The sequence below is a fragment of the Aquarana catesbeiana genome, linkage group LG04, assembly GCF_042186555.1.
Source record: "Aquarana catesbeiana isolate 2022-GZ linkage group LG04, ASM4218655v1, whole genome shotgun sequence".
Lineage (NCBI taxonomy): Eukaryota > Metazoa > Chordata > Amphibia > Anura > Ranidae > Aquarana > Aquarana catesbeiana.
This window is the reverse complement of record NC_133327.1, coordinates 43065863-43137951: the sequence shown is the minus strand read 5'-3', so window position 1 is coordinate 43137951 and position 72089 is coordinate 43065863. Positions and strand designations below refer to the sequence as shown.

The window sequence follows — 72089 nt, the reverse complement described above, 5'->3', positions numbered from 1 at the left end:
CAAAAGAGTACTCTTTCCACTAGAAATCGTCTGGATGTATTTATCCAAATCATTGCCAAATAGTCGCTCCCCATGAAAAGGGAAACTAGTCAGAAGCTTCTTGCAAGGTGCTTCGGCAGACCAATCTTTTACCAAAGGGTTCTACGCAAGTGTATTAGCTCAAGCGCAAGGTGAAATGCCTGGTGAATAGAATCTTACATAGCATCTATGGCAAAACATAATGCTTCTGGTAAGTCGGCCAATTGACGGGCCTGTTGTGCAGGGAGCTCTTTAACAGCATTTGTGAATTGGTCCTTTAAGGACTGACAGATACCTATTGCTGCAACTGCAGGCTGAGTAACGGTCCCTGCTAAAGAAAAAGAGGATCTTAACAGGAATTCCAATTTTTTATCTGTTGGCTCTTTAAGCATTTGTACATTGTCTACTGGACAAGTTAGACTTTTATTCACACTGGAATCGCAGCGTCAACTGCTGGAACTTTCCATCTTTTTGTGAATCTTTTCCTCCATGGAATAGAGAACTGAGAATCTCATTGGAGGGAAACAATGCTTAACTGGATGATCCCATTCAGCGTAATAAGCTTTTCTAGTAATGCATGGACTGAAAATGCATGCAAAGGTTTGTAAAGGTTTTAAAGAACCCAAGAGAAAACCGGACCTTCAGCTAACTCTGTTAGGGGTAGTATGAAGGTGGAACAAACCATTTCTGTAAGGGTTTGCACCTCAGATTGTGAAGCTGATTCATCAGCTGTTGTTTTCTCAGCAGAGGAATAATCGGCTTGCATTTCCTCTCGATCGTCTCAGGGTAACACCTCATCTTGTCCCCATTGTTCCCTTAATAAAGGTTTTGGAGTGGGAGAGAGGGATCTAGCATGCTTCCTATCACCTTGGATGGAGGATGTGATTAAAGCCACTAATCTTCCTTCTAAGCCCTGCAGGGCAGAGGAAAATGCATCTTCAGTCACGTATACAGGGGATGAAGTGTGAGAAGCAGTTGCGTCAATCAGTTCCAAAGACTCACCCTGGCTTGCCATATCTGGAGGCATGGCTGGAGTTCCCAGTGCCTGGGGGTGGAACCTTGGATGCCTTAATAGTAGCCTTTAGAAGCCATAGTGCCAAGCACAAAGCAGAGGTACTCTAAGAACTGTTCTATTTTCTGACAATAGCAGGAAAAACACTAACAGCATAGATTAAAAACAATGATGTCTTTTCCTGTACGAAAATGCCTGTGAAAACCCCCTCACGTGCTTTAGCGTTCCCGTGTCCTCTGGCAGCCCTGCTTCAGCTGCTCTGGTAGACAACTTTGTGTTCTCAGAGTATTACCTTTTAAGCCCCTCAGGTGTGAACCTGATTGTAGTGCGCTGTGTGCTTTAGAGTCCGCACATGGCGCCGTCGTTAAGCCACGTCCCTCGCCCGACCCTCCCTCCTCAATGAATTCTTTCAGCCTTGTGCGCGTGCGCGAAACGGCTTTGTGACACAGCCAGAAGGAGGAGAGGAGGCTGCAGTCACCATGCAGCCTGTCTCCCCTCTGAAGGGATCGCTTTACAGTCTATGTACAAGTAAATGTTTTCCTTACTAAAAAATGCCACCCCACACTCTACGAGGGGGGGGGGGGTTGGGAGTGCGGATGGGTGGACGGACGGGGGGAGGGGGTACTTAGCAGTTTAACAGCTTTTAGCATTTATCACAGGATATCAATGTACTGTATCTAGTACCTGTACCCCCTGCACTGTTTCCCCATTAGGGGGAGAGGAGAGCCCCCCTCTGGTTGCTAGGGCACACGCTTGTTGAGCACAGAATCAACAGGGTATATACATTTTTTTCTCCCTCTAGAGGAGTTTTTAAGCCATTACAACTTTATATATATGTTAAAGGAAAAGTCATAGGTGGACTTTGCAGTTCCTATGCTTTCCTCTTACCTTTTCCTCGCTGCAGGGTACTGCTGTAAACAGACAGATCCAAATTTCACCCATCACAGCAGGCGGCATAGTTAAACCTTCAAAGACTGGGTCCCTTTTAATAGGGGTTTCACTCCTTTGGGCCTTGCATAGCACCCCTCAGGACAACTTTAGGCAATGTAGCAAGACCAAAAAGAGTCCTGGTTCCTAGGGTCCAGCTCTCAAAGAGAAGCATTGCAGGCAAAACCTCGCTCTTCAATACGAGGCCCAGGTACCATCCTGTGGCCGCAGTGGTGTGGATGGATCTGGTTGTGGAGGCTTTTTAAATCCAGCATGGATCCCTCCTGGAGCTCCTCAGAGCACATCTTCACTCGTGACCAACACCTGAGACACTGGCGAAAAAACTGATGTGCTCCTGGAAGGAGGAGGGGTTATATAGGGAGTGAACTTCCTTGATTGGGTTTACCAGTGTCAACACCTGAAGGTGGCCCATAACCCATTAAGTAGGCTCTGTGTCCTATGATGTACGATAAAGAAAAGTAGCTTTGGGCTATGGGCTTTTGGGCCGTGGGCTTCCTTCTTTCCTAGCTGCCCAATCACGCTTCTTTTGTGTAAGTTGGTAAAGAAGTGACACTAAACTCCGGTCCATTTATTATTTTTTATGATCCAACTTCCCGAAAAGGGCTTTGGGCTATGGGCTTTAAACTTTAGGCTATGAACTATGTGCTTTGGGCTTTAGACTTTATGCTATGAGCTTTGGACTCTAGGCTCTAAGCTTTGGGCTCTGGGCTTTATGCTCTGGACTTTATGCTATGAGTTTTGGGCTCTAGGCTATAAGCTTTGGGATCTGGGCTTTATGCTATGGGCTTTGCAGTGTACATGACTGCAACTAATGTGCACTGCTCGTTCCAAACAGACGTGAGGGGAAAAGGGAGTAGTACCATTAACTAATGGATGTTTATGAATTTTTACTGAAAAATAAAGATATTGTTTAGTGTAAAAATAAATCCGGCCTCCTCCACCACTTATGGCCGGTCAATTCCTCTCCTTTTTTCTAAGATGTTAATAAAGTGACACTAAACTCTGAAGTGACTCCTTTTCAGTGGTGAATGTCTAGAGTGTTCACCTGAGAGGTGGTAGTACAATCAGGATGAAGCAACTCCTTTTCAGTGGTAAATGTCTGGAGTGTTCACCTGAGAGGTGGTAGCTCAATCAGGATGAAGCGACTCCTTTTCAGTGGTAAATGTCTGGAGTGATCACCTGAGAGGTGGTAGCTCAATCAGGATGAAGCGACTCCTTTTCAATGGTAAATGTCTGGAGTGTTCATCTGAGAGGTGGTAGTTCAATCAAGATGAAGCGACTCCTTTTCAGTGTTAATCCACCCCTTATAGCCGGCTAATTCCTCTCCTTTTTTTTAAGATGTTAATAAAGTGACACTAAACTCTGAAGTGACTCCTTTTCAGTGGTGAATGTCTGGAGTGTTCACCTGAGAGGTGGTAGTCCAATCAGGGTGAATTGACTCCTTTTCAGTGGTAAACGTCTGGAGTGTTCACCTGAGGGGTGGTAGTCCAATCAGGGTGAAGCGACTCCTTTTCAGTGGTAAATGTCTGGAGTGTTCACCTGAGATGTGGTAGTTCACTCAGGATGAAGCGACTCCTTTTCAGTGGTGAATGTCTGGAGTGTTCAACTGAGAGGTGGTAACTCAATCAGGATGAAGCAACTCCTTTTCAGTTGTAAATGTCTGGAGTGTTCATCTGAGAGGTGGTAGCTCAATCAGGATGAAGCGACTCTTTTTCAGTGGTAAATGTCTGGAGTGTTCATCTGAGAGGTGGTAGCTCAATCAGGGTGAAGCGACTCTTTTTCAGTGGTAAACATCTGGAGTGTTCATCTGAGAGGTGGTAGTTCAATCAGGGTGAAGCGACTCCTTTTCAGTGGTAAACATCTGGAGTGTTCACCTGAGGGGTGGTAGTCCAATCAGGGTGAATTGACTCCTTTTCAGTGGTAAATGTCTGGAGTGTTCACCTGAGAGGTGGTAGTTCAATCAGGGTGAAGCGACTCATTTTCAGTGGTAATTGTCTGGAGTGTTCACCTGAGATGTGGTAGTTCAATCAGGTTGAAGCGACTCCTTTTCAGTGGTGAATGCCTGGAGTGTTCAACTGAGAGGTGGTAGCTCAATCAGGATGAAGCAACTCCTTTTCAGTGGTAAATGTCTGGAGTGTTCATCTGAGAGGTGCTAGCTCAATCAGGATGAAGCGACTCTTTTTCAGTGGTAAATGTCTGGAGTGTTCATCTGAGAGGTGGTAGTTCAATCAGGGTGAAGTGACTCCTTTTCAGTGGTAAACATCTGGAGTGTTCACCTGAGGGGTGGTAGTCCAATCAGGGTGAATTGACTCCTTTTCAGTGGTAAATGTCTGGAGTGTTCACCTGAGAGGTGGTAGTTCAATCAGGGTGAAGCGACTCCTTTTCAGTGGTAAATGTCTGGAGTGTTCATCTGAGAGGTGCTAGCTCAATCAGGATGAAGCGACTCTTTTTCAGTGGTAAATGTCTGGAGTGTTCATCTGAGAGGTGGTAGTTCAATCAGGGTGAAGTGACTCCTTTTCAGTGGTAAACATCTGGAGTGTTCACCTGAGGGGTGGTAGTCCAATCAGGGTGAATTGACTCCTTTTCAGTGGTAAACGTCTGGAGTGTTCACCTGAGGGGTGGTAGTCCAATCAGGGTGAAGCGACTCCTTTTCAGTGGTAAATGTCTGGAGTGTTCACCTGAGATGTGGTAGTTCACTCAGGATGAAGCGACTCCTTTTCAGTGGTGAATGTCTGGAGTGTTCAACTGAGAGGTGGTAACTCAATCAGGATGAAGCAACTCCTTTTCAGTTGTAAATGTCTGGAGTGTTCATCTGAGAGGTGGTAGCTCAATCAGGATGAAGCGACTCTTTTTCAGTGGTAAATGTCTGGAGTGTTCATCTGAGAGGTGGTAGCTCAATCAGGGTGAAGCGACTCTTTTTCAGTGGTAAACATCTGGAGTGTTCATCTGAGAGGTGGTAGTTCAATCAGGGTGAAGCGACTCCTTTTCAGTGGTAAACATCTGGAGTGTTCACCTGAGGGGTGGTAGTCCAATCAGGGTGAATTGACTCCTTTTCAGTGGTAAATGTCTGGAGTGTTCACCTGAGAGGTGGTAGTTCAATCAGGGTGAAGCGACTCATTTTCAGTGGTAATTGTCTGGAGTGTTCACCTGAGATGTGGTAGTTCAATCAGGTTGAAGTGACTCCTTTTCAGTGGTGAATGCCTGGAGTGTTCAACTGAGAGGTGGTAGCTCAATCAGGATGAAGCAACTCCTTTTCAGTGGTAAATGTCTGGAGTGTTCATCTGAGAGGTGCTAGCTCAATCAGGATGAAGCGACTCTTTTTCAGTGGTAAATGTCTGGAGTGTTCATCTGAGAGGTGGTAGTTCAATCAGGGTGAAGTGACTCCTTTTCAGTGGTAAACATCTGGAGTGTTCACCTGAGGGGTGGTAGTCCAATCAGGGTGAATTGACTCCTTTTCAGTGGTAAATGTCTGGAGTGTTCACCTGAGAGGTGGTAGTTCAATCAGGGTGAAGCGACTCCTTTTCAGTGGTAAATGTCTGGAGTGTTCTCCTGAGAGGTGGTAGTTCAATCAGGGTGAAGCAACTCCTTTTCAGTGGTAAATGTCTGGAGTGTTCACCTGAGGGGTGGTAGTCCAATCAGGGTGAATTGACTCCTTTTCAGTGGGGAATGTCTGGAGTGTTCACCTGAGAGGTGGTAGTTCAATCAGGGTGAAGCGACTCCTTTTCATTGGTAAATGTCTGGAGTGTTCACCTGAGAGGTGGTAGTTCAATCAAGATGAAGCGACTCCTTTTCAGTGTTAATAGCCTGAAGTATATTTTTTTCTAGGCATCATCTACTATACATTACCCCATGCTGTTTTCAGGGGATCTGAAAGAGAATACTATGCATTCTGGATATCCAGGATGGGGGCTCCATTTTCATCAAGCCCCAGAACGAGAATAATGTACACATTACCTTCATACGATGCAACGAAACCAGATGGAATAAATGTCCGGCACAAGGGACAAGTCGCATTTTGTTCTGACCATCTGTGGATACAATCAGAATGGAATGTGTGAGTACATTGTAATTCAGTAGAGTCCTCTGCACTATACTCACTGAGGCAAATGGAACAGGTAGGCTGCTCCATTGCTGGTGGCCTTGGAGGTGATGGGTGCTGATCCCTGTTGTCTCCAGGAGGATGGCGCATGTTGTTGGCTCCGTCCTCTCGTCTCCTCCGAAGCTGTCCTCGCGTCCGGTGGGCAATTGGAGACGCTCCTCCCTCCTGGCGGGATCGCCTTCCACGGGTCCGGTGTCGTGGCATCTTAATGCTGGTGTACCAAAAAAAAGATTAAAAATATTTAATATTGATAATAATAGTAATATATACAATAATAATATAATAATAGCAAAAAATTTAAATAAAAATGCTAATAATCACAGGAAACACAATCTGACAACGTGAAAATTAAGTGTGAACCTTGCTCTATGATAAATTAAGAATTAGTGATTAATAAGAGCTTCTCCCCTCAAAGTGTACACAACGCCAACCTGAGTAACATTTAACAGTGATATGGGGGCGCTATTAATAAATTGCTAATAACTGATCATACCAACTGACACTTTTCAGGCCTGGAAACTTTGACTGGGAATACCTTGGTCATGTAACACTGTAGCCAAATAAATGTTATATCATTTTATAGATTTTACATATAATTAAACTATACTATGGTCATTTTACCACTTCAGCCCCGGAAGACTCTACCCCCTTGATGACCAGAGCATTTTTTGTGATTCGGCACTGTGTCGCTTTAACTGACAATTGCGCGATCGTGCGACCTTGTACCCAAACAAAATTAACGTCCTTTTTACCCACAAATATAGCTTTCTTTTGGTGGTATTTGATCACCTCTGCGTTTTTTATTTTTTGCGCTTTAAACAAAAAAAGACTGACAATTTTGAAAAAAAGTAATATTTTTTACTTTTTGCTATAATAAATAACCCCCAAAAATATATTTAAAAATCTAAAATTTCTTTCTCAGTTTAGGCCGATATGTATTCTTCTACATATTTTTGGTAAAAAAAAATAGCAATAAGTGTATATTGCTTGGCTTTCGCAAAAGTTATAGTTTGTACAAAATTGGGGATAGATTTATGGCATTATTACATTTTTATTATTATTTTATTTTTTTTATTAGTAATGGCGGTGATCTGCGATTTTTATCGGTACTGATGCGGCATACAGATCAGACAATTTTGACACTATTTTGGGACCATTGACATTTATACAGAGCTAAAAATAGCCAATGATTACTGTGTAAATGTCACTGGCAGGGATGGGGTTAACATTAGGTAGCGATCAAGGGGTCAAATTTATTCCCTCACCGTGTACTAACTGTAGGGGGGATGGGCTACCTAGGACATGAAATCACTGCTCCTGATCACAGGGAGCAGTAGACATTACATAGGCATTTCCCCATTCTGCCTCTCCTTGTCACGATCGCGGGCCACTGGCGAACATCAAGTCCACAGGACCCACAGGCACACGCCGCCAGCCCAGGATTATGAAGGGACGTATGGTTACGACCTTTTACGCACCTGTGCCATTCTGCCGACGTACATCGGCGTGCGGGTTAATGGCTGTTTATGTTGGGCATAATTCCCAGTATGTGTTCTTATTCTGTATGTATGGACCCTGCACAGGACCACGTCTCTTGTCCCGTATGCCGAGTGTAATTCTCGGTATCGGTTCTTATTCTGTATGTATGGAATCTGCTAAGTGCCACTTCTCTTGTCCTGTATGCTGGGTATAATTCTCAGTATCTGTTATTATTTTGCATGTATGGACCCTGCACAGTACCACTTTTCTTGTCTCATATGCTGGGTGTAATTCTTAGTAACTTATTATTGTATGTGACTTTATACTGCGTCACTGAATGATCCTGAGCAGCATGATCATCAGGCTTGTTCCACGGTGCTCCTATAGGGGGCACAGACAGCAGGCAGATTGGACGGTGGGGTGGGTAAGAGCAATTGCAGAACGATGCCCTGTGCTGCTCTCTACAGCAAACTTAAAGCCAGTTTCTTCCTCTCTCCCTCTTGCCAGCTTTCAGCTGCTGGATGGAGAGACACAGACAAGGCGGATCCAGGGGGATGCTTATTTCCACCCAGATTTCAGTTGTGCCCCCTACCCAGCCCTCCCTTCGATGTGATGCCTGACTGGCTGCTGATCTCCCCCCACCATCGCCTGCAGCCGGGATAGGGGAATGGCATCCTGGAGCAGTGAGAGGAGAAGTGGCAGAGTGGGGAGATGGCATCGGACTGTACACACACACACAGTTTGATTACTGCCCCCCATCTCCTCCAAGGGCTGCTCATCTCCCAGCATTAAGAAATGTGGATAGGGGCGGTAATCAAACTGTGTGTGTGCAGTCCAATGCCATCTAAGAGTGAGAGCGATAACATCCAATTTTTTACACCTGCTCCTCATTCACACCTGAGACCTTGTAACACTAACAAGTCACATGACACCGGGGAGGTAAATGGCTAAATGGGCCCAATTTGCACATTTTCACCTAGGGGTGTACTCACTTTTGTTGCCAGCAGTTTAGACATTATTGGCTGTGAGTTGAGTTATTTTAAGGGGACATAAAATTGACACTGTTATACAAGCTGTACACTCACTACTTTACATTGTAGCAAAGTGTCATTTCTTCAGTGTTGTCACATGAAAAGATAGAATAAAATATTTACAAAAATGTGAGGGGTGTACTTACTTTTGTGAGATACTGTATGTGCACAAGCCCAGAGCTAGACTTGCAAAGCATTTCCTTGTCCCCATAATGCTCGTTATGCCATTCTGGTTTGTGAGGTGTAATGAGGATTCCTAGCAGTGCGGAGATCCTACACCCGGGGGAATGGATTCCTTACCTCTTGCTGCTCATCTTATACACAAGATTTAGTACTCGTGGTGTGGAAGAGGAAGGGGCATCCATGAGATATCTGGGACACTCTCTCCCAAAGGATACCGTGAACCTGAATCTGCCAGAGAATGGGGTGAAGTATATTCTTGTGCTGTGTACTTGTGTGTGGAACTGGTTGGCTCTATACACGGTTTCACCCCTAGTATTTGTTGGGTGACCGGGTCAGTGGGACTTCCGACTTACCTCCTGAATGCATTCTTGAAGCAATAATTGTGCTCTACTGCTTTGTATCACAATGCTAGTATGGGAGTATGTGGGGTATAATTTGTCTCAGAAGTTAAAGCAGAGTAATAACACGGAGCCACTGAGGGCTCCCCCTAGTGTCTAAACTGCAAAATGCTCCGCCCCCTCTCTCTCTTCAAGTAACGCTGTAGCCAAATAAATATTATATCCTTTTATAGATTTAACATATAATTAACCACTTATCTACCGGGCACTTTCACCCCCTTCCTGCCCAGCCCATTTTTCAGCTTTCAGTGCGGTCACACTTTGAATGACAATTGTGCAGTCATGCTACACTGTAACCATGTGACATTTTTATAATTCTCTTCACACAAATAGAGCTTTCTTTTGGTGGTATTTATTCACTGCTGATGTTGAAAAAAAATGTTGAAAAAAAAAGTTGTTCTTTCTGTCAGTAAATGGGTGCTGATGAGGCAGCACTGATGGGCACTAATAGTCTGCACTGATGAGGCAGCGCTAATATTCTGCATTTATGGGCAATGATAGCTAGCACTGATAGGCAGCATTGATAGGTGGCACTGGTGGGTACTGGTTAGCATGGGTTGCTGGCACTGGTGGCGCTCTAATGTAATAAGGGCACTGATGACGATCATTACATCTCTCACTGTCCCCTGCGAGGTAATGCCACCGATCAGCTCTCCTCGCAACATACTCTGTCAGTGTGAGGCGAGGAGAGTTGTATATCGGCACTTCCTTGTTTACATGTGACCGTCTGTGATTGGACACAGCCGATCACATGATTAAAGAGCCGAGTCAGCTTGACGGCGCAGGTGTGGCCGTTTGGGTGTGCCATCATATGACGTCCACCCAGAACAAGAGCCGCACCGTCCTGCCGTCATTTGATGGTGGGCGGGCGGCAAGTGGGTAACCGCTTGCTTTCTGGGCACTTAAACCCCCCTCCTGCCCAGACCAATTTTCAGCTTTCAGCGCTGATGCACTTTGAATGACAATTGCGCGGTCATACAACACTGTACCCAAACTACATTTTTATTTTTTTCACACAGATAGAGCTTTCTTTTGGTGGTATTTAATCACAGCTGGGGTTTTTATTTTTTGCTAAACAAAAAAAATTGAAAATTTTGAAAAAAAAAAATGTTTCATAGTTTGTTATAAAATTTTGCAAACAGGTAATTTTTCTCCTTCGTTGATATGCACTGATGAGGTGGCACTGGTGGGCACAGATAAGGTGGCACTAATGGATGGCACTGGTAGGTTGCACTGATGGGCACTGATAGGTGGCACTGATGGGTGGCACTGGTAGGTGGCACTGATGGGCACTGATAGGTGGCACTGATAGGTGGCACTGGTAGGCGGCAGCTGTCCGTGATTGTCCCTCTCACAGCCGCCGGTGATTGCCTTTTTTTTTCTCCTCAAGCTGTCAGCGCGAGGAGAAAAAATAGCTGATTACCGATCTTCTGTTTACATCACATGATCAGCTGTCAATGGCTGACAGCTGATCACGTGGTAAGGGTCGGGATCGACCCCTTACTCCGATCTGTGATCCAGCGAGTCTCAGACTTGCTGATCACAGTGCGCGCCGCGCGCGCCCTGCAAGAGGTACGCAGGCCACTCGGGCACGGGAGGACATCAATAGACGCTCATGGCAAAGCAGGTCCACGCTTGTAGCCATCATTCGGCTATAGTGCGGATCTGAAAAAGTTAAACTGCACTATGGTCATTTTAATGGCTGGACATAATTCTCAATATCTGTTATTATTTTGCATGTATGGACCCTGCACAGCACCACTTCTCTTGTCCCCTATGCTGGGTGTAATTCTTATTAACTTATTATTGTATGTGACTTTATACCGCGTCACTAAATGATCCTGAGCAGGGCCGTCATCAGGGTTGTTCCATGGTTCTCCTATAGGGGGCTCAGACAGCAGGCAGATTGGACGGTGGGGTGGGTAAGAGCAATTTTAGAACTATGCCCTGTGCTGCTCTCTGCAGCAACTTAAAGCCAGTTTCTCCCCCTCTCCCTCTCGCCAGCTTTCAGCTGCTGGATGGAGAGACACAGACAAGGCGGATCCAGGGGGGTGCTAATTTCCACCCAGATTTGTGCTAAGAGGAGGGATGGGGAGGGGGATTTGTGCTAAGAGGAGGGATGGGGAGGGGGATTTGTGCTAAGAGGAGGGATGGGGGGGGATTTGTGCTAAGACGAGGGATGGGGAGGGGGATTTGTGCTAAGAGGAGGGATGGGGATTTGTGCTAAGAGGAGGGATGGGGAGGGGGATTTGTGCTAAGAGGAGGGATGGGGAGGGGGATTTGTGCTAAGACAAGGGATGGGGAGGGGGGATTTGTGCTAAGAGGAGGGATGGGGAGGGGAATTTGTTCTAAGAGGAGGGATGAGGGGGATTTGTGCTAAGACGTGGGATGGGGAGGGGGATTTGTGCTAAGAGGTGGGATGGGGAGGGGGATTTGTGCTAAGAGGAGGGATGGGGAGGGGGATTTGTGCTAGACGATGGATGGGGGGGATTTGTGCTAAGAGGAGGGATGGGGGGGATTTGTGCTAAGAGGAGGGATGGGGAGGGGGATTTGTGCTAAGAGGAGGGATGGGGAGGGGGATTTGTGCTAGACGAGGGATGGGGAGGGGGATTTGTGCTAAGAGGAGGGATGGGGAGGGGGATTTGTGCTAAGAGGAGGGATGGGGAGGGGGATTTGTGCTAAGAGGAGGGATGGGGGGGATTTGTGCTAAGAGGAGGGATGGGGAGGGGGATTTGTGCTAAGAGGAGGGATGGGGAGGGGGATTTGTGCTAGACGAGGGATGGGGAGGGGGATTTGTGCTAAGAGGAGGGATGGGGAGGGGGATTTGTGCTAAGAGGAGGGATGGGGAGGGGGATTTGTGCTAAGAGGAGGGATGGGGGGGATTTGTGCTAAGAGGAGGGATGGGGAGGGGGATTTGTGCTAAGAGGAGGAATGGGGAGGGGGATTTGTGCTAAGAGGAGGGATGGGGGGGATTTGTGCTAAGAGGAGGGATGGGGAGGGGGATTTGTGCTAAGAGGAGGAATGGGGAGGGGGATTTGTGCTAAGAGGAGGGATGGGGGGGATTTGTGCTAAGAGGAGGGATGGGGAGGGGGATTTGTGCTAAGAGGAGGAATGGGGAGGGGGATTTGTGCTAAGAGGAGGGATGGGGGGGAATTTGTGCTAGGAGGGATTGGGGGGGTTGTGTAAGGAGGAGGGATTGGTTGGATTTGTGCTGGTTAGAGGAATTAATGGGATCTGCGCTAGAAGTAGTGATTTGTGCTGGGAGGAGGGATTGGGAAGGATTTGTGCTGTTATGGGGAATTTTTGGGGAGTAGATTCCTGCTAGGAGGGGGAAATGGGGATGATGTGAGTTGATATTGGGGGGACAAACATTTGAACTGGGCAGAGGAGGGGGGGCTGTCAGGTAGGGTGTTTGGGGCCCTTGTCAGGTAGGGTGTTCGGGGCCCTTGTCAGGTAGGGTGTTCGGGGGCCCCTGTCAGGTAGGGTGTTCGGGGGCCCCTGTCAGGTAGGGTGTTCGGGGCCCCTGTCAGGTAGGGTGTTCGGGGCCCCTGTCAGGTAGGGTGTTCGGGGCCCCTGTCAGGTAAGGTGTTCGGGGCCCCTGTCAAGTAGGGTGTTCGGGGCCCCAGTCAGGTAAGGTGTTCGGGGCCCCTGTCAAGTAGGGTGTTTGGGGGCCCTGTCAGGTAGGGTGTTCGGGGTCCCTGTCAGGTAGGGTGTTCGGGGCCAATGTCAGGTAAGGTGTTCGGGGCCCCTGTCAGGTAAGGTGTTCGGGGCCCCTGTCAAGTAGGGTGTTCGGGGCCCCTGTCAGGTAGGGTGTTCAGAGCCCCTGTAAGGTAAGGTGTTCGGGGCCCCTGTCAAGTAGGGCGTTTGGGGCCCCTGTGATCTCTAATGACAGCTCTGATCCTGAGTGTGAAAAGTGATCTCTCTTCCCTCAAACCAGAAAGGAGAAGAGAAAACACTGATAGGTCATCACAGTACAAGCCGGGTCCAGCTCTCTATTGCCCCCCCCCCCCCCACACGGACCCATCAGAAATTTTGGGGCCCATTACACAACTTTAGGTCTGGGGCAGGAGAGGGACCCCTGTTAAAGGGAAAAAAGAGGGGCCCCTGTCATGAGGACACAGAGGGAACCTTCTGACATGTCCTATGCCCATTGGTTCTCTGTGGTAGACTGAATATCTTTGATTCCGTCTGCACAAATCTCCTCCCCTCCCCCCATGTATCCATCCATATACTATACACATTGACAGACCTCCGATCGTTGTCCCCTCCCTCTCCTCCTGGGTGTGTAGATGAGAAAATCGGAGGGGGGGGGGGGGGTTCCTCGGTGTACAGCCTGTCAGCGGGAAGGAGGGATGGAGGGGTGATCGCTGTGTGTGGGGGGGGTCTGGGATGACCACACTAGAGCGCCCCCTTCAGGCCATCCGGTTACCGGAGATCAGTGTCGGAACTTGCACTGGGCTCCAGACTTTATTCAGCATAAACTCGTCAGGACGGAGGTGACAGAAGAGTCTCATGGGGCCCCTGGAGACACTCGGGGCCCCTACATCTGTACTGGCTGTCCCCAGAGGCGGCTCTAGGCTTTGTGAGGCCTTAGGCAAAACTTAGACATGAGGCCCCACTCACATCCATAATGGGAAAAATAATAAAAGCGATAAAAAAAATAACTGTGTGCCCCTCCCCCACAGCTCTGCTGGCTTCTCCCCCGCTGACTGCTATAGGGGATCTTTAGGATGGAGGCCGGGGAAAGGGGCTGGTAAATGTGATTTACAAACCCCCTTCCTTTTCTAAATGAACACAGTGAGTGATCGGTACTGATCACTCACTGTGTTCATTCATAACTGAAGCATAGTAAACTGTGTTTACTATGCTTTTCTTTATGAATTAACAGGAGCCTCTATCTCCTGTTCATTAACCACTTGCTTACTGGGCACTTAAACCCCCCTCCTGTCCAGACCAATTTTCAGCTTTCAGTGCTGTCGCACTTTGAATGACAATTGCGCGGTCATACAACACTGTACCCAAATGAAATTTTTATCATTTTTTCCCCACAAATAGAGCTTTCTTTTGGTGGTATTTCTGCGGTTTTTATTTTTTGTTAAAAAAATTGAAAAAGACAGAATTAAAAAAAAAAAATTATATATTTTTTTTATATTTTGTTATAAAATTTTGCAAACAGGTAATTTTTCTTCTTCATTGATGTACGCTGATGAGGCGGCACTGATGGGCACCGATAGGTGGCAGTGATGGGCACTGATGGGTGGCAGGGATGGGCACTGATGGGTGGCAATAATGTGCACTGATTGCTTACACTGATGGCAGCACTGCTAGGTGGCACTGATTGGCACCACTGGTGGGCATTGATAGCTGGCACTTGTGGGCATTGATAGGTGGCAATGCCGGGCACTGGCAGGCACAGATGAGGCATATGTGCCTCCTTCCTCTTCGGGACCGATGTCCCTTTGACATAAGCCAGTGATCGGCATTTTTTTTCTCCTCACGCTGTCAGCATGAGAAAAAAAAAACGATTACTGAACTTTAGTTTACATCATGTGATCAGCTGTCATTGGCTGACAGCTGATCACATGGTAAGGGGCCCCTTACTCGGATCTGTGATCATCCGAGTCTCCCTGACAGGGGAGGACGTCCTATGACGGCCTCCCTGAAATTGAGGTCCGCGCTGTGGCCATCATTCGGCTATGGCCCGGACCTCAAGTGGTTAAACTGCAGTACAGCTGAGGCTACAGAGAAGGACGGGGTTCTCAGTCCCTTTCTTGGTTTCAAACGTGAGATATCAGGGCTCTGTTTAGACCAGGGGTCTCCAAACTACGGCCCTCCAGTTGTTCAGGAACTACAATTCCCATCATGACTAGTCATGTCTGTGAATGTCAGAGTTTTACAAAGCCTCATGGGACTTGTAGTTTTCCGGAACAGCTGGAGGGCCGAAGTTTGGAGATCCCTGGTTTAGACCCTTGAAACCTCACCAAAGAAACCAAAAAACTCACCAAAAAACATAAAACATTTTAAAAATTATAATAAAAAAACTGTAAAAAAAAATTTGATCTAAAATTTCTACTCAAACTAAAAAGCCAAGCCCAATATGAAGCATAATTTAGCCACACTCACTGTATTCTGTGGGGCGCTGTGTATGCCACAGGTCACCATCTCCCTAGTAGGGGCCCTAATGCATTACTTTGTCCATGATGCGATTATGATGGCATTCTACAATGGCAGTAAACCTGAGTAGGAAAAGAAAAGTGGAGGGTATGATGGTGGGTAGTATGTACATGAGAGGAGTGCGGAGTGTAGAAGGAGAGAGAGACCCTAGACCAGTGATGGAGAACCTTGGCACCCCAGATGTTTTGGAACTACATTTCCCACGATGCTTATGCACTCTGCAGCATAGTCAAGCATCATGGGAAATGTAGTTCCAAAACATCTGGGGTGCCAAGGTTCTCCATCACTGGTCTAGACCCTTAAAGACCAGCCTCGTTTTGGAATTTAGGTGTTTACATGTTTAAAACAGTTTTTTTTTTTTGCTAGAAAATTACTTAGAACCCCCAAACATTATACATTGTTTTTTTTTTTTCTAACACCCTAGAGAATAAAATGGCGGTCATTGCAATACTTTTTTTCACACCGTATTTGCGCAGCGGTCTTCCAAGCGCGCTTTTTTTGGGAAAAAAATCACTTTTTTGAATAAAAAAAGTAAGACAACAGTAAAGTTAGCCCAATTTTTTTTTTATACTGTGAAAGATAATGTTACGCCGATTAAATTGATACCCAACATGTCATGCTTCAAAATTGCGCCCGCTCATGGAATGGCGTCAAACTTTTACCCTTAAAAATCTCCATAGGCGGCGTTTAAAAAATTCTACAGGTTGCATGTTTTGCGTTACAGAGGAGGTCTAGGGCTAGAATTATTGCTCTCGCTCTAACAATCGCGGCGATACCTCACATGTGTGGTTTGACCACCGTTTTCATATGCGGGCGCTACTCATGTATGCGTTCGCTTCTGCGCGCGAGCTCGTCGGGACGGGGCGTTTTACATTTTTTTTTTTCTTATTTATTTTACTTGATTTTATTTATTTTTACACTGTTTAAAAAAAAATAAAATTGTGTCAGTTATATTTCTATTACAAGGAATGTAAACATCCCTTGTAATAGAAAAAAGCATGAGAGGACCTCTTAAATATGAGATCTGGGGTCAAAAAAACAAAACTCAGATCCCATATTTGGACTTAAATGTAATTTAAAAAAAAAAAATACAAAAAATGACATTGAAAAAATGTACCTTTAAGATGTCGCTTCCGCCCTGCAGTGTCATGGAGACGGGTGGGCGCCATCTTCCCCTCACTCGTCTCCATGCACAGCTAGGGAAAGGACGTGATCGCCTCCGCTCCTGGCAAGCGGCGGAGGGAACCGGCCCCGCCACCGATAAAAGTGATCTCGCGGCGAATCTGGCGCAGAGACCACTTTTATCTTGTAGCCGACCTCCGGCCGAAAATGGGGATACCGGGGTTATGGCAGCTGTGCACAGTACGGGGAAAGGACTCAGGGAAGCATCAAGGGGGAGATCACAAAATGTTTTTTTATTTTCATGCATAAAATTTTCTTGTACAACTTTCCTTTAGATTTACTATATATTTTAGGAGGTCAAATCTAAACACTTTCAGTTTGTATGCAGTCAGGCCCTTGTACTACATAGTTAAAGATAAATCTAATGAAAATTGAATAAGACAATTGTATAGTGTATGGCCAGCTTATTTCATTTACAATGCTATTTGTAATAGGCAGCATGGAGGCGAGGATCTGCTGTGAGGCAAACAAGGCATTTGCCTGGAGTGGTGCCGCCCCCCAGGGGACCGAATGACGGCTATAGTGTGGTCATCCAGGTGCGGCGCACCCAGTGCACTCTGATCACTGTGTCCTTCAGCTGATCAAAAATAGGGGTTAAAAGCCAATCACAGCAGCTCTTTACTACGTGATCAGCTGAGTCCAATCATCGCTGATCACCATGTAAACTTGCCGGTTATCGACATTCCTTTCCTCCTGCTGTCACAGCGTGAAAAGAGGAGAGAGACAGGAAACAGCTCGTGTAAAAGGGGGACATCTACACTGATAACCAGGACAATGATCGTCCGTGTCCTAAAGATCAGTGCAGCCCCAACAGTGCCCATCAGTGCTGTGTATTAGTGCCAACCAGTGCCGTCTATCAGTGCAGCTTCATCACTGCCTCCTTATCAGTGCCAACCAGTGCCACTTAATCACTACCACCTTATCCGTGCCAACCAGTGCCCATCAGTGCCACTTAATCACTGCCTCCTTATCAGTGCCAACCAGTGCCGCTTAATCACTGCCTCCTTATTAGTGCAGCTTCATCACTGCCTCCTTATCAGTGCCAATCACTGCTTCCTCCTCAGTGCAGCTTCATCACTGCCTCCTTATCCGTGCCAACCAGTGCCCATCAGTGCGCTTAATCACTGCCTCCTTATCAGTGCTGCTTAATCACTGCCTCCTTATCAGTGCCAACCAGTGCTCATCAGTGCCACTTAATCACTGCCTCCTTATCAGTGCAGCTTCATCACTGCCTCCTTATCAGTGCCAACCAGTGCCGCTTAATTACCGCCTCCTTATCAGTGCCAACCAGTGCCTCTTAATCACTGCCTCCTCATCAGTGCAGCTTCATCACTGCCTCCTTATCTGTGCCAACCAGTGCCCATCAGTGCGCTTAATCACTGCCTCTTTATCAGTGCAGCTTCATCACTGCCTCCTTATCCTTGCCAACCAGTGCCGCTTAATCACTGCCTCCTTATCAGTACAGCTTCATCACTGCCTCCTTATCCATGCCAACCAGTACCGCAGATCCGTGCCCACCAGTGCCCTGATGTCATACCCCCCTCCTCTGCCCTCATGTCTCGGGGTGATCTCTGTGTCTTCCCCATCAGGAGACAATCCCAGTATATATACTGCTCCTGAGGGGACACATATAGATGGGGGAGGGGCGCTCACTTTTAGTTTCCCTAGGGGTAGTACAGAAATGGCACTGATGCTCCAGCATACAAGGGGTTAATGAACTGACACTGATCACTAATACATCAGCGGCAGTACATTAACCCCCTCCATGCTGTATATTACTAATAGCATTACAAATGAACGACACCCCCCCCCCCCCGTTGCTCGGGGCTTCACTGGCTCCTCGCAGGTCTCTTAGCAGCACTCATCCCGCATCCCGGCTTCTACATGACATCAGGGTGGGCGGGACTAGAAGCTCCTGTGGGGTGGAGATCACTCGGCCTCACACAAGTGACTGCTGTGGACTTTGTATGCTGGTGATGTACAGAGAACATACCCGCTATATGCTCCGCCCACATACAACACAGGGGGGCGGGGCGGGGGTGTAACGACATATTCGGCGACCCATCGCACTTCGCTACGGAAGTGACGTTCCGTCGCCGCCATCTTGCTGCACCCCACACTCGTCCACAGTAAGGATACACTAAGAAGGGGGAAAGCGGACATGTTGTTGCACCCACCGGAGTTTTGCATTTTACACATATTTATAACAGTAAAGTCAGTTTATATAGTGAAATACAGGACTTACAACTCCGTCTGACTGCTTAGATCTTGAATGTTAAAAGCAGCGGCAACCCTGCTCATCTCACAGGTTTGCTAATCTGACAGAAGTTCGCTGCTTTTAAAATTCAACATGTATGCGGTCATACGGAGTTTTAAATTCTGTATTCCACTATATAAACTGACTAGTATTATAAATACGTGTAAAATGCAAAACTCCGGTGGGTGTAACAACATGTCCACTTTCCCCCTTCTTAGTGTATCCTTACTGTGGACGAGTGTGGGGTGCAGCGAGATGGCGACGGAACGCCGTTTCCGTAGCAAACTGCGATGGGCCGCCCAATATGTCCTTACACCGGCGGGTGTCCCGTCTGTCTGCGGCAGGGCGGCCTTTTTTACGAGGCATCACAGGCCGCCCCGCCCCCTCCCTAGTCCGCCCCGCCCCCTCACTAGTCCGCCCCCTCCCTCCTGACGGGTTCAGCAGTGTCCGGAAGCCCCGCCTCCTCCCCTACAATTCACAGCAGGCAGTGCTCTATACAAAAAGACACTTCACCAGTACGGCCCTCCCCGCCCCCCAGTCGGCCCCGCCCCCTCCCCCTGACAGGTTCAGCAGTGTCCGGAAGCCCCGCCTCCTCCCCTACAACTCACAGCAGGCAGCGCTCTATACAAAAAGACACTTCACCAGTACGGCCCTCCCCGCCCCCCAGTCGGCCCCGCCCCCTCCCCCTGACAGGTTCAGCAGTGTCCGAAGCCCCGCCTCCTCCCTACAACTCACAGCACAGAAGCCCCGCCAGCTTGGGGACATTCTCTCCCACATACCCATCAGGCAAATTAGAGAGCCGCCTCTGCCTGTCCCCCTTCCCGATGCCGGCCTCACTGATAAGATTACATGGAAAGTAATGACACTTACTATCTATCTCCGATAAAAGAGCTGTGCTGTAGTCCCAGATGACTCCGCTAAAGGGCGCTGTTCTATCACATTGCTCTGAGAAGACACACCTCCTTCCTGGTCGCCGGCGGAGTCAAAATGGCGCCGGCTCAGCCTGCGGGCGGTTGATATGACGCATCTGTCAGCCCTTCCGCCAATCAGAGGCAGCGCGTGCGTCAACACGCGCTGGCTGTGAGTTTCCAATGTACGCTGACCGGAGTGGCGGCAGCTGAAGAGAAGATTCGGATTTCTCCTCCCTCCAGCCTGCAGGTGGCAATAGAGAGCGCCGCTGTGCAGTGAGGACAGGCTGGCCCGTGTGTGTCATGTAAAAAGCTGCAGTGTTTGTGTCACTGCCTGAGGGAGGGCGAAGAGAGTATGGAGATCCCGGAGGAGGAACAGAGGGGTACCATGTCTTATGGGTAGGTGCAGTGTGGAGGCCGGAGGCTGTGTGTGTCCCGACAGTGCTCTATATGTGAGAGATATACCCCCCTCATATGTGTGTCATCTCTGCCTCCCCTCATATGTGTGTCATCTCTGCCTCCCCTCATATGTGTGTCATCTCTGCCTCCCCTCATATGTGTGTCATCTCTGCCTCCCCTCATATGTGTGTCATCTCTGCCTCCCCTCATATGTGTGTCATCTCTGCCTCCCCTCATATGTGTGTCATCTCTGCCTCCCCTACTGTTTGTGTATGTCTCACCTCTGTCCCCCCCCTGTGTGTGTCGCATCTCTGTCCCCCTCCTGTGTGTGTCGCATCTCTGTCCCCCCCCCTGTGTGTGTCGCATCTCTGTCCCCCCCCCCGTGTGTGTCGCATCTCTGTCCCCCCCCCCGTGTGTGTCGCATCTCTGTCTCCCCCCTGTGTGTGTCGCATCTCTGTCCCCCCTCCTGTGTGTGTCGCATCTCTGTCCCCCCCCCCCCCCTGTGTGTGTCGCATCTCTGTCCCCCTCCTGTGTGTGTCGCATCTCTGTCCCCCCCCCCCTGTGTGTGTCGCATCTCTGTCCCCCCCGTGTGTGTTGCATCTCTGTCCCCCCCCTGTGTGTGTCGCATCTCCGCCCCCCCCCTGTGTGTGTCGCATCTCTGTCCCCCTCCTGTGTGTGTCGCATCTCTGTCCCCCTCATGTGTGTGTCGCATCTCCTGTCCCCCTCATGTGTGTGTCGCATCTCTGTCCCCCTCATGTGTGTGTCGCATCTCTGTCCCCCTCCTGTGTGTGTCGCATCTCTGTCCCCCTCCTGTGTGTGTCGCATCTCTGTCCCCCTCCTGTGTGTGTCGCATCTCTGTCCCCCTCCTGTGTGTGTCGCATCTCTGTCCCCCTCCTGTGTGTGTCGCATCTCTGTCCCCCCTCCTGTGTGTGTCGCATCTCTGTCCCCCTCCTGTGTGTGTCCGCATCTCTGTCCCCCCCCCCTGTGTGTGTCGCATCTCTGTCCCCCCCCCCCTGTGTGTGTCGCATCTCTGTCCCCCCCCCCCTGTGTGTGTCGCATCTCTGTCCCCCCCCCCTGTGTGTGTCGCATCTCTGTTCCCCCCCCCCGTGTGTGTCGCATCTCCGCCCCCCCCCTGTGTGTGTCGCATCTCCGCCCCCCCCTGTGTGTGTCGCATCTCCGCCCCCCCCCCCTGTGTGTGTCGCATCTCCGTCCCCCCCCCCTGTGTGTGTCGCATCTCCGTCCCCCCCCCCCTGTGTGTGTCGCATCTCCGTCCCCCCCCCTGTGTGTGTCGCATCTCTGTCCCCCCCCTGTGTGTGTCGCATCTCTGTCCCCCCCCTGTGTGTGTCGCATCTCTGTCCCCCCCCTGTGTGTGTCGCATCTCTGTCCCCCCCCTGTGTGTGTCGCATCTCTGTCCCCCTCCTGTGTGTGTCGCATCTCTGTCCCCCCCCCCCCCCTGTGTGTGTCGCATCTCCGCCCCCCCCCCTGTGTGTGTCGCATCTCCGCCCCCCCCCCTGTGTGTGTCGCATCTCCGCCCCCCCCCCCTGTGTGTGTCGCATCTCCGCCCCCCCCCCCCCTGTGTGTGTCGCATCTCCGCCCCCCCTGTGTGTGTCGCATCTCCGCCCCCCCTGTGTGTGTCGCATCTCCGCCCCCCCCCTTGTGTGTGTCGCATCTCCGCCCCCCCCCCCTGTGTGTGTCGCATCTCCGCCCCCCCCTGTGTGTGTCGCATCTCCGCCCCCCCCTGTGTGTGTCGCATCTCCGCCCCCCCCTGTGTGTGTCGCATCTCCGTCCCCCTCCTGTGTGTGTCGCATCTCCGTCCCCCTCCTGTGTGTGTCGCATCTCTGTCCCCCTCCTGTGTGTGTCGCATCTCTGTCCCCCTCCTGTGTGTGTCGCATCTCTGTCCCCCTCCTGTGTGTGTCGCATCTCTGTCCCCCTCCTGTGTGTGTCGCATCTCTGTCCCCCTCCTGTGTGTGTCGCATCTCTGTCCCCCTCCTGTGTGTGTCGCATCTCTGTCCCCCTCCTGTGTGTGTCGCATCTCTGTCCCCCTCCTGTGTGTGTCGCATCTCTGTCCCCCTCCTGTGTGTGTCGCATCTCTGTCCCCCTTCTGTGTGTGTCGCATCTCTGTCCCCCCCCCCTGTGTGTGTCGCATCTCTGTCCCCCCCCCCCCTGTGTGTGTCGCATCTCTGTCCCCCCCCCCCTGTGTGTGTCGCATCTCTGTCCCCCCCCCCCTGTGTGTGTCGCATCTCTGTTCCCCCCCCCGTGTGTGTCGCATCTCTGTTCCCCCCCCCGTGTGTGTCGCATCTCTGTTCCCCCCCCCCGTGTGTGTCGCATCTCTGTTCCCCCCCCCCGTGTGTGTCGCATCTCCGCCCCCCCCCTGTGTGTGTCGCATCTCCGCCCCCCCCCCCCCTGTGTGTGTCGCATCTCTGTCCCCCCCCCTGTGTGTGTCGCATCTCTGTCCCCCCCCTGTGTGTGTCGCATCTCTGTCCCCCTCCTGTGTGTGTCTCATCTCTGTCTCCCCCCCCCCCCTCCTGTGTGTGTCTCATCTCTGTCTCCCCCCCCCCCCTCCTGTGTGTGTCTCATCTCTGTCTCCCCCCCCCCCCTCCTGTGTGTGTCTCATCTCTGTCTCCCCCCCCCCCTCCTGTGTGTGTCTCATCTCTGTCTCCCCCCCCCCCTCCTGTGTGTGTCTCATCTCTGTCTCCCCCCCCCTCCTGTGTGTGTCTCATCTCTGTCTCCCCCCCCCATCCTGTGTGTGTGTCTCATCTCTGTCTCCCCCCCTATCCTGTGTGTGTGTGTCTCATCTCTGTCCCCCCCCCCCCCCATCCTGTGTGTGTGTGTCTCATCTCTGTCCCCCCCCCCCCCCATCCTGTGTGTGTCTCCTCTCATCTCTGTCCCCCCCCCATCCTGTGTGTGTGTCTCATCTCTGTCGTCGTCCCCCCCCCCATCCTGTGTGTGTCTCATCTCTGCCCCCCTCCTGTTTGTGTGTGGTGTGTGTGTGCCTGTCATTGTCATCTCTGTGTCCCCCCCCCCCCCCCCCCTCCTGTGTATCTCTCAGCTCTGCCCCCCCCCCCCCCCAGTGGTGTGGCTGCATCAGGAAATGTGCAGACTTCGCTTATTCTATATAAAAACAAAACAGATTAGAATGCCCAGACAGAGTGCCTATGTACACGGGTACAACATATTCTGCACTCAGGTCTGTAATGTGTACATTTTATATGGATCGGAATGCAGCTGTGTGTTATTCTATGGTGCACACAGCTGAGCTCGGCTCTCTCATATGCATTTAAAAAAAAAAATAATAATAATCAGTACCGGGGGGCGTTGCTAGGAGGTCTGCAAAAGATCTGGGGCTAGAGCCCATAGCAGCGGTCACCAACCTTTTTGCAGGCCTGGGGGAGGGGGGCACACTGGTGGTAAGCAACTTTTTCGTGGGCAAAGGCTGGTGTTGGCGTTTTCAATCATCATGGCACCATGGGTGATATGGTGTCAGGGTGATCGAAGCGCATTGTTTCTATTGTTAGATTCTCTAATATATAATGAAGTGGTTCAACTCACCATAATGCAGAATCAGTGGGAGCCCTGGGCGTGTCACTTGCCACATTTCCTGCCACCAGATGCAGCTTTGTAACTTGCCACCGTCACCTACCAACATTTGCAGATTGTCACCTGCCACTGGATGTGGGTTGTCACTTGCCAACTGATGTGGATTGTCACTTGCCATGCCAGCCAGTGCCACCAAATGTGCATTGTCTCTGCATTGGTGGCAGGCTGGCAGCACTGGTCCATTTAGTGAGAGCAGGAGAGAGGAGATGCAGAGCGGGCAGTGAGAGATGATGTCATCTCTCTGCTCCCACATTGAAGTGGCCCGGCTGCGAGGGCGGAAGAGCGGTGACAAGGAGCTGATAGAGAGGTGATGTCATCTCTGCTCGTCCGCCCGCTCGTCTCTCTCCTCCACCTCTAATGTCGCCCACCCGCCCCAGAGAATGGGGTGAAGTATATTCTTGTGCTGTGTACTTGTGTGTGGAACTGGTTGGCTCTATACACTGTCTCACCCCTAGTATTTGTTGGGTGACCGGGTCAGTGGGACTTTCGCTTTACTTCCTAAAGCATTAAATATGCTTTACTGCTTTGTTTCACAATGCTAGTATGGGAGTATGTGGAATATAATTTGTCTCAGAACTTAGAGTAATAACACGAAGCCGCTGAGGGCTCCCCCTAGTGTCTAAACTGCAAATGGCACTAAGATGTGTTGGGCCCCTTCCACATGGAGCGGCTCCATTGGAGTCTCTGCACAGCAGGGAATCTGTCAGCTAATCCCCGCTGAGCAGGCAGATGGCTGTCCATGTCGCTCTGCTTATGCAGACACTGCCCGCTCTATTGGGCGGTCCAATGTAAACGGACGTCTGTCTGTCTAACCCGACTGTTATCTGATCCGCCAGATGGATGGGGAACGGATCCCGCCTGTTTTTAGTGGATCGGATGTCCATAGAGCAGACTGGAGTCAATAAATTGACAGGTGGACCCGAAGTATTCCAGAAAAATTATCACATATGGGCACTAGATGGTGCTGATGATCGTAAGAAATCAACTTAATAAAGTGATATTAAAGTAAAAAATTCATTTTCTTCCTTTAAAAGTTACAAACATGTTAAATCGCACCTGCACTGTGCAGTGATTTTGCACAGAGAAGTCCAGATCCTCCTCTTCTTGGGTCTCTTGTCGGCGTTTCTGGTCCTTCTCTCCTATCGAGTGACCCCCACAGCAAACAGCTTGCTATGGGGGCACCTGAGGTGCTACTCTGTGTGTCCATTCAGACACTGAGCCGCGGTTCAGCCCCGCCCTCCTCTCTTCTCATTGGCTAATGATTTTGACAGCAGCAGGGTCGAAGGTAGAGTCCCAGACAGCGGACACGCTTGTGCAACATCGCTGGATTGAGATGGGGCTCAGGTAAGGATTAGGGGAGCTGCTGCACACTGAAGGTTTATCTTCATGCTATAGAATGCATGAAGATAAAAAAAAAAAACCTTCTGCCCTTACAACTTCTTTCAAACTGTTTTTAATAATAAAAAATCTTTATTTTATAGTGTCCTTTGTAAAGGTAGTTTCTCAATACGCTTTTAGACCCCACATGATTGAACTGCTCTAAGTAGTTATTTATTGTGCATTACAGCAAACTGCATTCCTAGTATAGAAATATTCCTCTATTATTCCTTCATCACAGCCAAAGTGGAGGATCAGAGTTCAGATTGGCTTATTGTTCATTTTAGCAGATGCCGGTGATGGTCCTTTTTAGACAAACTTCTACTGAAATGTGAGCACTGCCATTGTCAACCTTCTTATTTGCTAGTTGCTTACCTTTTGCTTCAATATCTTCTTATGGGCCTGGAAAATCCTGCACAAAAAGACATCATAACCCCTAGTGTGCATATTAGTTTTGCATCGGTAACTTTACAAAGTTGTGATGCCGAGGATCAGCATTATAGCCGGGCAATGAGTTCACTGGGAGCCCTGAAGGAACGATTGACAGTGACAGCCTCTATATTCACTCCATAACTCCTAAATCTGTTTCAAGTCAAAGCACCAACAGCCCTCACATCCTACACAGTACAGTTCAGATTTAATGAGATGATAAATCGAAAATCTATCCAAATCGATGACTAAATAGACTCCGCTTCTCTCAACAGGTGCAAGAGAACTCTCCTGGACACAGAGCTGGGCTTCAACCTTTCTTTGACTTCATTGTTTCAATAAATGGACTAAGTTAAATGGTAAGTTTAAAATGTTCTAGTCTGTATTCTATGTTTACATTATGTGTGTCTTACAACTTCACACACTACCTAAAAAATGTAAAAAAAAAAAAAAAAAAAAAATCCTGCGCTGCTATGTCCATCTTTAACACTTGTTTAAAACGGAGTAGCAGCTCACACATAATGCCATTCAACATACCGTATTTTTCGCTCCATAAGACGCACCTGACCATATGACACACCTAGGTTTTAGAGGAGGAAAACAAAAAAAATATTCTGAACCAAATGGTGTCCTAAAATATTTACCAGTGCCCATGAAATGCAGCCTGACCATTGCCATAAATGCAGCTTGACCATGTGCCCACCAATGCAGCCTCGCTGTACCCATGATTGCAGCCTCTCTGTGCCCACCAATGCAGCTTCACTTCATTGCAGCCTCTCTGTGCCCATCAATGCGCCCACCAATGCAGCCTCTCTCTGCCACCAATGCAGCCTCTCTCTGCCACCACTGCAGCCTCGCTGTGCCACCACTGCAGCCTCGCTGTGCCCACCACTGCAGCCTCGCTGTGCCGGGCGGGGGGGCGGGGGGGGGGGGGCTGGGGGGGAGAGGGGGGGGTGCCCACCACTGCAGCCTCTCTGTGCCCACCAATGCAGCTTCACTTCATTGCAGCCTCTCTGTGCCCATCAATGCGCCACCAATGCAGCCTCGCTGTGCCCACAATGCAGCCTCGCTGTGCCACCAATGCAGCCTCGCTGTGCCCACCAATGGCAGCCTCTGTGCCCACTGGTCAGCCTCACCATTTTCTGAATAATACACAGCGCTCTCCTCCCTCTGTCCTCCGGTGTCTTGCCGCTCGGCAGAACACCGGCGCTCTTATGTCACGGAGCTGGTTCTGTGTGCAAGGTCCCGCCCCCCTAGACTGACTCGTGTGATAGGCTGAACACTGATTCAATCTACTATCTCACAAGTCGGTCTGGGGGGGCGGGACCTTGCACACAGACCCAGCTCCATGACATACGAGCGCCGGAGGACAGAGGGAGGAGAGAGCTGCAGTCACCGGTAGGCCAGTCCGGCCCTGCTCACAGGGGCTTCAGATGTCTGCCCTCCGCTTTCCTGCCTCTCTTCTGGCGGTGGCGGCGGGGGGGCGTTGCCATCAGCGGTGGGGGGGACGGTGCCTAGCATGCATTCGCTCCATAAGACGCGGAAACATTTTCCCCCATATTTCTGGGGGAAAAAAATGCGTCTTATGGTGTGGAAAGTTCTGTTCAGACCAACACAAACTTTAGGAAAGATGAGGAAAATCCATCCACTTATGGGCTAATACAAACTGGCTGGGTGGTATGACTGGAGAGACCTGTTATTTTGTAGTGTCAGAGGCAGAACAAAATAGTGTTGTCTGGAGACTCCGCTCTGGCTTACCATTAGACCCCTTTCACACTGAGGCGCTTTACAGGTGTTTTTGCGCTAAAAATAGCGCCTGAAAACTGCCTATTCTGCAGCCGCAGTGTGAAAGCCCGAGTGATTTCACACTGGGGCGGTGTGCTTGCAGGACAGAGAAAAAAAAGTCCTGCAAGCAGCATCTTAGGAGCGGTGAAGGAGCGGTGTATACACCACTCCTCTGCCCATTGAAATGAATGGGCGTCGCTTTCAAAGCGCTTTGAAAGCAGCGATAAGCGGGCATTTTTAATGCCTTCTGGGGGGGGGGGTTAAAAGCGCGTCGCTATAACAGCGGTAAAGTGCTGCTAAAACGCGCAGTGTTTTAATGCCAACGCCTGCACCACCCCATTGTGAAAGGGGTCTTGGATTTCTGAACCGGAGTTCTGCCTTTGAAAAAAAATTCATAAGTCTCTGAGCTGGATCAGCAGGGGGTCCAAACTGAGAGACCCACATGAGACCTCAAGTGGAGGGGTCTCCACTTAATTCTTGAATGTGAAGAATATGTTTTAACAACTCCAGAAGATTTACCCCCTACATGACCAGGCCATTTTTTGTGACATGGCACTGTGTTTACTTTAACTGACAATTGCGTCGATATGCGACAATGTACCCAAATAAAATGTATGTACCCCCCCCCCTCGCAAATAGAGCTTTCTTTTGGTGGTATTTGATCATCACTGCGGTTTTTCTCTTTTGCACTATTAACAAAAAAAGACCAAACATTTTGCAAAAAACAATATTTTTTTATTTCTGCTATAAAACATCCAATAAAAAAAAATGTAAAATCTAATTTCTTCACCAATATAGGGCAAAATGTATTTTGATATATATTTTTAGTAAAAAAAAAAATCACAATAAGTGTATATTGATTGATTTGGGATTCAAGGGGTTAAATGTGTGGCCAACATGTGTTACTGTGTTTTTTCTTCCTGATGAAAAGAAAACGTCACTTTGCTGCTGTCAGAGGAGAGACGTGCGTGTTTACCTACACAGGCCAGCTTTCGGTAATGCCCAGAGCCGATCGTTAGGTGTCTGTGACCAATCAGCGGCCGGCAGCTGCTGATTGGTTGATGCGGCAGCCAATTGCAGCACAGGCGGGGGGGGGGGGGGGGGGTGCAGGTCACGTACTAGGTACATGATCCAGTGCAGAGCGGCCGCCCTGCTGCAGTATATGTGCGGTAGGCGGTCATAAAGCAGTTAAGCCGGCCTCACTTTGACTCATGAATTTATATTTTTGGAGGGGCCTTTGTTTTAGGACTTGTACTAAAGAGCTTTCCTGTTCTCGTCTGAGCGGTCTTTGTCAGGTTACAAAACGACAAATAACTTCCCAGTACACTTACAGAGTTGGATGGGGCTAATTTGTTTTTTTTGTTGGCTGCTATGGTAAAGACAGAGGGTTTAGTTGCACACATTTGCAAATCTATGTGAAAGCCACATTGCCTCGCCAAGGCTCCTCTGTATACTGTGTTCCTAACTATAGTTTTCACAGTCTCCCAAGTTGAAGCACATATAGCAGGGGATACATTAACCACTTGAGCCCCGGACCATTATGCTGCCTAAGGACCAGAGGTCTTTTTCCAATTTGGCACTGCGTCGCTTTAACTGCTAATTGCGCGGTCATGCAATGCTGTACCCAAACGAAATTTGCGTCCTTTTCTTCCCACAAATAGAGCTTTCTTTTGATGGTATTTGATCACCTCTGCAGTTTTTTTATTTTTTTGCGCTATAAACGGAAAAAGACCGAAAATTTTGAAAAAAAAAATGATATTTTCTACTTTTTGTTATAAAAAAAATCCAATAAACTAAATTTTAGTCATACATTTAGGCCAAAATGTATTCGGCCACATGTCTCTGGTAAAAAAATGTCAATAAGCATATATTTATTGGTTTGCGCAAAAGTTATAGCGTCTACAAACTAGGGTACATTTTCTGTAATTTACACAGCTTTTAGTTTATGACTGCCTATGTCATTTCTTGAGGTGCTAAAATGGCAGGCAGTACAAAACCCCCCAAATGACCCATTTTGGAAAGTAGACACCCCAAGGAAATTGCTGAGAGGCATGTTGAACCCATTGAATATTTATTTTTTTTGTCCCAAGTGATTGAATAATGACAAAAAAAAAAAAAATATTTACAAAAGTTGTCGCTAAATGATATATTGCTCACACAGGCCATGGGCATATGTGGAATTGCACCCCAAAATACATTCAGCTGCTTCTCCTGAGTATGGGGATACCACATGTGTGGGACTTTTTGGGAGCCTAGCCGCGTACGGGGCCCCGAAAACCAATCACCGCCTTCAGGATTTCAAGGGTGTAAATTTTTGATTTCACTCTTCACTACCTATCACAGTTTCGGAGGCCATGGAATGCCCAGGTGGCACAAAACCTCCCCAAATGACCCCATTTTGGAAAGTAGACACCCCAAGCTATTTGCTGAGAGGCATGGTGAGTATTTTGCAGCTCTCATTTGTTTTTGAAAATGAAGAAAGACAATTTCAATTTCAAAACTTTGTGACAAAAAGTGAGGTCTGCAAAATACTCACTATACCTCTCATCAAATAGCTTGGGGTGTCTACTTTCCAAATAGGGTCATTTGGGGGGTTTTGTGCCACCTGGGCTTTCCATGGCCTCCGAAACTGTGATAGGCAGTGAAGTGAAATCAAAAATTCACGCCCTTAGAAAGCCTGAAGGCGGTGCTTGGTTTTCGGGGTCCCGTACGCGGCTAGGCTCCCAAAAAGTCTCACCCATGTGGTATCCCCGTACTCAGGAGAAGCAGCAGAATGTATTTTGGGTGTAATTTCACATATTCCCATGGCATGTTTGAGCAATATATCATTTAGTGACAACTTTGTGCAAAAAAAAAAAAAAAAATTTATCTCTTTCCCGCAACTTGTGTCGCAATATAAAATATTCCATGGACTCGACATGCCTCTCAGCAAATAGCTTGAGGTGTCTACTTTCCAAAATGGGGTCATTTGGGGGGGTTTTGAACTGTCCTGGCATTTTATGCACAACATTTAGAAGCTTATGTCACACATCACCCACTCTTCTAACCACTTGAAGACAAAGCCCTTTCTTTTGTTTACATGAAAAAAATATTTTTTTTGCAAAAAAATTACTTTGAACCCCCAAACATTATATATTTTTTTAAAGCAAATGCCCTACAGATTAAAATGGTGGGTGTTTCATTTTTTTTTTCACACAGTATTTGCGCAGCGATTTTTCAAACGCATTTTTTGGGGAAAAAACACACTTTTTTAAATTTTAATGCACTAAAACACACTATATTGCCCAAATGTTTGATGAAATAAAAAGATGATCTTAGGCCAAGTACATGGATACCAAACATGACATGCTTTAAAATTGCGCACAAACATGCAGTGGCAACAAAATAAATACATTTTTAAAGCCTTTAAAAGCCTTTACAGGTTACCACTTTAGATTTACAGAGGAGGTCTACTGCTAAAATTACTGCCCTCGATCTGACCTTCGCGGCGATACCTCACATGCATGGTGCAATTGCTGTTTACGTTTGACGACAGACCGCCGCTTGCATTCGCCTTAGCGCGAGAGCAGGGGGGACAAGGGTGCTTTTTTTTTTTTTTTTTTTTTTTTTCTTTATTTTTTTGCTTTTTTATCTTATTTTTAAACTGTTCCTTTCATTTTTTTTTGTTTTTTTTTTTTTTTTTTTAATCATTTTTATTGTTATCTCGGGAATGTAAATATCCCCTATGATAGCAATAGGTAGTGACAGGTACTCTTTTTTGAAAAAATTGGGGTCTATTAGACCCTAGATTTCTCCTCTGCCTCAAAGCATCTGATGACGCCAAGATCGGTGTGATAAAATGCTTCCCCAATTTCCCAATGGCGCTATTTACATCTGGCGAAATCTAAGTCATAAAATGCTCGTAGCTTCCGGTTTCTTAGGCCATAGAGATGTTTGGAGCCACTCTGGTCTCTGATCAGCTCTATGGTCAGCTGCTGAATCACCGGCTGCATTCTCAGGTTCCCTGTTGAGACAGGAGAGCCAGAGAAAAACACGGAAGACGGTGGGTGGGGGGGGGCATTCCCTCCCATGGCTTGTAAAAGCAGTCTAGAGGCTAATTAGCCGCTAGGATTGCTTTTACATGAAAGCCGACCGCTGGCTGAAAAGAATGATACCAAGATGATACCTAAACCTGCAGGCATCATTCTGGTATAAACCATTCAAAGTCGTGAATGGCGTACCTGAAGACAAAAAAATGGTTAACAATAAAGCACAGTAAACGGTAAAGTATAAAAAATTGCATACCTGAAAAGCAAACATGATAAAACATAATAACAATAAAACATTGCAGAATAGAATACAGTAAAAAAGAGCAGAACAATAGAGAGAGAATAAAGAGAGAGAGAACAATAAAACGACAACTAATTTTTTTTATTTTATATTTTATATTTTTTTTTTTTTTTTTACACTTTTTTTGTAACTAACTTTTATAACGGTAACCGGTTCCAGGTTCGGGTCTCTCAAAATGCGATGGCATCTTGGGAGACCCTGTGAAAGTGTGCCTAGTTTGTGCAATGCTGTACCCTACGCTAATACTCAACTAATGAATGGTAGCGTTCAAAACATTCACCAATGCAAAGACCAGGATTGTCAGGACAGGAGGGACAATAATAGCGGGTGTCACGCCTATATCCGCGCTTGCTGCAGACACGACATCTTTTTTGGGGGGTTCGTTGGGTAGGGGTACTCGGGAGACATAAAAATGCCTCTCATGCAGCCGACTGCATTTGGTTGGGGATGTGAATGGGGGAAGTACGGGTGCTGCAGAAGCGGTGGGTTCCCAATTAGGATTGGCAAATGCAGCAGGAAGGGCATTATGGGCACGACGGGCCTGTGTTTGTCTTTTTGGTGGCAGCGGGACACTACTTGTGCTTGCCACCTCACCAGCTTGAACTGCACTTATGGGACTCGCCACGTCACCAAGTGTTACTGCAGTGCTGGTTTGACTACGACCGGGGTGTACTAGGCCGCTGGCGCTTGCCAGTTCAATAAAAAGCTACCAAAAAAACTGTTAGCGATCGCAGGGATCAGGCCTGACTCTGCGAACGCTGCAGATTTAGTGTTTTGTAAGTGACAGTGATCGATCGATACTGCACTTGGGTGGACTGGGCCGGGCGGAGGGGCAAAATGCAGGTGCTAGCAGGTATCTGGGCTGATCCCGCTAACACTGCGTTTTTGGGAACCCTAAACTGCTGGGGACGCTAGTATAGATCTGATCGGATCAGATATTGATCCGTTCAGATACTATACCACTAAGGGAGGTGTACGGTGCGTGCGTGGGTGTTAGCGGTACTGGCGCTAATCTGACGCTGCTTGGGGCTGGTGCTTGCCAGTTCACCAAAATACTACCAAAAAAACTGTTAGCGATCGCAGGGATCAGGCCTGACTCTGCGAACGCTGCAGTTATGCATTTAGTGTTTTGTAAGTGTCAGTGATCGATCGATACTGCACTTGGGTGGGCTGGGCTGGGCCGGGCGGAGGGGCAAAACGCAGGTGCTAGCAGGTATCTGGGCTGATCCCGCTAACACTGCGTTTTTGGGAACCCTAAACTGCTGGGGACGCTAGTATAGATCTGATCGGATCAGATATTGATCTGTACAGATACTATACCACTAAGGGAGGCGTATGCTGCGTGCGTGGGTGTTAGCGGTACTGGCGCTAATCTGACGCTGCCTGGGGCGACGCATATCACCGCCAGGCGATCAGGGGGCTAAACCTTTATTCGGTAATAAACGGCGGGTGTCCTGACATTATAAAAAATAAACAACAAACTAACCAGCGTCACCTGTAACACTTATACGGTGATCAGTGGTGAAAGGGTTAACTAGGGGGCCATCAAGGGGTTAAAACATTTATTAGGTAGTATATGGGGGTCCCTGTCGCTATAAAACGCTGACGGCGAACCTAAATATTTAGGTCCCTAACTAGCGTCAAAAGCGACACTAATACAGCGATCAGAAAAATGATCGCTTAGCGACACTGGTGACGGGGGGTGATCAAGGGGTTAAAACTTTATTAGGGGGGGTTAGGGGGGTATCCTAGAACTAAAGGGGGCTAATATTCACTGTCCCAACACTGTAACTGTCACAAACTGACACCAATGCAGTAATCAGAAAAAAAACAAAAAAAAAACTGCTGGTGTCAGTTTGTGACGGGGGGGGGGGGGGGGTGATTGGGGGGGGGATCGGGGGGCGATCGGGGTGTTTTGTGTGCCTGGCATGTTCTACTGTGTTGTGTAGTGTTGGTGCACTCACATACCTGTCTTCTCTCCTCGGCGCTGCAACGGAATACCGAGGCGAGGAGAGATGACATCATTTCCTTTGCTGCTGTTTAGCATACAGCAGCAAAGGAAGTGATCTGATTGGCCGGCGGCGATCGCGAGGGGGGGGGGGGGCCACGAACGGATGGCCTCACCCTCACCTCTGATCGCCGCTGGACAAAAGACGACCGCCTCAGGCACCGGGGGGGGGGTCCGATTGGACCCCCCACCCGCGGAAGGCAAATCACGTATATGTACGTGATTTTGCCTGTCCGTGCCACCTTGCCGACGTAAATCGGCGTGAGGCGGTCGTCAAGTGGTTAAAGAGGGAGTCCACCCAAACCGCAAGAAAAAAAAAATATTAAAAGCCAGCAGCTACAAATACTGCAGCTGCTGACTTTTAATAAATGGCCACTTACCTGTCCCAGGGTCCAGCGATGTCGGCAGGCGACGCCGAGAACCCGCTCGGTTCTCGGCAGCTGCCACCGCCATCCTAGGTGAGGGAATCAGGAAGTGAAGCGTTGCGGCTTCACTTCCCGGTTCCCTACTGCGCATGCGCGAGTCGCGCTGCGCATCGTAAGTGGTCCCCGCTATCTCCTGGGAGCTGTGTGTTTCCCAGGAGACAGCGCGGAGGGACAGGAAGAGGCGTAGACTCCCATGGGAGTCTGTGGCGGAAGTGGGTGCAAATACCTGTCTTAGACAGGTATCTGCACCCTCCTCCCCCCTGAAAGGTGCCAAATGTGACACCGGAGGGGGGGAGGGTTCCGAAAAGCGGAAGTTCCATTTTTGTGTGGAACTCCGCTTTAAGGGCAGGTTTGCCTAGAGGGGGCGCCCCCTCCTTTAAGGATTCAGGGAGACGTCGGACACCCAGCAAAAGCACAATGACAGCTGAAAGCATCCAATGTGTCCCCACACACAATGCAGCCGAAAAGCTGTGCAGATAAGTGGCAACGAACCCCAAATCTATAACTAGCCTTTACGGTAAGGTGCACTTGGTGCATTACAAAATAACACAAATATTCGCAGCACACTTGCCAGCTAGCCTTGTTTGGGGTGGTTGCCACCTATCTGCACAGCTTGTCTTTGTCAGGGTTCCATTTGCTGCGTGTACAGTTCCCCACAGGTACAGATCTGTAGTGGATATCACTTTTGGTACTCAAGCTTTGTGACAGCTTGATGCACTTCAAATCTTATGCCCTGTACATACAGTCGGATTTTCCGACGGAAAATGTGTGATAGGACCTTGTTGTCGGAAATTCTGACCGTGTGTAGGTTCCATCACGCATTTTCCATCGGAATTTCCGACACACAAAGTTTGAGAGCAGGATATTAAATTTTCCGACAATAAAATCCGTTGTCGGAAATTCCGATCGTGTGTATACAAAGTGCCACGCATGCTCAGCATAAATTAAGAGATGAAAGCTATTGGCTACTGCCCCGTTTATAGTCCCGACGTACGTATTTTACGTCACTATGTTCAGAACGATCGGATTTTACGACAACTTTGTGTGACCGTGTGTCAACATCCGTCGGAAAAAATCCATGGATTTTGTTGCCGGAATGTCCGATCAATGTCCGACCGTGTGTACGGGGCATAAGTCTGAACTAGGGGTGCAACGGATCAAAAAACTCACGGTTCGGGTCGTTCCTTGGATCAGGAGTCACAGATCGGATTATTTTCAGATCAACAAAATTAATTGAATTTACAAAAACCTGTGAAAATTCCACCACCATATAGTCCCCATTGTAATATCCACAATCTCCCCACTGTAATATCCACAATAATATCCACGCCCCCCCCCCCCCACTGTAATATCCACATCTCCCCACATCTCCCCCACTAATATCCACATCTCCCCTACAATTGCTTGCAGTTGAGGCAGGTGATGATGTCAGCGCGCCGCCAGGTGTACCAAGATGGCCGCCACTCCGGAGCTAGGCCGAAGCCGCGGCCTTTCCTAAGGCCGAGGCATCGGATCGCGTGTGTGCTGATCCGAACAGGTTGAACCGTTTGGATCACGGATCGGTGACGATCCGTTGCACCCCTAGTCTGAACCCACCACAGCAATCCTGCTGGCACTGCATTACTTTAACAGACAATTGCGCGGTCGTGCAACTCTGTACACAAATAAAATTAATGTCTTTTTTTTCCCCCACAAATAGAGCTTTCTTTTGGTGGTATTTGATCACGTCTGTGGTTTTTATTTTTTGCGCTATTAGAAAAAAAAAAAAAAGGAACTGACCATTTTGTAAAAAAGAGACTTTACTTTCTGCTATAAAACACACCCAATAAAAAAATGTAAAAAATCAAATGTCTTCACCCAGTGAGCGTATATTGATTGGTTTGCGCAAAAGTGATAGTGTCTACAAACTTTGGGATATTTTTATGGAATTTTTATTTTTAGTGACATTGCGGCAAACAAATCTTACACTAAGTGACACTTTTTGGGGACCAGTTACACCAATACAGTGATCAGTGCTAAAAATATGCACTGTCACTGTACTAATGACACTGGCAAGGAAGGGGTTAACACCAGGGGCAATCAAAGGGTTAAATGTGCTCCTAGGGGGTGCTTTCTAAGTGTGTGTGTGGGGGGGGGGGGTGCTTTAGCTGTGAGAAGAGAGATCCGTGTTCCTGCTTAGCAGAAACACAGGATCTCTGTCTCCCCTACTAGCAGAACGGCGATCTGCCTTGTTTACGTAGGCAAACCGCTGCTCTCTCTCTCGGGAACGATCGGAGCAACTGCACTTGCAAAGTGCACAGTCTATTTGTCTTTTAGTAAATCAATCCCTTGTATTTAATCTTTTCCTTTTCCAGTATTTCTAGACCTTTCTTTTTAGTCATGGTATCCTTTAAAAGAATGCAAAATCTTGAGGTGCCCCAGGTGAACTACATCTTCTTCTTCTTTTTTTTTTTTTTTTTTTTTATCAGAACCAACTGGCCTTTTATTTGGTGGTTAATATATATCTACTGATTTTTATTAAAAGTAAAATGGCCCATAAAAAATTGAACTTTTTTTTTTTTTTTTTTAAATCTAATAGTATGTATTATGCCATGAGCATGACCCGCTCAAAAATAAAAAATCCTACTCCTGATGTGCCACATATGTGTGCATTATTTGTTGTTTGTACCCCTTTGTAGGGCCAGGAAAATGCCCTTATTTTTTATTATTAATAAAAGAAAAATCTACTTTATATTGGCTGAATTTTTTTTTTTTTTTATTACTATGACCCACCACCAAAAAAAAAAAAAAGAATTTTCCCACTCCTGATGTGCATGAGGATACTGGAAAAGGGTGAGCAAACAGGTAAATGGTAGAGATGGGCTCAAGCATGTTTGGATCGTAGTCTGAACCCGTCACAGCAATCCTGCCAGGAATCGGTTGTCTGTCCGTGGCCAATCATAATCAGCCGAGGCATTGCCCAGCCCTCAGCCACATGTACACAAGGGGCGTGTATACGTGCGGCAGAGGGTCAGGGAATGCCTCAACTGCTTATGATTGGTCATGGACAGACAACCGATTCCTGGCAGGATTGCTCTGTTGAGTTCAGACTAGGATCGGAATGCGCCTGAGCCCATCCCTTGTAAACAGCCCCAAGATATGTATTTCAAAGGTATATTTAGCTGGCGTTATGCTTTACCTATGAACCTGGAACTACCGAGGTCTAATAATCCAGTCTTATGTCATGACTGTTTATTCCGCTTATCTAAGGACAGCTCTAATAATAATAATATCTATGGTTCTTCCAGGGAGGTCTCCTTCTTCCTCTCAGTGGTGGGGTGGACAGATCTGTTGTAGCCTGTATTGTGTACGTTGTGCCGCTTTGTATAGCCAGGCTGTGGCTATAGGAAGTAAGTGCACCTATCAAATCCTTTAAATAATAAAATACAATGTTATTAGTAAAGGTACCGTGCCTTGCAAAAGTATTCACACCCATTTGAAATTTTCCACATTTTGTCATGTTACAAGTCAAAAACATAAATGTACTTTATTGGGATTTTTTGTGATAGACCAACACAAAGTGGCACATAATTGTGAAGTGGAAGGAAAATGATTTTCCTTTTTTTTTTTTTACAAATATGTGAAGTGTGTGGAGTGCATTTGTATGCAGCCCCCTTTACTCTGATACCCCTAACTAAAATCTAGTGGAACCCATTCCCTTCAGAAGTTGCCTAATTAAGTATATAGGGTCCACCTGTGTGTAATTTAATTTAATACAGCTATTCTGTGAAGCCCTCAGAGGTTTGTTAGAGAAACTTGGTGAATAAACAGCATCACGAAGGCCAAGGAACACACCAGACAGGTCAGGGATAAAGTTGTGGAGAAGTTTAAAACAGGGTTAGGTTATAAAAAAAATATCCCAAGCTTTGAACATCTTGCGGAGCACTGTTCAATCCAACATCTAAAAAAGGGAAACCGTATGGCACAACTGCAAACTTGCCAAGACATGGCCGTCCACCTAAATTGACAGGCCAGGCAAGGAGAGTATTAATCAGAGAAGCAGCCAAAAGGCCCATGGTAACTCTGGAGGAGCTACAGAGATCCACAGCTCTGGTGGGAGAATCTGTCCACAGGACAACTATTAGTCATGCACTCCACAAATCTGGCCTTTATGGAAGAGTGGCAAGAAGAAAGACATTGTTGGGGAAAAAAAGCCATAAGAAGTCCCGTTTGCAGTTTGCGAGAAGCCATGTGAGGGTCACAGCAAACATGAGGAAGAAGGTGCCTAAAAGCAAAACGCTATGTGTGGGGGAAAACTAACACTGCACATCACCCTGAACACACCATCCCCACTGTGAAACATGGTGGTGGGAGCATCATGTTGTAGGGATGCTTTTCTTCAGCGGGTACAGGGAAGCTGGTCAGAATTGATGGGAAGATGTATGGAGCCAAATATAGTGCAATCTTAGAGGAAAACCTGTTAGGAGCTGCAAAAGACCCGAGACTGGGGCGGAGGTTCACCTTCAAGCAGGACAGCGACCCTAAACATACAGCCAGAGCTACAATGGAATGGTTTAGATCAAAGCTTGTGTTAGAATGGTCCAGACCTAAATCCAATTGAGAATCTGTGGCAAGACTTGAAAATTTGCTTTTCACAGACGCTCTCCATCCAATCTGACAGAGCTTGAGCTGTTTTGCGAAGAAGAATGGGCAACAATGTCACTCTCTAGATGTGTAAAGCTGGTAGAGACATCCCCAAAAAGACATGGAGCTGTAATTGCAGCTAAAGGTGGTTCTGCAAAGTATTGACTCAGGGGGGCTGAATATAAATGTATGCCACTCTTTTCACATATTTATTTGTAAAAAAAATTGAACATCATTTATCCTTTTCCTTTAACTTCACAATTATGTGCCACTTTGTGTTGGTCTACCACATAAAATCCCAATAAAATACATTTACGTTTTTTGGTTGTAACATGACAAAATGTGGAAAATGTCAAGGGGTATGAATACTTTTTCAAGGCACTGTAAGTAAAATATTGCCAAGTAATGTAATACTTTTTTTTTTTTTTTTTTTTCTTGTAGAGGAAGAAGTGCTGCGTGATGTCAGATAGTTGGTAATGAATCCTATGTGACTACGACTCCCAATGAGCTCTGCATCCGTCTATTGACTACTTGTTACATGGCGACTGAGAACTCCTCCGCTGAGACTTGAGAAAAAGCCAGCATGCTGTCACAGCAAATAGGCAGGTACCTGAGAAGGGCAGAGGACACCGTGGTGGCCATACACATAGACATTTGGTATCGATATATATATATATATATATATATATATATATATATATATATATATATATATATATATATATATATATTAGGTGTAAACAATCACAAAAAACAATTACTTAGTCATCAAACTATAGAGTGAGGCAACACACATGGTATTGTGTCATGCTATTGATGTAAACTAAAATTATGATCGAAACTATTCAATTGATCTGTATTATGAACGTATTCTGGTGCACACAGATCATTTTTTAAGTAATCACAAGGGAATTAACCACTTGCCGACCGCCACACACACATATACGTCGGCAGAATGGCACAGGCAGGCAAATGGGCGTACAGGTATGTCCCTTTAGATTTGCCGCCTTTTGGGTCCTGGGAACTCTATGTTCACCGGCGGCCCACGATTTCAGTGTGGAGAGGTAGAACGGGGAGATTTCTATGTAAACAAGGCATTTCCCTGTTCTGCCTCTCAGTCATCGGGAGCAGTGATCGCTGTCATGTCAGTGGTAGCCCCCCCCCACAGTTAGAATCACCTCTTAGGGCACACTTAACCCCTTGATCGCCCCCTTGTGTTTAACCCCTTCCCTGCCAGTGTCATTTACACAGTAATCAGTGCATTTTTATAGCACTGATTGCTGTATAAATGACAATGGTCCCAAAATAGTGTCAAAAGTGTCCGATGCGTCCGCCATAATGTCGCAGTCACGATAAAAATCGCAGATCGCCGTCTTTACTAATATAAAAAAAAATAATAATAAAAATGCCATAAAACTATCCCCTATTTTGTAGACACTATAACTTTTGCGCAAACCAATCCATATACGCTTATTGCGATTTTATTTTTGGTTTTTAAAAAAAAAAAAAAAAGTAAAATATATATATCGGCCTAAACTGAAGGAAAAATTTTATTTTTTTAATATATTTTTGAGGGATATTTATTCTAGCAAAAAGTAAAAAATATTGCTTTGTTTTTTCAATGTTGTCGCCCTTCCTTTTTTTTTGTGTTTATAGCGCAAAAAATATAAACCGCAGAGGTGATCAAATACCACCAAAAGAAAGCTCTATTTGTGAGGAAAAAAGGACGTCAATTTTGTTTTGGGGTACAGCGTTGCACAACTGCGCAATTGTCAGTTAAAGCGACGCAGTGCCGAATTGCTAAAATTGCTCTGGTCAGGAAGGGGGTAAAATCTTCCGGGGCTGAAGTGGTTAAAGTGGATGTAAACCTGAGAATTATTATTTTTTATTTTTTTTTAATGAAGACTTATACCTGGTACAGTAGAGGATATCAAGCCATCTGTGCCTAGTCTGGCCACGAAGAGTTAATCCAGCTCTGAGCAATTCTCTTGTCATTTTGTAGTAAGGCCTCATGTACACTGCTGCTGCTAAATGGACGTTCAGAGGCAGCTGGCTGCTTTTCAGCTGCCCCTGAACTCCTCCAATGTTATCTTATGTGTACGTGTTGTTTTTAGGGAGTTGCGTTTAGAAGCTTTTCTTTGAAGGCAAAAAAAAAATTAGTTCAGATGCCGAAGTTTCAGATGCTAGCCGCGTTTCGTTTACAGGTGTTTTTTCATTTTTGGCTATTTTGAAAAAAAAAAAAAAAAAAAAACGTCAAAACGGACATTTTAAACGTGGATTTTTATCTGTCAAGTTAAGTCTGCCTAAGATAAACAAATGATACACAGATACATTTTTGTTGCCACATCCCCTCCTTTCTTTATCCCATGAAGGAGCAGAGAGTGTGTTACAATTCCAGCTTCACATCCCCCCCCCTTTCTTCTCCAGCTCTCCCAGGATTGGCTGTTCCACACCTCAGCATGATTGGGCAGGCTGAAGTCATGTGCTGCCTTTCCTGAGTTTTGACTGGATGTTACTCATCATGGGGCATGATCAGGGTGACTGAAGAGTAGGAGGGTGTAGAGGTAGGCGGGGGGAGTCTTGTGACATCATGACTCTGCCCACCAAGCTCCGGCAAAGAGACCCGCCCACTGATTCCAGAGTTTTGTGGGGCTCCTACTGCTTGCTAAAGGGGTTGACATTTGGAAGGTAGGGATACATGCAGGAGGCTTGCATGTGTATATATACATTAATACTGTGCCATTAGATTATACTGGGAGAGTATGGATTATCTCTGTTTTGTGTTTGTATTAGATAAATAGATTGCTATTAATAGACTGTAGATGATATACACTCAACAGCCACTTTATTTTTTTTTTTAACATAAAGTTTATTTATCACAAACAAACTAAACACAGATCAAGTTACATTAGCTCAAGACAGATATTGTACAATGATTGTCGATATCAAATCAAGACAGTAGGTACAGTGCAGAAAATATAGTACAACCGTATAGCTAAGGGCAAAAGTAGAGTTATAAAACTTCTAACCCAAGTCACTGTAGAAGTCCACGTGAGGGGGGGGGGAGGCCCGGGTAGGGAGGCCCAGCAGGGGTCCCCCAAGCTTAGCTATACGTTAACCGTGTATCGGGGAAGCCTTGTCCGGGCAGAATTACCTAAGTCGGGGATAATTGGACAGCTAAAAGCGTAAGCTATAGTACTAAGTTTATCTATGGAATAGTCAGGTGTTTGGCACCCAATCCGCCCATACTCTATCAAACTTTTTTGGGCAGTTCCTTCCCATATATGTTAATTTATAGAGGGGCAGGGCTGCATTGATGAGAGAGAGCCATAGTTGTTTAGTAGGTGGTTGAGGCTCATTCCAGTTAAGGAGAATCGCCTTTCTGGCATACATCGCAGTGTAAAAAACAAATAATTTTTTCCTTCTGGGGGCCTCCAGAGAGCCACACATGCCTAGCAGGAGGGGAAGAGGACTGTAGGGGACCCTGATTCTGCCCACCGAGTTGATATCGTCCAGGACTAACTTCCAAAAAAACACTATCCGTGGACATGACCACACAGTATGATAAAAATCTGCATCGTCTGAGCCACATCTGGGACAGGTGGCTGTTCTATCTGTATAAATTTTTGCGAGCCGCGATGGGGAGTAATAGGCCCGATGTAGAAATTTTAATTGGCTAAATCTATCTTTAGAGGAGATGGTCAGTGTTAGGTATTGCTGCACCCTCTCTTCCCAGTCATCTTCGGTCAAGTCAGGTATGTCATGCTGCCAGGTTGTTAGCAATTGCGAGACTCTAGACGTGTCCAGAAGGGCAAGTTTATTATAAATAAGCGAGAGTAGTTTAGTGCCTTCAGGTGCACGAAGTTCAGTTTCCAAATCTGACATCTGTAGAGTTATCGGGTTGGGAAACTGGGAGCGAAATGCATGTCTCAACTGTAGAAATCTAAAAAACATCCGGTTTGGGAGGCCTTTTCTACTTTTCAGATCATCGAACGTTATTAGCTGTCCCTGCGATACAATATCACCAAGGGCAACTATTCCGTATCTAGCCCATATGACAGGATCTGGGATCGATCGAAAATGACTCAACCGCGGGTTACCCCAAAGTGGTGTCACAGGGGACCACGCATTTTGTGTCCCCAGTTTCGCGTTCACCGTATCCCACACCTTGATGGTCGTTTTCATGGGCACAGATATTTTGGGATTGGAGCGGGGCCCTCTATGTATGAGATTTCGTAGTTCCGAGTAGGAACCAAGTAACGCGGCCTCCACATCGGATGCTGGATTAGAGGGCTCCTCCGCGAGCCACCACTTTAATGTCACCAGGACTGCTGCCCAATAGTATTTTAGGAAACATGGGAGTGCTAGGCCACCCATCATAACCGGTAGTTGTAATGTTGTTTTTGCGATTCTAGGGGCCTTTCCATTCCATACGAAGGAGATGACCAAACTGTCCAACTTGGTAAAGAAGGAGAGAGGTATGGGTACAGGAGTTTGTCTGAATAAATAGGTGAATTTGGGCAGGATGGACATCTTAACTAAATTTACGCGGCCCACTGGACTAAGGGGAAGAGTTTTCCATGACGAGAATTGGTGGGTCACTCGAGACAACACCGGGGTCAGATTCAGACCAATGAACTGCCGAAGGTCTCTATGTATCTCCACGCCAAGGTATCTGAACTGTGATACCCGGCGAAGTTGTGCATCCAAATGCAAAGGAGCAACCCCAGAGTGCAATGGGAACAATACTGATTTTCCCCAGTTAATACGTATTCCCGAGTACCGCCCACACCTATCTATAACCTGAAGTGCTTGTGTCAGTGATTGTCCGTCGTCTTTAAGATATAACAAGGTGTCATCCGCGTACAATGACACCTTTTCCTGTATTGGGCCTATAGTAATATCCTGTATTTGTGGGGTGGACCTGATAAGGATAGCCATGGGCTCTATCGCCAGCGCAAAGAGCCCCGGGGATAACGGGCATCCTTGTCTCGTTCCCCTACGAAGGGGAAAAGACGGAGAGAGGACCGATCCAGTTCGTACCCTGGCCGTCGGGGATCTGTACACTGCCTCAACCCAGGAGATGAAGACGGGACCAAATCCGAATCTGCGGAGGACCTCCCATAGATATTTCCATTCCACAGAATCGAAAGCTTTTTCTGCATCCAGGGAGGCCACTACCGCTTGGTCAACGTCTCCAATCCCCGAGGCCAAGACCGCATACAGTCTCCGGAGGTTAATGTCGGTGCCCTTGCCCGGCATGAACCCCGATTGATCTTCATGCACTAATGACAGTATTACCTCATTAAGACGTCTGGCAAGTATTTTAGTTAAGATTTTTGCGTCCGAATTCAACAGGGAGATGGGCCTATAGGATGAACACAGTTGGGGATCTTTCCCTGATTTGGGCACTACGACTATTATCGCTTGTGCCATAGAAGGGGGTTCCCTCCCTTAGCGTCTTAACCAACATATTGTGTATTCTTGGAGCCATTTCCTCAGTATATTGCTGATAGAACTCAGGAGGGAATCCATCCGCCCCAGGAGTCTTACCCGGTTGTAGAGAGCCCAAGGCTAATTGGACCTCTTCTATTGTGATTGGGCTATCCAGTGATTGTCTGTCCTCCGTGGTCAGAGTAGGGAATTCCACTTCATCTAAGAACCCAGATAGCTCTTCTTCAGAGTATCCTGCTCTTGATGAGTACAGATTGGAGTAGAATTCCATAAAGCATGTGTTTATATCTGCTGGGTCTGTCTTTATTGTTCCGTCAGTCGCCGCAATTCTCGCTATAGTGGGGGTCATGGATTGTTCTTTGGCAAGCCAGGCTAACAGTCTTCCCGTCTTCTCCCCCTGTTCAAATATTTTTTGTGATTGAACTAACTGTCTTTTATTGACTTTGGCCACTCTAAGAAGCAGAACCTCCCTGTATGCTGCTTTCATGTCCTGTCCTGTGATGGGGTTAGCCGTGAGGGCAAAGTCAGATTCCAGAGTCTGAGCCTTGGCCTCTGCCTCCTCAAGTGTAATCTGGTTATTTTTACGTTCCGTAGCTATAGAAGACATATAGCATCCTCTGATATAGGCCTTAAATGCATCCCAGTCGTTACCCGGTGAAGTTGAGTCAGCATTTATCAACCAGTATTGTCTAATCAAGGTGGCCATCTCAAACTCTATAGTCGGGTGTTTTATCCAAAATCTAGATAGACGCCATATTCTGTCAGCAGGGGGTGTTGTCGCCTGTATAACACAGAACATTGGCGAATGATCCGATATTCCTCTGGGGAGGATCTTGATCTCTCTAATCTTAGGCAAAAAATTGCCACTGGCATAGATGAGATCAATGCGGGAGAGCGTATTGTGTGAAAGGGAGCAGCATGTGTATGAGCGTTCATTAGGGTATTTCCATCTCCACACGTCCTCAAACCCAAAGACACCTGCCCATCTGGATAAGGAAGAGTCCGTGGCTGGGTCGGGGGTGAGTCTATCGCGGGACGGATCCGGCGCTATATTGAAATCCCCTGCCAGAAGGACATTATCTGTGGGGTATTGAGCTAGAAGGGGAATAAGGTTATGGATTAGGGATATGTCAGCCGGGGGTGGTAAGTAAATGCCCACCAGTACCATCTCAACCGTATCAATAGTTGCATGAATTGGTACGTACCTACCCCCAGGGTCCAGCTTAACATCCAGCAACTCAAATTGAAGGGACTTATGAATCAAAATACTGACTCCCCGTGAGTAGCCAGAGTGGGTGGCATGGAAGTGTCGCCCTACCCAGGGGCGTTTGAGACTCATTATCTTACTCCCCACTAGATGCGTTTCCTGCAATATGCAGATGTGGGGGTCGTATTTCTTAATATAATCAAACACTAGGGAGCGTTTTATTTTATCAGCTAGTCCCCGGACATTCCAAGAAAGAACTCTCAGGGGGGCTATAGCATGGAAGAGTATAGATATACAAGGATTAAGTTGCTGTCAGCCGGACCCCGGGAGGTCGGCACCATCCCCATTACCCTGTACCTATGGGTCCGCCACGGATCCGGGCAGAGCGGCGGCAGGGCCCAAATCCATAGCACCCCCACATAACATACATTGTCACTCATCTGTCTTATATAGTACAAATTAACACTATAAAACAAGAAAAAACAAAAACCCAAGCCCTTCCCACCCCGCACCACCGTTGCTTAAACCCCAAACAAAACCCATTAGGTTCTAGGAAAGTCTCCTACAAAACAGAGAGACAACCCCAAGAACGGCACCAATCAACACAGGGGCGGTCAGAGTTCGGTGGAGTCCAGAGACATCCGTCCGTATCCTGAGGATAAAAGGAGCGTAATAGGAATCCATATAGCTTATAAACTAAAAGAGAAAACGTAATAAGAAAAAAGAGAAAAGGGGAAAAAAAAAAAATAAAAAACACCTAGCTGCAGCCAGGGGCACACACTTTGGTCAGACCTGTAACTTAAAGCCCCCATAAACCTTCAAAAGAGGCCCTGGGAAATATTGCTCTCCTCCATCGGACTCCGTTCCCTTCAGTCAACCACATATGGTATATCTGTGCTGTTATAGTGTCCACTTATATAAAGGTGGTTGAGGATAAAGCCGCCATGTAAAGAGCAATGATGTGTTTAACGGGAAAAACAGCAAGGAAGCCATCCGCCACTCCAGCCCCTCCCTCTTCAATAGGCACTATTTAGTGGACCCGAATCAATAACAAGGGGGGGAGAGGGGTGGCAATAGAGCTGTGTGAGCAGTAGTAGGAACAGAAACCGTCATCTAGGTAAGTAGTGAGGGTGACTGGCATACTTTACCAATAAAGTTCCTTCTAAGGCAAAGGGTCTCAACATTAGAGATTTACACAAGCATTTCTGTGCGGGCTACTCCTGTCCTCTTCGAACTTGGGGTAGGGTATCCAGCCAACGGGAAGCCTCCTCTGGTGAGGTGAAGTATCGAGAGGATTCTCCATCAATCACTCTAAGTCGAGCCGGGAACAACATGCTATACTTTAGTCCTTTCAGGCGTAGCTGTGCCTTGACGTGGTCGAAGGTTCTGCGGAGCCACTGGGAGTCGACAGAGTAGTCTGGGAACATCATGATCTTGGTGTTTTGGAAGCGAAGCTCCGGAATCTTTCGGGCCTCCCGGAGAGCCAAATCTCTGTCGCGGAAATTTAGCAGCCGAAAGATGAAGATACGCGGTGGGGCCCCAGGTGGGCCTCGCACAGGAGGCATTCTGTGCGCTCGCTCCACCACGAAATGCGGGGAGAATGGGGCCTGTGGGAGTAGGGAGCGGAGGAGAGTCTCCGTAAAAGCCGTAGGATCTCGACCTTCAGCGCCCTCTGGGAGGCCCACCAGCCGCAAATTGTTTCTGTGGCTGCGGTTCTCACTGTCCTCAGCCAGCGATTCGAGGATCTTTACCTTAGCTTGTAGGGTATGGATAGAGGCCCGGTTGTCGTGAATGGCATCCTCCGAGTCACCGATACGTCTCTCCGCTTCAGTCATGCGATCCCACATCTTGTCCATATCTCTGCGCAGAAGCCCAAATTCCATTTGCAGGGTGTCAATTTTGGCCGTTAAGGTGTTCTGGCAGCCCGATATAGCCAGCATTAGAGCTTGAAAGCGGTCCTCTTCCGAACCCGGATCCGCAGGGACGGTCTGGGACGCCATGTTCGTGTAGCCGGTCAAGTTCGCTGGGGCCTGTGACTTCCGCTGTGAGGAAGCTTTAGGGGTATGCCCTCCTGACTTCGCGGAGCCAGACCTGCCTCTTCTCATGCCCAGGTGCCCTCCACTGCTGGATGGGATAAACTGTGATGTTGGGCAGCACTCTGCAAGGGTTCAGGCTGTCAAGTCCACAGCTATGCAACTCCCCAAAAGTCTGGTATCTGATTGTATGTGTTGCAGGTTGTCCTTTAGGCCGTAGATAAGTTATAGACCTCTGCTGCGGCTCCTCGTAATGTCTGTGGTTGCAGTCCCTTCTGAAACACTGTACTAGTCCCAGGCCGGGTTACAGCTCCCCTTCTGCTGACTGCAGCACCTGAGTGCAGGGATTGGTGCTTTTATTATTGAAGGCCTCAAGATGGCGGCCGGCAGCCTGTATGTGCAGCCAGCCCAGCGTCTCTGCAGGTTATTTCAGGTCCCCACTGGTCTCCCCCGGTCCCCTCCGCCACTCACCGCTGGCCGGTACTGCTGTGGGGTGTGCAGTGGCCCTTCTCCCGCCGATCGCGGCACCCGAGGCTGGGGATCGCGGAGGCCTCGTAGGCCTTAAGATGGCGGTTCCCCTCCAGAGTATGGAGCCAGCCGAGGGCCGCTGGGGTGGCGTGGATGTCCCCGCTCGTCTCCTCCGGGTCGCCCCCCGTCTCCCAGACGGATGGCTGCAGTGGATGGTGTGTTGCGGCCCTCCTCCGGCCGATCCCGTCACCCGAGGCCGGGGATCGCGAGGGCCGCGTAGGCCGCAAGATGGCGGATTGCCTCCGGGACGTGGAGCCGGCCGAGGGCCTATAGCAGCTCCATCAGTCGGCCGGCCTCCTCAATAACCCTCGGCTCTGCTGCTGGTGGTGGCTGAGAGCACTAAGAAGCCAGTTTTTAGGGAAATCCCGGATTTTTGAAGCAGGATTCCTGCGGATTCAGTAAGGACCGGCGGAGCTCCTCTGGATCACGTTTGCTGCCCACTACATCCGGACACGCCCCCAACAGCCACTTTATTAGGTACACCTTGCTAGTACCAGGTTAGAGCCCCTTTAGCCTTCAGAACTGCCTTAAAGCGGAGTTCCACCCAAAAATGGAACTTCCACTTTAAGTGATGGCGACCCCCTGACATGCCACATTTGGCGTGTCATTTTTTTTGGGGGGGTGGGGTGGGGGTGGATACCCTCCTTTTTTAGAGGCATCCAGCTCCCACTTCCTCCCGGGGCTCTACGGCGCTGGATGGAAGTTCACCTCTCACCCCTCCCTGCAATCTTCTGGGACACATCACAGGTCCCAGAAGATTGCCCGGCCAATCAGTTCATGCTCGGCAGTGAAGCCACAGCCGGGAGCTCACAGTTACACTGCCGGCGCCGCAGAGAGGAGGTGGAGAGGAGCGGGGCTTTATTCGCCCGCATCGCTAGACTGTGGGACAGGTGAGTGTTTGATTTATTAAAAGTCAGCAGCTACACTTTTTGTAGCTGCTGACTTTTAAATGGGTGGAACTCCGCTTTAATTCTTCCTGGCATGGATTCAGCAAGATGTTGGAAACATTCCGCAGAGATTTTGGTCCATATTGACATGATGGCATCACGCAGTTGCTGCAGATTTGTTGGCTGCACATCCATGATGCAAATCTCCACCACATCTCAAAGGTGCTCTATTGGATGAGATCTGGTGAGTGGAGGCCATTGGAGTACAGTGACCTCATTGTCATGTTCAAGAAACCAGTGGTGAGATGATTTGATCTTTGTGACATGGTGCATTATCCTGCTGGAAGGAGCCATCAGAAGATGGGTACACTGTAGTCATAGAGGGATGGACATGGTCAGCAACAATACTCAGATAGGCTGTGGGATTTAAACGATTCTCACTTGGTACTAAGGGGCTCAAAGTGTGCTAAGAAAATATCCCCCACACCATTACACCACCACCAGTTTGAACCATTGATACAAGGCAGGATGGATCCATCAAATTCTGACCCTTCCATCTGAATGTCGCAGCTGAAATCGAGACTCCAATCTTTTATTGTCCAAATTTGGTGAGCTTGTGCGCTAATTGTAGCCTCAGTTTCCTGTTCTCAGCTGACAGGAGTGGTACTCGGTGTGGTCTTCTGCTGCTGTAACCCATCTGCTTCAAGGTTCGATGTGTTGTGCATTCAGAGATGGTTTCTGCATATTGATGATATAAATGGAGAGAGATTTTTTTCTTTTCTATCCAAATATGAAGTAACAATAAAACCTGACAAAGGAAAAATAATAAAGAGAAAAACACATGTGGGAGAGACGCATGCGCTGCACACCCCAAAACAATAATGGTAAAAAATGGACGGTTTCCCCGCTGGGGCTTTAGACAGCAATATCTTGAAATCCAGAATAATAAAAAAATGTGTAACCAGTAAGTGCTTTTATTGAACCATGAACAATAGTAATGTTATAATTCAATTGGCATTACAACATAGAGCGCTGGCCAAGTAGTACAATACATATTCCACAATATAAAGTCGACAAATCTTTACACAAAATTATATACAGTCATACATTTCCGGGCTGTTGACGGTATAAATCCCCGACGCGTTTCGACCTGTGTACGGTCATCATCAGGGGGATAGTTGGTTCTATAAAATACATTGAATATCTTCAAAATTTAAGAACATGTCATCATAAATCTCATTGTAAGGTTAAAAATGGTAGTATATTTACCGCTGAAAAGTAGAGGGAATAATCCTTTGGCCAGTAAAAACCGTAAATGGATCCGGGGGGCCCCCATATTCGCCCCTGTCTCCCCAGAGCGCATGAGTCCAGCCCAAGGGGCTTGCAAGGAGCCACATAGACGCCCTCCAGGGGAAGGAGAAGTCAGCACCTGCGACAAATACCCAATAAGTCAAAATGATTCTCAGCACATTGGCAAGAGTATGAAGTGTATGGGCTAACTGCAATCCTAGTGATCAATATATATTGATCTGGTGTCCTAAGGTTTCATGATTGTAATTAATTATATAGAAGGTGGCAAAACCATAAAAGAAATGGTTGTATAGTTATAGGGTTGTTTGAGTGGTGTGGTGTGTAAACACAGGTGAGTGGGAAGTGATATGTGGTACTAGGAATATGAAAAACCCTTTGAGTGATAAAGTAAAATTGGATGGATGGGCAGCACAATGCTGACTACAGTGCCATGTCCAGGTGAATGAAATAGTGTGTAGTGTCAGCCAACACATGGTGGGATAAAAGTGAAAAACAAGTCAAAAGGAAAGTGTGTGAATGAATAAAACCAAATGAAACAATCAAAAACATGTGTGAAAGATCTAAGCTGATTATAGGAATAGGAGTATGAGTGTAGTGTTGTGATATTAGAGGAGTAGGAATATATGTATAGTATAATAATTTACCTTGTGCCACAGTGTGGCTGATGTAGTATGGTAAAGTTTGACTTGTATGAACCAAATTGCAATGAAGCAAAAAAGGTAAAAAGCTGGAGCCAAAAAAGGATTTGTGCAGTGCCATCCATTACGGTCTGCGTGGAGTCATAGTAAGACTCACAGGCAGCCGATCATGGATATATGCCTAAAGTAGGCAATTAATTGAGTAGGCACAGGTGCTGATCTCCTCCCCCCCCCCCCCAGAGTGAGCAGCCCACATGTGGCTCCCCCGGCATCCCTGTAGGCGGGGGAAAAAAAAAAAAAAAAAAAACCCCGGCAGCTGCCGTCAACTCCGCCGCAAACCGCGAGATGTCGCGGCGCCGTGCACACGCCAAAGTAACTCGCACATGCGCACATCGCCGCGGCTCATCCGGAGGTGATCAAGGGATGCCGCCGGCAGAGTGAAGCTCACGTCGGCGGACGATGGATACAAACGTCCGTCAATCAGAGCATGGGGGGAGAGCTCAGATCCTGGATCACCCCCACATTCTCACCCTGCCGGGAAGCCTTCAATTAGACCAGGACTCACCCCCATGAAGCCGACAGGGGCGGCAGAGGTCCACCATGATCCATGACGGCCATAATCTAAAGTGCATAGTGCGTTTGTATCCATCGTCCGCCGACGTGAGCTTCACTCTGCCGGCGGCATCCCTTGATCACCTCCGGATGAGCCGTGGCGAGGTGCGCATGTGCGAGTTACTTTGGCGTGTGCACGGCGCCGCGACATCTCGCGGTTTGCGGCGGAGTTGACGGCAGCTGCCGGGGTTTGTTTTTTTTTTTTTTTTTCCCCGCCTACAGGGATGCCGGGGGAGCCACATGTGGGCTGCTCACTCTGGGGGGGGAGGAGATCAGCACCTGTGCCTACTCAATTAATTGCCTACTTTAGGCATATATCCATGATCGGCTGCCTGTGAGTCTTACTATGACTCCACGCAGACCGTAATGGATGGCACTGCACAAATCCTTTTTTGGCTCCAGCTTTTTACCTTTTTTGCTTCATTGCAATTTGGTTCATACAAGTCAAACTTTACCATACTACATCAGCCACACTGTGGCACAAGGTAAATTATTATACTATACATATATTCCTACTCCTCTAATATCACAACACTACACTCATACTCCTATTCCTATAATCAGCTTAGATCTTTCACACATGTTTTTGATTGTTTCATTTGGTTTTATTCATTCACACACTTTCCTTTTGACTTGTTTTTCACTTTTATCCCACCATGTGTTGGCTGACACTACACACTATTTCATTCACCTGGACATGGCACTGTAGTCAGCATTGTGCTGCCCATCCATCCAATTTTACTTTATCACTCAAAGGGTTTTTCATATTCCTAGTACCACATATCACTTCCCACTCACCTGTGTTTACACACCACACCACTCAAACAACCCTATAACTATACAACCATTTCTTTTATGGTTTTGCCACCTTCTATATAATTACAATCATGAAACCTTAGGACACCAGATCAATATATATTGATCACTAGGATTGCAGTTAGCCCATACACTTCATACTCTTGCCAATGTGCTGAGAATCATTTTGACGTATTGGGTATTTGTCGCAGGTGCTGACTTCTCCTTCCCCTGGAGGGCGTCTATGTGGCTCCTTGCAAGCCCCTTGGGCTGGACTCATGCGCTCTGGGGAGACAGGGGCGAATATGGGGGCCCCCCGGATCCATTTACGGTTTTTACTGGCCAAAGGATTATTCCCTCTACTTTTCAGTGGTAAATATACTACCATTTTTAACCTTTACAATGAGATTTATGATGACATGTTCTTAAATTTTGAAGATATTCAATGTATTTTATAGAACCAACTATCCCCCTGATGATGACCGTACACAGGTCGAAACGCGTCGGAGATTTATACCGTCAACAGCCCGGAAATGTATGACTGTATATAAATTTTGTGTAAAGATTTGTCGACTTTATATTGTGGAATATGTATTGTACTACTTGGCCAGCGCTCTATGTTGTAATGCCAATTGAATTATAATATTACTATTGTTCATGGTTCAATAAAAGCACTTACTGGTTACACATTTTTTTTATTATTCTGGATTTCAAGATATTGCTGTCTAAAGCCCCACCGGGGAAACTGTCCATTTTTGACAAAGGAAAAATGTTCACAGTTCAAATGTATTTTAGAGTGAAGGGGGATTAAAATCCATGCCCGGTTATCTTCATGCTCTGTGTACCGTTGGGTAAATTTTACCTTTGCTTCCAGTCCCAGAGATGCAGCAGGAAATTTGAAGAAATCTCTTAGGCTGGGTTCACACTAGGGGTCGACCAATTATCGGCGCGGCCGATATCCACTTCTTTTGAAGAATCGGTATCGGTAACAAACTTATCGATGTTGCCGATATTGCTGCAAGTGGTTATACCGGGGTGATGCCTGCAGCTGCATTCTTTAGAGCTGATGGTCGGCTTTCTTGTAATAACAACCGATGTGGCTAAGCAGCCTCTCAGCTGCTATCACAAGAAGCGGAAGGGGATGTCCGTCAGCTGGCCAGAGACCCGAACGGAGCCGATTGCTTTGTTCGGGTCTCTTATCTAGTAACACGGAAGTGATGTCATAACCTCACTTACGGATTACTCTCATCCTACGCACCAGGCGAGTTAAAAAAAAAATAGTGTTTAAAAGCGCCCATCGGGCGTTTTGAATACATTTAGACCCCTTTCACACTGTGCCACCACCGGTATCAGCGGTAAAGCGGCGCTATTTTTAGAAAATTTGTTTAAAACCGCTCCGCTAGCGGCCAAAAAGAGGTTAAATCTGCCCGCAAAACGCCGCCGGAGCGGAGTTTTGCCGGCGGTGTTGCAGCGCTGCCCCATTGATTTCAATGGGGAGCAGCGGTGAGTTCACCGCTCCAAAGAAGCTGCTGGCAGGACCTTTTTCTGATGCCTTGCCAGCGCACCGCTCCAGTATGAAAGCCCTCGGGCTTTCACACTGGAGTGAATGGAGCAGCTGTTTTAGGGCGGTTTGCAGGCGCTATTTTTAACGCTATAGCGCCTGCAAAACGCTCCAGTGTGAAAGTGGAGGGGTTTGGAGTCTTATAGACCCCAGATCCCTCCATAAAGAGTACCTGTCACTAGAGGTCGACCGATATGGGTTTTTCTCTGGCCGATGCCGATATTTACAAATTGCGGTGGCCGATGGCCGATATGTGATGCCGATTTTTTTGGGCCGATATATTAGGCCGATTTTTTTTTTTTTTTTTTTTTACCTTCATCTCATAAAATCTAACAGTTAGACCCCTTTCACAATGGGGCGTTTTTCAGGCGCTTTTGGGCTAAAAATAGCACCTGTAAAGTGCCTGTCAAACGGCTCCCCTGCAGTCTCAGTGTGATATCCTGAGTGCTTTCACACTGAGGCGATGTGCTGGCAGGATATTAAAAAAAAGTCCTGCAAGCAGCATCTTTGGAGCGGTGTATACCACCACTCCTGCCCATTGAAATGAATGCGCACCGCTGTCGAATCGCCTGCAAAGCGTTTCGGCAGCAGTGCTTCAGGGGTGCATTTAACCCCTTCCTCGGCCACTAGCTGGGTTATAAGCGACCTGCTAGCAGCCAAATAGCGCCGCTAAAATGACGGTAAAGAGCCGCTAAAACTAGCAGTCTTTTACCGTCAATGCATGCCCGCTCCAGTGTGAAAGCAACCTTCAGTGATACAGAAATTTTTTTACATTTAAACATTTATTAAACAAAACAAACCTCCAATCAGTTCACTTGTATGTAGAATTTAGATAAAAAAAATATAAAAAAAACCTCTCTTAAATATTAAATACACAAAAACAGGTAATCAAAACTTCTGGATGAAAAAAAATGGGCTAACTTTACTGCTTAGTTTTTTTTTTTAAATTTATTAGTGTATTTTTTTTTTTTTAATTACATTTGAAAGACCGCTGCGCAAATACCGTGTGACATAAAATATTGCAACAACCGCTATTTTATTCCCTAGGGTCTCTGCTAAAAAAAATATATATAATGTTTGGGGGTTCCAAGTGATTTTCTAGCAGAAAATACTGGATTTTTACTTGTAAGCAACAAATGTCAGAAAAGATTTAGTCTTTAAATGGTTAAACTGAGAACTTCTACACACGGAATTTAGTTCATTCAGAAGTGTAAACATTGTATCCTTCAGGTTCTTTTTATCAGATTTGGCAGGCTGCCCAGAGAGGGGGAGAAGTCGCTTCACACAGGCAACTTACACTGACACTGACTTCTATTAGAAGTCTTTTGCAAGTCGCGCTGAAGCTATATCGGCTTTTTTATCAGCACAATCGGCCGATGCCGATTAAGTAAAAAACACCAAATATCGGCCGATATATCGGTCGACCTCTACCTGTCACTGCCTATTACACTCACGAGATGTTTACATTCCTTGTGACTAGGGATGGACCGAACACCCCCCTGTTTGGTTTGCAGCAGAATATACGAACAGGCAAAAAATTTGTTCAAACACCGTTAAAGTCTATGGGACACGAACGTGAAAGATCAAAAGTGCTAATTTTAAGGGTTAATATGCAAGTTATTGTCATAAAAAGTGTTTGGGGACCTGGGTCCTGCCCCAAGGGACATGTATCAATGCAAAAAAAATGTGAGCAGACTGCAGTTCCTCTTTAATATTACATGAATAAACAAACTGGGTGAGTGAGGAATGCTCATAATGGTCAAGGGAGGTGAGCAGACCCAGGAACCTAGCACAGAGATCTCACTAATAAAGTCGCCGGGAGATGCTTGACCATCACACTAACTGTATGACGAAAAGTATGTGGACAGCTCTCCAAACTATTCAGTTCAGGTGTTTTAGTGAAAATGTTTTTGACTGAATGGGCACACATTTCCACAGGCTCCCTCCACTGGACAATCTTTCCAGAAGAGTGTAGGTTGTGATGGCTGTAGGTGGAAGCCATGGTCATGGTTTTTGGCGTGGGATGACCAATAAGTTCACATAGGTGTGATGACCAGGTGTCCACAGACCTTTGGCCATATAGAATATATCGGTTGCTCGAATTACTGTGGCTACTAAACTCTAAAATATCAGTTTGGGGTGGACTGATCCTTAAAGCTGAACTCCAGCTTTTGATATTTACATAATAGCTGAGTGCCGATCAGATACTCTACTGTGTTCCAGGTATGAGACAGGAAGGTCTCGGCTCCAACCCGAAACACAGTGTTGTATGCTGTATGTAGCCTCGGCTATATACCATTTATACCCCACATTAGGGTTGTCCCAATACCGATACTAGTATCGGCACCAATACCGAGCATTTGCCCGAGTACTTGTACTCGGGCAAATGCTCCCGATGCTTCCCCCGATACCTAGAGGACAGCTGTGATCGGCACGTGGGGGAGTTACAAGATTCTCCCCCAGCGGCTTTCACCAGCTTTAGTGACATACAGCGGTGATCGGTCACCGCTGTATGTCACCGCATCCTCCTCCGTGCCTCTCCGCTGTCCCCCTCCGTTCCTCTCTCCTTATCTGTGCCTCTCCGTTATCCCCCTCCGTTCCTCTCTCCTTTTCTGTCCCCCTCTGCTGTCCCCTCCGCTGTCCCCTCCGTTCCTCTCTCCTTTTCTGTCCCCCTCTGCTGTCCCCTCCGTTCCTCTCTCCTTTTCTGTCCCCCTCTGCTGTCCCCTCCGTTCCTCTCTCCTTTTCTGTCCCCCTCTGCTGTCCCCTCAGTTCCTCTCTCCTTATCTGTTCCCTCCGTTCTCCCCCTCCGTTCCTCCGTGCCCCTCCTCCTTCCTTTGTGAATGGACAGAGTCAGCTGACTCTGTCCATTCACATAACTGAAACATTGTAATCTTCTGTGATTACGATGTGTCAGTTTATGAATGGAGAGGAGCCGCTGTCTTCTCTCCATTCATTCTCAGTGCAGCTGAGGCTGCAGAGAAAGGGACTGGGGAATCTCTATCCTCTGTCTTTTTCTCTATCTCAAGGGGGAGATATCAGAGGTCTGTTAAGACCCCTGATATCTCACCAAAGCCCCCCAAAAGGGCTGATTAAAAAAAAAAAAAAAAAAAAAAAAAAACAATAAAGAATAAAAAAAATATTATTGTAAAAAATAAAAATTGTAAAAAAAAAAAAAAATAACACACACATACAACGTTCACCCCCCCCCCCCAAAAAAAAAAACACGCAAGCACTGTTAAAAAAAAAAAAAAAACTGTCACGTGACATTAAAAAAAAAAGTATCGGTATCGGCGAGTACTTGAAAAAAAGTATCGGTACTTGTACTCGGTCCTAAAAAAGTGGTATCGGGACAACCCTACCCCACATCCAGTGACCTCACATGTTAGTGAGGGCTATGGCTCATTTGGGCCAAGCTGTAAAGTGTAGTTACCACAACTTTTCATATTCCTGATATGTGTTTGTGTAACCATGTACTTGTTTTAGAGTGGTTGTAAACCTTGTTACAGCACTTTTACCTACAGGAAAGCCTATAATAATTCTTACCTGTAGGTACCATTGATATCTTCTAAACTTGCACAGTTTAGGAGATATTCACTATATCCGCATGTGCTGACGTAATTGGCACATGCACATTGAAGAAACGGCCTGCTGGTGCCATTTCTTCAGGGCCTGTGTCGTGACCGGCGGCTCCCGTGCACATGCGCAAGGGAGTGATGTTATCGCGGCTCTGGCCAATCAGCGCCGGAGCCCGCAAACCTAGAAATAACTTCGAAAGACATGTTGCCGGTCACAGCTGTGTGCAGGGACTACTGCAACAGCTTTGATCTAAGGTAAGTATTTCATTTTTTTCATATATTCACATCGTATTTTTATTTTTTGTTTTGTTTACAACCACTTTAAAAAGAAATCCTATTGCATTGCTTTCTTTTGTGTGATATACCCAGTGCTCCTCCCAGTTCCCCTCCTTTCCTATTTAAAATGACATTGTTGTGTCTGTCCATTTTATTTCAGGTAGCTGAGAAAGTGAAACATTTCTTTAGGATGTGCTCCATTAACCGGCACAAAATGACGACCCTGACACCGGCATACCATGCTGAGAGCTACAGCCCGAATGATCACCTTTCCTGTATAATGCATCGTGGATGTGGCAGTTGCGCTGCATGGATGAACAGGCAGGTCTCCTACCATTGCTGTGGCTGCATGAGAGTTCTATTGAGGCTTTTATAATGAATCTGCCATGAGATATAGAGACCTCCTTTTGAAAATTCCATATACCTGGCTGTTATGTTGAGCCTCTGGCTTCAGTACTTTTGTCACTGACAAGTCTGCACATCATGAATGTGCTTCCATAGGAATCTCTTCCATATCCTCTGGATCTTCTCTTCCAAGGACTGATTTACCGTTCTGAGGGACTTTTGTATCGTAGACAGCAGTATAACCCAAAAGGGAAAATACTTTGTGTCTCTCAATAGACTCGAAGAAAACGACTACAAAAATCCATTTTTTTTTTTTTTTTCAGTGGAGCACACCACAAATGTGTTGCTGTGCAATTTTGAGGTGTGTTGGATTCCATTTATGGCACCGCAACACGTGTTCTATGCCTTACCACGCTCCGTGGTAATGTGCTGGAAAAGAATGTGAGTTTTACTGTGTGTTTTTGCCACACAGTAGTGTAAATCAGCCTCAGTAGGTGAATTTCCCTCATTCTGAGAAGATTTCCATGTACTTTTTGCTACGTCTCTGGAACAGGAAGTGCAGAGAAATCTCCGTCAAGGGGATAAAGACAGAATTTAAAGTGGGGTTCCACCCAAAAAAACAAAAATACCTGAAAAACTCTAAAAAAACAAAAACAAAAAAACATTTGGATATTTTTTTTTATTTTTTTACTTGCCTCTAAATGCCTGTTGCTAGGTGGTCCCTCGTAGTCTGCCTCTTCCTTTGCCTGGGCTGGTGACATCACTTCCCCCTCGGCACAGGAAGGGCTCGGCTCTGCTCCCTCCCTCCTGTCAATCCTCTGGGACCCACTACAGGTCCCAGGTGATTGAGCGGCCAATCGCGGCGCCGCTCGCGCATGCGCAGTGGGTGCCAGCCCGGCGCCCACAGTTGAAATGCCGGCGCCGACGAGCGGAGGGGGGGGGGACGAGCGGGGCTTCGATCCCCCGCATCGCTGGACCCAGGGACAGGTAAGTGTCCAATTAAAAGTCAGCAGCTGCAGTATTTTTAGCTGCTGACTTTTATTTTATTTTATTTTTTTTTTTTTTAATGGACCCCCTGGGTGGAACTCCTCTTTAAAACCCTACAGTGCTTCTAACCCCTTCGCACTCTATTCTACAACCAGTAATAAGCAAAGATTTGGCTGGTCACCCTAAAAAGTGAACCTAGTTTGAGATCTTTTTTTCTATGAAAATGAATGCATAGAGATATGAATGTTAACATTTACTGGTATCGTATTACTTCCTCCTGAAATTGTCTTCACTGTTCTTTCTCCTTACTAGATGGACTTTATTTAGGCATTATCCAGAGGCAGCATCTACTTCTGGAACTAAAACAAGCCATACAACTGTAGATTTCTCGTGTTCAGTCTGCAGGCTGAGCAAGAGAAATCTAAGAGATGTTCCTTGTGTTCTAAATAGCATGAATGGAGGAATCTCTGCTTCTGGCTGTTTTTGTATTTAGGCTGTGCTGCTGCTTAAATACCCCAAACGTGACTGCAACTAATAGGTCGAAATCAGAAATTGAATGGGCCTAAATTCAAGCCAGTTTTAGGATGCTGGCTCAGATATAACACAATCATATAACATTCCTTTGGCTTGATGTGGTGTGCCTTGGCAGGAGGTTTATTTGTTATATCTTTACTCAGATACTTGTGTTTCAGAACTTTTGTACTTCTGCAACCTGAATGCCCTGTACCCTTTTTTTCTGTAAGTTAAATTCATAAAAACAAAAATTGTCCGTTCTTTAAAAAAAATTCCTTTGGCTGCCAGTAACCTTTATGTTCTTTGCTATGTACTCGCATAGCTTCATACAGCTCGGCAAACTCCTGCTTCCTCTCCATGACCATCCAGCATACACTTCGTCATCCACAACTACTTCTGTGTTCCCTCTCACTCTGTGACCTTTCAGCATAAAAATCCATCACAATATCACACAAGATAGCCACACTGGTGCCACCTTGCGACCGAATAAAACTCTACACTGAACAGTAAAAACTTGACAGGGAAGATTTCTGCTTAAATTAATAATACATTTTTATTAATTGGACACTTACCTGTCCCAGGATCCAGCGATGCGGGCGTATGAAGCCCCGCTCGTCTCCCCCCTCCTCTCAGCAGTGCCGGCATTGTATCTGTGGGCGCCCGGCTGTGGCTTCACAGCCGGGCACCCACTGCGCATGCGCTAGCCACGCCACGACTGGCCGGGCAATCATCTGGGACATGTGACGTGTCCCAGATGATTTCCCAGAGGTAGGGGGAGAGGCGAAATAACTTCCAGCTCCACGGAGCTCAGGAAGGAAGTGGGAGCTGGAACCCTCATTTTTCAGGGTTTCCGCTTCCTCCCCCCCCAAACGTGGCATGTCAGGGGGTCGCCTTCCTTAAAGCGGAAGTTCCATTTTTGGGTGGCACTCCGCTTTAAGTCGACCATAGATGGTTTGAATCTCGGCTGGTTCAGCAGGGTCCAGCTGAGATTTGCTCCATGCATGGGGAGACTGAGTGTGTCCACTCAGTCAATCAATCCATCGATTGGCCTGCCTTAGATGCTTCCTTCTATGCTGCAGCAATTCCTGTGCCTAGGCTAACTTACCTAGCACATAAATACTGCATCCAAAAAAAAGAGGTAGATTTAAAGAAAAAATTTAATAATTTACAGTTACTGCAAAGTTCTGATAGGTCTACTTTAGGTTTTTGAAAGGCGATCCAAGCTGAATTTCCTACTAGGTGCAGGGGGCTATGCATAGTAAATCCTACATGTGTAACTGAACTGTGAGAACAGGAAGTCCTCAGGATGACCCAATACCTTATTTCGCTGTGTGGATTCAAGAGGTCACCCATTGATGATGGAATATAAATATACGTATATAACATGACCACCACTAACTTCTTCTCATCTTCATTTTATGGACTCCTGTGGTGAGATATGGCCATTTCTTCTGCTGTAGTTCTCCTCCTTTTGTGATGCATTACTGTCCATAACACAAATCTGGGAATTAAGACTCATCATAATGCCTGCAGCAAGTGGGGGGCTGTGGACTCAGCCATTGGGATTTTGTACCCAAGGGACAGAATACAGCTAGTTGGTTATTGAACCCACTGGCATCTACCAAAAGCTGAAATGTCATTTTTAAACCCTAAACTCTTGTTCAGGGCTGTTGCCATGGGGTCTCTTGTAATCTGCCCCCTTCCTCCTTCCTCTCCACGGTGTCTCACGTCACTTCCCTCGGTGCCTGTGTTCGCTAGTACTCCTGGGAGATGTGTGTCATCATTTCCCAGGAGTCACTGGGGAGCACCGAGGGCTAGAATCCCGAGATTTTATAGGCTTATCATGGTTGCCATCACAACGGGGCGAGTACTTCTGCCACCGCCCATTGTGATGGCAACCTGAGAAGTTTCCTGCGCTGCTAAATGAGCTTACTGCGCATGCGCGAGAAGGAGGCGGTGCATGCTGGTTATTCAGCAGCACCGAAACCATGAAGTTTAAGCTTGTGGGCTTCCTATGCCCACAAGCAACATGGAACCGCGCAAGACAGGGAAATATAAGGTTAGTTTTAAAAAAAAATAACAACAAATATAGCGGCGCTATTAGTAAGAATAGTGATTGCAGCATTGCATTAAGATCATCTTAACAAACGCCTTTTTAGAATTTATTTATTTATTTATTTTAATATGTCGGTGGAACCAGAGGCGTATCTAGTGAAAACGGCGCCTATGGCAAGCACTGAAACTGTGCCCCTGTCAAAACATTTGAAACCCATCTTTCAGATAACCTTAGCAGAAAAGACAGCTAACAAAATGACAAGTCAAGCTCTTTAATCTTTCAATTAGCAAATTATGGATTGGCACTACATAAAAATTACAACTGCACCTTCCTTGCTTTTACTAATGCAAACTGGTCTATGATGTGCTCAAAGTCATTTTTTTCTGTTTCTACACTCAGCACACACATAATGGTCCGCAGGCACACACTGATACAAAAATCACTGATGATACCAACACTGGCACTCACAGTCATTAAAATACATTGGTGCACACAGTAACTCATACAAAAACAATGACACACACACATAATCGTTAACATACACTGACATCATACTGGTATGTATGTCAGTGTAACTGTATGTCTTTGTGTGTATGTATATAAATATGTATAATACAGGAAGAGATGATCAGAGACTGCAGACACAATACAGGAGATGATCAGAGACTGCAGGCTTAGTACAGGAGATGATCAGAGACTGCAGACATAGTACAGGAGATGATCAGAGACTGCAGACATAGTACAGGAGATGATCAGAGACTGCAGACATAGTACAGGAGATGATCAGAGACTGCAGACATAGTACAGGAGATGATCAGAGACTGCAGACATAGTACAGGAGATGATCAGAGACTGCAGACATGCTACAGGAGATGATCAGAGACTGCAGGCATGGTACAGGAGATGATCAGAGACTGCAGGCATGGTACAGGAGATAATCAGAGACTGCAGGCATGGTACAGGAGATGATCAGAGACTGCAGGCATGGTACAGGAGATGATCAGAGACTGCAGACATAATACAGGAGCTCAAAGACTGCAGTTTCTGGCTTACCAACAGTCTATTTTCCAAGCACAATTAGTAAGATAATAAATGGTTAAAAAGTCTGCCTGGCCAGCCCAAATCCTGAAAGGCCATATAAAAACCAAACAAATCAAATCATCGGGAATACTGTGTCACACTCTTGCAGCATCCAGTGTGCTCACCCGTCCTGTGTGCAGTGTAAATAGATAAAGAGAAGAGCGAGGGGAATAATTCTCTAACCAGTGTGGGTGCTGGCTGATCTGTATACAGGACAGGTGAGCTGCTGCTGCTTAGACTTCTGCAGCTGTGACACAGTGTGTGAGAGAGAGACCCATCTCCTGATATCACCTTTGCCATGAGCACTCCTCCATCCTCATTACATGTCACAAACACTCCTCCATCCTCATTACATGTCACAAACACTCCTCCTGGTATCAGCTCTGTAATGAGCTCCCACCTTCTCCTGTCCTCGCCTTATCTATGATCTCCCTCCCCTGCTCAGCCTGTATCACTCACCTGTTCTGATGTCTTTCAGGGCAGCCCAGGCCACAGCGTCCCCCCTCCTCCTGGGCACTGTGCTGAGACTCCCAGAGAGTGGGTGACAGACACCTCCGAGCTCTGCGCCCTCAGGACTGAGGAAACCAACACCATTAGCAACATGCAACAGGTGGCAGCCATCTCTCTTGTCATGTGATGGCAGTCAGCTGACACTTCTGAGAGCACTGATTGGCTAGGACTCCCCTGCTATCTATTTAGCTCGTAGCTGGCTGCTACATCCCTCCCAGCACACTGTGTGGGCGGCGCCGGGTGAGAGCGGAGCGGTTCAAGTTTATTTTAGGGGGGGTCAGACACCTCAGCCCAGTTCATCCATGCCCAAAAATGATTTTTCTGGAAACAACCCGGGACGGCCGCAGGTCCAAAACTCGGGAATGTGCCAACAAAATTGTAACTGTTGCTGGCAAGTATGTGATAAGTGCCTTGCTGCCCAGCCACTCATGAGCGCCCCCTTCACATGGCGCCCATGGCACTTGCCATATCTGCCATACCCTGGATACGCCACTGGGTGGAACTCCACTTTAAATACACGTGTGGTATTCCTGTCTTTGTGTATAATTTTTTTTAATTCTATTTATTTAGTTATTATTTATTTTAGCTTGCAGCAGCCGGTGATGTCATTGTTACATGCGCTCCGAAGGAACAACTTTCCCGTTGCTCGACCATTCAAGCTGCCGCAGCCCGCTAACCCGGACGGAAGCCCGGTTGAAGATGGAACCCTCAGCAGCAACTGCGTACCAATGGAGGGCTTCGTTCTAAGGTATTTCATAATGTGCTAGTATTCTATGCATACTAGCACATTATGTAATTGCCTGGGATTCCCCCCCCCCCAATGCGGTGGTTTACTACTGATTTAGGGCTGGTTCACCCCACAAAAACACACTCTGGATCCGTTCCAGATGCGTTTCTGCATGCACGTTTTTAACGTGTTTTTGACGTTCCGGTGTGTTTTTGATGCGTTTCCAGATGCATTCCAGGTGTGTGTTTGTTTTTTTTGTTTCACTATACTGGGGTCCAGTGCATTTTTCATGCGTTTTCAGTTCATTTACACTGTTATACAAGCTGTACACTCACTACTTTACATTGTAGCAAAGTGTCATTTCTTCAGTGTTGTCACATAGAAAGATAATAATATATTTACAAAAATGTGAGGGGTGTACTCACTTATGTGTGTGTGTGTGTGTGTGTGTGTGTGTGTATATATGTATATAGATAGATAGATATCTATTTTTTAAATTTGACTAGATACATGCATGGAATTATACATTTCTTGATGGTTACATTCCTTACAACTAGCAAAAGTATGTAGACATAGGACACACCCCCTGCCATGCCCCTTTAACCACTTGCTTACCGGTCACCTAAACCCCCTTCCTGCCCAGACCAATTTTCAGCTTTTAGCGCTGCCACTCTTTGACAATTGCGCGGTCATACAACACTGTACCCAAATGAAATTTTTATCATTTTTTCCCCCACAAATAGAGCTTTCTTTTTTGTGGTATTTGATCACCTCTGGGTTTTTTATTCTTTGTTAAAAAAGACCGAAATAAAACAAAATAAATACAAAACACTCCTCACTACCTATCACAGTTTTGAAGGTCATAAAATGCCAAGATGGCCAACCTCCCCCCAAATGACCCCATTTTGGAAAGTAGACACCCCAAGCTATTTGCTGAGAGGCATGTTGAGTCCATGGAATATTTTATATTTTGCCACAAGTTGTAGGAAATTGACAAACTTTTTTTTTTGCACAAAGTTGTCACTAAATGATATATTGGTCACACATGCCATGAACATATGTGGAATTACACCCCAAAATACATTCTGCTGCTTCTCCTGAGTACGGGGATACCACATGGGACTTCTTGGGAGCCTAGCCGCGTAGATAGATAAGAGATAAGGGCGTAGATTTTTGATTTCACTCCTCACTACCTCTTACAGTTTTGAAGACCATAAAATGCCAAGATGGCACAAAACCCCGCCAAATTACCTAATTTTGGAAAGTAGACACCCCAAGCTATTTGCTGAGAGGCATGGTGAGTATTTTGCAGCTCTCATTTGTTTTTAAAAATGAAGAAAGTAAAGAAAAATGTATTTTTTTTTTCTTTTTTCAATTTCCAAAACTTTGTGACAAAAAGTGAGATCTGCAAAATACTCACCATGCCTCTCAGCAAATAGCTTGGGATGTCTACTTTCCAAAATGGCGTCATTTTGGGGGGATTTTGTGCCATCTGGGCATTCCATGGCCTCCGAAACTGTGATAGGCAGTGAGGAGTGAAATCAAAAATTTACACCTTTAGAAAGCCTGAAGGCGGTGCTTGGTTTTTGGGGTCCCTTTGTGCAAAAAAAAAAAAAAAAATCTCTTTCCCGCAACTTGTGTCAAAATATAAAATATTCCATGGACTCTACATGCCTCTCAGCAAATAGTTTAGGGTGTCTACTTTCCAAAATGGGGTCATTTGGGGGGGGGGGGGGTTGAACTGTCCTGGCATTTTATGCACAACATTAAGAAGCTTATGTCACACATCACCCACTCTTCTAACCACTTGAAGACAAAACACTTTCTGACACTTTTTGTTTACATGAAAAAATTTTTTTTTTTTTTTTTTTGCAAGAAAATTACTTTGAACCCCCAAACATTATATATTTTTTTAAAGCAAAGGCCCTACAGATTAAAGTGGTGGGCGTTTCATTTTTTTTTTCACACAGTATTTGCGCAGCGATTTTTCAAACGCATTTTTTTGGGAAAAAACACACTTTTTAAAATTTTCATGCACTAAAACACACTATATTTCCCAAATGTTTGATGAAATAAAAAAGATGATCTTAGGCAGAGTACATGGATACCAAACACGACATGCTTTAAAATTGCACACAAACGTGCACAGGCAACAAACTAAATACATTTTTAAAAGCCTTTAGAGGTTACCACTTTAGATTTACAGAGAATGTCTACTGCTAAAATTACTGCCCTCGATCTGACCTTTGCGGTGATACCTCACATGCATGGTGCAATTACTGTTTACATTTGACCCCAGACCGACGCTTGCGTTCGCCTTTGCACGAGAGCAGGGGGGACAGGGGTGCTTTTTTTTTTTTTTTTTTTTCTTACTGTTTTTGTTTTTTTATCTTATTTTTAAACTGTTCCTTTCATTTTTATTTATTTTTTTTTTTTGTAGCATTTTAGTTATCTCAAGGAATGTAAATATCCCCTATGATAGCAATAGTAGTGACAGGTACTCTTTTTTTGAAAAAATTGGAGTCTATTAGACCCTAGATCTCTCCTCTGCCCTCAAAGCATCTGACCACACCAAGATTTCCCAATGGCGCTGTTTACATCCGGCAAAATCTAAGTCATAAAATGCTCATATCTTCAGGTTTCTTAGGCCATAGAGATGATTGGAGCCATTCTGGTCTCTGATCAGCTCCATGGTCAGCTGGCCCAATCAACGGCTGCATTCTCAGGTTCCCTGTTGGGACAGGAGAGCCAGACAAAAATATGGAAGACAGTGGGAGGGGGGGTATTCCCTCCCACTGCTTGTAAAAGCAGGCTAGAGGCTAATTAGCTGCTAGGATTGCTTTTACATGAAAGCCGACTGCTGGCTGAAAAGAATGATACCAAGATGATACCTAAACCTGCAGGCATCATTCTGGCCTAACCATTCAAAGTCCAGCAACATACCAGTACGTTGCTGGTCCTTGTTGGGCATATATTGTAAACTTTGTTTTCATGCAGCCTGCTGAACGAAAAAAAGAGATTGATCGGTGGGTATGCCCACCATTAGGATACCTCCCTTCATCCACCCACTTCTAATGATGGGCATACATGCACCGTTTATATTTGCCGAAGCATGGGGGCATCCGCCCCAAAAGGTAGGAGCAAATCCCTCCTCCGCCCCTGCTGCCCTTATGCTTCGGCATATATGCTCTTTTTTTTAAACTGTGGTGGTGAAATCACCTCCTACAGCGCTGGAGTCACGGCTTTATGTATCGTGGGAGCAAACGCTGTTGCTGTCAAGATGGATTAATCCACACTGCAACTGAATGGCGTACCTGCTAAGCAAATGATGGTTAACAATAAAACAAAGTAACATTACAGTATAACAGTAAGACTTACCATACCTGCAAAGCAAATACAAAAAAAAACAGTAAAAAATAAAACCTTTTTAACGCAACCTGTGCTTAAAATATATATATGCCGAAGCATGGGGGCATCCACCCGCAAAAGGTTGGAGCAAATCACTCCTCCACCCCTGCTGCCCCCATGCTTCAGCATATATGCTCTTTTTTTTTAACTGTGGTGGTGAAATCACCTCCAACAGTGCTGGAGTCACGGCTTTATGTATCGTTGGAGCAAACGCTGTTGCTGTCAAGATAAATAAATCCACGCTGCAGCTGAATGGCGTACCTGAAAACAAAAAAATGGTTAACAATAAAACACAGTAAACAGTAAAGTATAAAAAAATGACATACCTGAAAAGCAAACATGATAAAACATAATAACAATAAAACATTGTTTTTTTTTTTTTCTATTTTACACTTTTTTTTATTTTACACTTTTTTTTATTTTACACTTTTTTTTTGTAACTGTAACGGTTGTAACTGTAACTGTTCCAGGTTCGGGTCTCTCAAAATGCAATGGCATCTTGGGAGACCCTGTGTAAGTGTGTCCTAGCCTGTGCAATGCTGTACCCTATGCTAATACTCAACTAGTGAATGGTAGCGTTCAAAACATTCTCCAATGCAAAGAGCAGGATTGTCAGGACAGGAGGGACAATAATAGCGGGTGTCACGCCTATATCCGCGCTTGCTGTAGACACAACATCTTCTTTGGGGGGTTCGTTGGGTAGTGGTACTCGGGAGGCCATTCGGAAAATGCCTCTCATGCAGCCGGCTTACTGCATTTGGATTAGGAAGGTGAGGTGGAGTACCGTCTGGAAACAGAAGGGCTCTGACGATCTCTTCCTGGAATTTAAGGAAGGATCCAGTACAACCTGAAGCTCTGTATAGCACATGAGCGTTCAGCAAAGCCAATTGAAATAAATAAACAGACACTTTTTTGTACCAGCGTCTGGCCTTATGGGCAACTAGGTATGGCGCCAACAACTGGTCCTTGAGGTCCACCCCTCCCATATTTTGGTTATATTCGTGGACACAGAGGGGTTTCTCCACAATACCAGTCGCAGTAGGAATTTGGACCGTCGTGTCTGCATGAAGGGAGGAAAAACGAAAACATTCTTATTATCCCTCCACTTCACAGCAAGCAAGTTATTACACTTCAAGCAGGCTCTCTCCCCCAGCCTAAGACGAGAATCTATAAGCTGCTGACTGAAGTGACTAAAAAGTGGCACGCTCGTGTAATAATTGTCCACATACAAATGGCACCCATTTCCGAATAAGCGTGACACCAAGTCCCACACAATCTTGCCAGCGCTCCTTATGTAATCTTGGCAGTTCGGCAGCTCTACGTGACTATCTCTTCCCTTGTAAACCATAAAACTACATGTATAGCCTGTGGCCCTGTCACAGAGCTTATACATCTTAACCTTGTATCTGGCACGCTTGCTTGGAAGATACTGTTTGAAAGGCAAGCAGCCAGAAAACGTAATCAGGGACTCATCAACACAGACAACTTGATGGAGAGTAAACAAGTCTGCAAAACGTTGGTTGAAGTCTCCACGAGGACAACAGAGTTCATTTTTGTTGAAATGCATGAACCGCAAGATCTGCTCATTTCGTGCCCTGGTCATAGAGGCAGAGAACACGGGCATATGGTAAATTGGGTCAGTGGACCAATATGACCGCAACATACTCATTTTAACTATGCCCATGTCGAGGCATAGGCCCAGTATCTATCTATCAATCAATCTCTGGCAAGGGAGGACTGGGGATTAGCAGCAATGTATTGACCAGCATAAAAATTACTTTGGTCCACAATAGATCTATAGAGATAGAATAAAAATCAAGTGGCGTAAAATCAACTGTTTCCATCTGAATGCTGGGTTGGCCAGTGAATGGGAGCGGGTGTTGCAGAAGTGGTGGGTTCCCAATTAGGATTGGCGAATGCAGCAGGAAGGGCACTATGGGCTCGACGGGCCTGTCTTTGTCTTCTTGGTGGCAGTGGGACACTACTTGTGCTTGCCACCTCGCCAGCTTGAACTGCACTTATGAGACTCGCCACGTCACCACTTGTTACTGCAGTACTGGTTAGACTACGACCAGGGTGTACTAGGCCGCTGGTGCTTGCCAGTTCACCAGAAGGATGAGCGGCACTAGTACTTCTCTGCTCCATACGAGAGCCCTGCGGTTCTTGCACCTCAACAACAGAAGAAGATCGGGGTCTGTTACGCCTGACCTTGGCAGGGACCACTCCGTCATCAGAGCTATCTGTCATGGAGCCCTGTCGTCTACAGGATCGTATTCTGAGCCTGAATCTGACAGATGAGTGACTTCCTCTTCACTGTCATGCTCAGAAACGTGTAGCCCTTTTCACTAGTGTACCTTCGATTTGACATTTTGGGCTCTAAATTTACTGGTATAGTAGTAAGACTCACAGGTACAAAAGCTCCTAGGCTGTCAGCAACTGTATCAAACGCTACCAAAAAAACTGTTAGCAATCACAGGGATCAGGCCTGACTCTGCGAACGCTGCAGTTATGTGTTTAGTGTTTTGTAAGTGACAGTGATCAATCGATACTGCACTTGGGTGGGCTGGGCGGAGGGGCAAAATGCAGGTGCCAACAGGTATCTGGGCTGATCCCGCTAACTAATCCCGCTAACACTGCGTTTTTGGGGACGCTAGTATAGATCTGATCAGATAGTGATCCGTTCAGATACTATACCACTAAGGGAGGTATATGCTGCGTGTGTGGGTGTTAGCGCTACTGGCACTAATCTGACGCTGCCTGGGGCAATGCAGACCCTAACTGAACCTAAAACCTAACTGATATCACCCGCCGGGCGATTAGGGGGTTAAACCTTTATTGGGTTATAAACGGCGGGTATAAAAAACAAGCTAACTAACCAGCGTCACCTGTAAGACTTATACGGTGATCACTGGTGAAAGGGTTAACTAGGGGGCAATGAGGGGGTTAAAACCTTTATTAGGTAGTATATGGGGGTACCTGACGCTATAAAAAGCTGACGGTGAACCTAAATACCTAACTGGCTAACTAGCGTCACCTGTGACACTAATAATATAAAAAAAAGATCGCTTAGTGACACTGGCGACAGGGGAAGAAAGAGTTTACTGGGGGGTGATCAAGGGGTTAAACCTTTATTAGGGGGTACCCTAGACCCAGGGCCGTCTTTAACGCAGGGCAAAAGGGGCAGTTGCCCTGGGCCCTGTCATTGCTGTGGGGCCCAAAGCAGCTGCCACTTAAGCCCTGCGCTGCCCGCAGTTTTTGCGGAGTAGCGGGGGGAGCCGATCCCCCCCCCTGCTCTCCCAAGCGGCTACATTAATTATACAGGAGAGCGGGACAGCTGCGGGCTTCATGTGTTTGAGCCCGCTCGTCCCGCTTCTCCCTCTGTCAGGAGCTGCGCACCAGAGTCAATGACAGAGCGAGAGCGGCACTCTGTGTTCCTCCCGCCCCCACCCTCGCCTGGCAGACCTGTGTAGCACACAGCCGAGTGAAGTTTTCTGGCTGTGTGCTGGGTCTGATAGGCTGGGACTGTGTTGCACCACCGTGTGACCAGGTAAGAAAGAACAACGTGGAGAGAAGGGGCAGGGGATCCATATGTGCAGACTGCAGAGAATTGCTGGCACAGAGGTGGACATGGGGGGGGGGGGGGCACAGAAGTGAGGGGTGGACATGGGGGGTACATAGATGGACATGGGGGGTACAGAGATGGACATGGGGGGTACAGAGGTGGAAGGGGTACAGAGATGGACATGGGGGGTACAGAGGTGGAAGGGGTGCAGAGGTGGACATGGGGGGGGTACAGAGATGGAAGGGGTACAGAGATGGACATGGGGGGTACAGAGGTGGAAGGGGTACAGAGGTTGACATGAGGGGTACAGAGGTGGACATGGGGGGTACAGAGATGGAAGGGGTACAGAGATGGACATGGGGGGTACAGAGGTGGAAGGGGTACAGAGGTGGACATGGGGGGTACAGAGGTGAACACAGATGGATGGGGGAACAGAGGTGGTGGGGGGGTACAGAGGTGGACATGGGGGGTACAGAGGTGAACACAGGTGGACGGGGGAACAGAGGTGGTGGGGGGGTACAGAGGTGGACATGAGGGGGTACAGAGGTGAACATAGGTGGACGGGGGTACAAAGATGGACATGGGGGTACAGAGGTGGACATGGGGGGGATACAGAGATGAACCCAGAGGTGGACGGGAGTACAAAGGTGGACATGGGGATGTACAGAGGTGGACGGGGGGGGGGGTACAGAGGTGGAAAGGGTACAGAGATGGACATGGGGGGTACAGAGGTGGAAGGGGTACAGAGGTGGACATGGGGGGGTACAGAGATGGAAGGGGTACAGAGATGGACATGGGGGGTACAGAGGTGGAAGGGGTACAGAGGTGGACATGAGGGGTACAGAGGTGGACATGGGGGGTACAGAGGTGGTGGGGGGGTACAGAGGTGAACATAGGTGGACGGGGGTACAAAGATGGACATGGGGGGGATACAGAGATGAACCCAGAGGTGGACGGGAGTACAAAGGTGGACATGGGGATGTACAGAGGTGGACGGGGGGGGGGGTACAGAGGTGGAAGGGGTACAGAGATGGACATGGGGGGTACAGAGGTGGAAGGGGTACAGAGGTGGACATGGGGGGGTACAGAGATGGAAGGGGTACAGAGGTGGAAGGGGTACAGAGATGGACATGGGGGGTACAGAGGTGGAAGGGGTACAGAGGTGGACATGGGGGGTACAGAGGTGGAAGGGGTACAGAGGTGGACATGGGGGGGGTACAGAGATGAACATGGGGGTACAGAGGTGGAAGGGGTACAAAGGTGGACATGGGGGGTACAGAGGTGAACACAGGTGGACGGGGGAACAGAGGTGGTGAGGGGGTACAGAGGTGGACATGAGGGGATACAGAGGTGAACATAGGTG

General features: G+C 47.0%; 1 long non-coding RNA gene across 2 annotated transcripts; it reads left to right on the top strand.

Annotated features, from left to right (window-relative positions):
• The first annotated feature begins 19509 nt into the window (after positions 1-19509).
• LOC141139206 (uncharacterized) lies at positions 19510-59634 on the top strand. 2 transcript variants are annotated; one of them, XR_012243734.1, is made up of 4 exons: positions 19510-20088; positions 25767-25850; positions 39103-39267; positions 57703-59634. It is a non-coding gene; the product is annotated as an uncharacterized lncRNA (long non-coding RNA). The 2 variants fall into 2 exon arrangements; XR_012243735.1 differs by having other exon boundaries at positions 57699-59634.
• The last annotated feature ends 12455 nt before the right edge of the window (positions 59635-72089 follow it).